The following is a 60,948-nucleotide window of genomic DNA, read 5'->3' as shown; positions in this document are numbered from 1 at the left end:
GAGAGTGCTGGTGTAGAAGTCTCGGTTGCATAATTGCCTAGGATGTCCACGATATTTGTTTATTCTAGTCCAATGGTGACACAGGGAATTGAACTGCATAGAGGCACCGTGTTGCTCAGCTTGCCTGTTTAATAGCAACCTGTCAGCCTCTAGCAATTGAAATGTGTCAACCTCGGGGATCAGGTATGAATTCTTGTACTGCTCTCACGTTCACCACCTATGGAAATTAAAGGAATACTCGTCCACTAACATTGATCGCCAGTTCTGTAATATAGGATAAAATATGGTGATTAGTAATAAAATTGCAGTTTTCATTCCTTGGTTCGGCGTCAAGTTCAACAACATGAAGTGGCATCTGGAATGGAGACGAATGGTTTTCATCTATCTGTGTCGTTCCAATTCAACTTCTCTGACCACATTCTGAATGAATCAATCCCAATGCTCGAACAATTTACTTAAGACAAACAAAGTTATTCACTGAGATGCCATCTCTGAACTGTTTGGTTCTCTGTAGAATTAAGGAAAAAAGGTGCTTCAGTGACAAAGAATCAAATTAACAGTAAAACCACAAGCATCCCACCAAAACCAGAAAATTAGTTGAAGTATTTCGAGGAAGAGCATAAAGAGAAAGCACCATCAAAAGTTTCAATTCTCTCATCACAAGTATCTAAAACTCTCAAAAGGTAAAAATAGTTGTAGCTTCTGGGTACAAGGAAGGTATCCGTACTCTCAAAAGAGAAAAACAGTCAGCACTCTTTGGTTGCAAGTAAAGTATCAGTACTCACAAAAGAGAAAAAACAGTCAGCACTCTTTGGTTACAAGTATCAGTACTCTCAAAAAGAAAATGTGTCTGGTTGCAAACAACACAATTGGCACCTTTGTTGAACATAAGCAGCCATTGATCAGATATAGTCAACATGATCTTGCAGTCAGCCTCCCTCTTAAGATTGTCCCATTATAGGCTCCCATTTCTTATAGGATGTAAGCCAAGAGAAAATACAAGGGCAGGAAACCAAAGTGGAATGGTATGATTCTATTTCACTGTCAAGAAGAAGAAGCCACAAATGCGACTCTTTAAACCATTTGGCCAAAAACTTCAAAACTCGATGCAAATGGGCATGTGAAACAAAGACATTCATTTTTCCCAACCTCATCTCTTAACTGGCAAAAACATCCGTTTTCCAAACCTCAGCCTCTAGCTGATAATAAATCCAATGGCTTCATATGACAACTAGAAGATCCCTCTGACTTTAGATTATCATTCTTCTCATTCTTTGCAAGAACAAAATCATTCCTAAAGGCCATTTGATGAAGATGAAGTAAAGCAACCATACTCAAAGAAATCAAGGTAGCATTCCCTATCACTCCCATCCGGTGTCCTTTAAGAGACTTCTTCACAAAATTAACACCAAATCTGAAAACTTGTATCAGAAAATTGGATCCCTTCCCCTCATGATTTTCCAAGTTGCGAACCGACTGGCTCCTTGGTGCTTCAAAGAGATGCTCTGGGGCAATGAAACAGCTAGCATTGTGCACATCTCCTATGAATGCTTGAGCTTCTTCAAGAACTTTGTACTTTTTACCGTGGTGGTCAGCCAGTCTCATTGCAAGAATAATGCGACTTTGTTCCAAGCGTGCTATTGCAGCATCCCTCTCTGCTTGCAGCTGAGACTGAATACTCTGTATACAAAACAACAAGCAAAATCAAAGGATGTCCCTAGTGAATTATAATTGATGAGAAATTCAACAAACGGCAAGAGAATATCAACAAGAGCAGATCACTTTACTACGACAGCTTGAAATGATTATGCAAACTAAAATGATAACAACAACCTGTAAAAGATAAGACACCAGAAATACAGGAAGCAAGACAGGGTAATACAACCGGAACTTTTGCAGCAAAACGTCTAAGCTATTCTTATAGGGCTCCTGATTTTATTATTATTAATATTTTGAAAATCATGTTCCCGGTTTTATTATTATCACTATTTTTTTCTTCTGAAAGACAGATTTCCAGATGAATGAAAAGTAGTTAAAAGGAAATGGGGAAAAAATAGGGATTAGCAGAAAGAAATCCACATGCAAATTATGATGCACAAATTTCAAATAAAGCTCCCCGGAAGCAGGAACAACATCAAAATCAACAGAAGTAGCTAAAAATACCAGCTCGAATGAAATGATTTATTAATTCAAAATAGAAACCTGAGGAACGAGATTGTTCCATAACCCACATCGCTTATTTAACGTCTGAAAGGAAGGAATTTGTTCGTCCTTCGTCCTTAAACCCAAGAGACAACATTAACCGAGTAACAGAACACCACGGTGAATGGAGTGAACGCACAACCAAAAAATTACAGCATGATAAGAAAGCGAAAATTCAGTAAGCATACTAAAAAATGAAAGCAGGGAAGATAAGAAAAAAAAAAAAAAAAAAGGACCAATTAGAAACCTACATGAAAGAACTCGATCTGGTCTTCAAGATTCTCGAGCGCGGTCCTAATAGCGTTCAGGCTCTTAGCTTCGGCAATAGCCCTATCATTTTCAAATCGAAAATCCTTGATAAAGACATAACCGCAGGGTTCGTCGTCACCTTCGCTGCGCGCCTTACTCTTGTCCTTGTTGTCAACGTGAGCGAAGAAAATATCGTCAGATTTCCTTGGAGATTTAATGGAATTGAGAAAATGAGACCGGGAAATCGCATGGATTGCGTCGCTGAGCTTGTCATGAAGATCCCAGATCTTCTCGAGCACCGCTTCTACCTCCTCGATCTCCGTTTCCCAGCTCATTGAAAGATAGAAGACGGGAAGAAGCAAAAATAAAGGAGAAATTAAGATTATTCCTTCTACGCTTGTCCTCGGAATTGTAAAATTAAGGGCGTTAGGGAGTTGGAAGGGTTGAGCGTTTCAGAAAGAGAGACAAAAAGGGCAGAAAAAGAGAACGACGAGAGCTTTCAGGAGGGAAAACTGGGACGGAGAATTTGGAAACATTTTGAAGATTCCTAACTATTTTAAAGATCCTAAGACACGTGTCCCTTCCATACATCTACGTCTGTTAGATCATGGTTAGGGAGTTCAGAATTTGCTTTAAAAAAAAAAAAACGTAAAACTCACGGTGATTTCTTGAGGGGTCTTGAACTCCTTCCATCTCAGTCTCTCTGTCTATGAAATCAAATTAATGTTGATACAAAGTATGAATGAACAATAACAATATGAATGTATGAACGAAGGTATTAGGGTAAACTGTTCTTCCTGGAATTCGTAGTTCGGAATTTGTTTCTTCCTGCCTCTCATTTTATTTTTCGGATAAGATTTGTTTCCCTTTTGCTTTTGATGCTGCTTAAAACTGTCTGTATTTCTTCCACATTTCGAACCGTTTTTTCATTTATAAAACCGGAGGTTTTCTTCCAGTGATGGGGGTCTTCCCATTACATCACCAGGTACTTTTATTTTGAATTTGTCTGTTCTCAGTGCATACTATTCGAAATGTTTCTGGTTTTTCTTACTCAGTAGTACCTGGAGAAGTCACGATTTTAAATTTGGGGAACATTTGGTTCTATTTGCTTAATTTTGTAGTCTTTTCTCATTGCATACTATTCGAATTGTTTCTGTTTGACTCATGTTGGTTCTCTTTGCTTGATTTTAAACATTTTTTTGCAAAAGTAGGTTCTCTGTGTAGCCTTTGTTGTGGAAGGAAATTTGCCAAAAGAAAAAAGAAAAAAAAAAAAAGGCTTTGTAAGTAGACATTGGGAAAGCACATCAACGAAGAAGAGCATAATAGTAACAGAAACAACAAATATTGGAACGGGGAAGGCAGGGAGAGCCCACAAGTTGCACTGGATTCATAGATGGAGGTGAGGGTTCTTTCTTAAGTAGCCGGAGCCACTGTGATGTTTAGCTTCTGTCCATGTTCACAGTGCTGACCCACGCCGCAGATGAAGTAATGGTTGCCCGGAGAAGAAACTTCGACAATAGAGGGCCCGGCGAAATGACCTCTGCTGTCGAACGAATGGGTGCAAGCCTGGAACTGACTCTCCGTCACTTCCAGCACGTTGTGAATCCCTGTCGTGAACAAGAAAACTGCGCCCAAAAATGCGAAGGACGTGATTAAACAAATCAATCAATAGTTTCAACTCTGTTTATTTTCTGTTTTTAATCTTTCGCTAATTTGCCTGGTCCTGAATTTTCTCAACTGTAATGAAATAAACTCATTTTGTGCTCTAGAGCCAAGAGAGGATCAAACAGAAAGCTGAGACGAGATATAAAGATGTGCTTCTTCTGCAGAGAAATTTCATGCCCAGTACTTTTTTTTTTTTTTTTTTGCAAACAAATTTTCATATGAGTTGAGATTCTGAAGAGGATGGAAAATTTTCCGAACATACCCAGTTTGTCTCCGACTACAAAGTTCTTCTTTTGTGCCCAAGTTTGATAGAAGGAGGTGTCCGGGGGAATCGTCCAGCCAGTGCTTCCTCCAACGATACGATCACCAGCCTTCACCGATCCCCTCCCATAACGCAAACCACTACGAAAACCAAATACAGGGAAAGAGAGACTGAACCCATTTTGCCCTCTTCTCTGTATTCTGCTCAAAGCTTACTGCGCCCGTCGGAAGGAAAGGTGGTGGCGGAGGACGGCGAGGGATCCTCCAGGTGAACGAAACAGCCTGGCCTTTTTTAGAATCTTCTATCGTGTTGTTCTTCTCAGCATTACATTATTAATAGTCTGGAATCGTCATTCTTTAAACCGGATGATAAAAATAGGGTTGAAACAGAAGGATCCGCGGGACCCTTACTCGCCATTATCATTTACGTGGAATGTCGTGTGTGAGCAAACTATATTTGAAAATGGAATCGGGAGGCTTGCAGTTTTTGTCTATTTTCTCTAGGAGGTTGGATATGTTTAGGTTACATCCCAGCTTTGACCGAAGCCATTGAAGTGGATTTCTCTCTTTCGAGCGATCATTTTCAAGAAAAAACCAGAAAATCAGTGTAAGATGGACTAACTTCTTAATGCAAACGATTACCACAGCAGAATGATTTATTTTTTAATATTAAAATGGTGTTAATATGATAATGATTTATCTTCTTAATTTTAATAAGATATGTATTAGGGATATTTATGTTTTTATCCAAAATTTTAAACATAATTAGATTAAATAACGAATTTTTGAACGTATTTAGGAAAATACCAACTTTTGACCTATTAATTGTACATGTGTACAGTCAAAAGTGACAGATAGGCTTTGACCGATTACGTGTCACCACATCATCATGACACATAAACACTCACCACGTCATCTTCCATACACGTTGTCACCCATGTAAGATGCCGCATCATTAAATGATACAAAAACCTTCAATTTAAAATATTACATGGAAAACCACATTATCATCCATGTAATACCTTTTATTATCTATTTAAAATATTTATAAATTAAAAAATTATTCAAAAAAGTTATTTTAGAGTTTAAAAATCAAATTTATTGATACACTTTTTATTACCTTATATTTAAAATAATAAATTATTAAAAAATCTTTCTCTTACCTATTTAACACCATTTATTATCGATTTAAAATATTTATTAATTTAAAAAATATAAAAAAAATTATATTAGAGTTTAATAATAAATTTTATCGATTTAATGATGTGGCATCTTACATGTGTGATGACATGCCTATAAGACAATGTGTTGTTTGACTCACAGAGTGCTGATGTGTCATGATGACATGGTGGCACATAATTGGTCAAAGCCTACATGTCACTTTTGACTGTATACATATGCTGTTGGCAAGTCAAAGTTGGGTATTTTCCTAAATAAGTTCAAAAGTTCGTCATTTATCTAATTATGTTTAAAAAATTGGGTAAAATCCTAAAAGTCTCTATGTATTATTACTATTACTGGGGAAGATACTCTATCTATACAAACCCAATTTAATTTACATGTAATTAAATCACAAAGGAGCCTACATATACAGAGGGAAGTGTGAGATGGTCCAGGATTAGAAATATGGTATGTTACTTACTTGGCTACTCGCTAATGATTTTGGGATGAACCTAAATCCAACTTTAATATAAGATAACTAGTTTGACGATCCAATAACTAGTTTGTTTTCCCAATTGAATTCTCGAAGAATTCAGTTTTTGCTGCCTTTGGTTTAATAATTTTTAGTTAAATATTTCAAATTTTGTATAACCAATGGGTTTTTAGTTTTTTTTTTTCTTTTTTCTTTTAACCCATAAATCTAGAGTTTGGAGTGCCTAAACCATGAATAAGTAAAGAACCAATATGAAGACCTTTGGCCTTTTGGAGGTTAGAAAAACTACATGATGAAGCTCTCATCTAGGGGTGGCATTGAATCGAATCGAGCCCGAACTTGACTATGTTTGAGTCGGGTTTGATTTAAATATTTCGAACTCGAGCTCGAGTCGAACCTAACTTCGAACCTAAAATTATAATCAAGCTTGAACCCAATAATTTTAACCGTGTTCGAGTTCGAGCTCCAACCTAGATTTAAAATTTTGGATAAAATACATGTCAAATAAATTGTATATAAAATTATGCATAGATTTTACATAAAATTGGATATAACCTCTACTTAAAATTGGGCATAACCTCTATATATTAACCCTACATAAAATTATTTATACACTCTACATAAAATTATTCATAAAAGTTATATAATTATGCATAAATTTTTTTTAACTTAGGTTAGAGCAAACAAAGAACGTGCAACAAATGCAAATTATATTAAAGAGAAGAAGTTCAATGATAAGGACACCTTAGTGTTAAAAAGTTGGACTAGAATGAAAAATGAAAAGTTTAGTTGAGATGGAAAGAAACTACTAATGAAGAAATGCGTTGTTAAATTTTTAAATAACTAAGTCTCATTTCAAGTTTTCATTAAAGACAACGTAAATCGCATTGTCCGTCCAATCTTGCTTCGTTACATGTCAACTGTTTTCTAATGGGTTTTCACATAAGTGGAACTTCCCACATCGAAATCCTTCTCGAAAGCTCCCCGTGTTTCTTTTAGTTAGTTGTCAAAAGAAAAAAGACATTGGGGTTTCTCCAGAACTTGTTCATCTTCTTCTTTCTCTATTTTACTAGTGCTTCTCCAATCTTCGTTCTGCTTGGTTTCCTCACGACTGCCCTTGTCGCCTTCGAAAAGATCCTGTGAGTTTGAGTTCGAATCGATTTGAATTCGTTGTCATCTGTTGTCTTCAGCCTGCAAAAGGGTACAAAATTCTACCTTCGACCAAATGGCTAGGATGGGTGGTGGTTGGAGGCAGCTTTCCTTGTGTGTCTCCTCTTGGGATGCTCTATTGGAATTTGTCAATCGGGGGGGGGGGGGGGGGTTTGTGCGGCACTGACGATGGTTGTTGAGCAGAGCGGACGGCGGAAGTGGGGGGATGAGGACAACGGTGACGACAGAAGCGTCGGGGAGGGGGAATGAGAGACGAAGACAGAGAAGAGGGAGAGAAATTGTTCCACTTGATTCTCTAGAAGTCGAGAACGAAAGAAGAAGAGACTCGAACTCGAAGAGTCGAAGAGTCGAAGACATCTCCCACTCCCGCCTCTCGGGCCTTCGTTAAGTTAACGAGCCAGTTCCTAAGTTCTTGAACTGAACCATGGTTAGGTCGAGTTCAGCTTGTTAACTTAAAAGAGCCTGATCTAGATCTCGAACTCGGTATGGCGTTTTAGATAAACGGAATCCAACCAAGCCGAACTTGAGCCGCTCATGAACTAGTTTGGTTCGATGCCACCCCTACTCTTATCGATATGGAAACTAATTTTTTTCTATTTGACCCTATTTGGAATATTTTTATATTAATTTATATAATTTATTTACAGATTTATGTGATTTATGAAATTTATTTGTTTGATCCAAATTTTGTCTAGGTCAATAATAGAAACATTTGGAGTCAGATGTCTGCACATAAGCCTAACTTTGTGTATATAACATTCTATAATAGCCTTCTTGATTGCATATTTAGTCTATGAACCCAATCACCTTCCTCTTTGGCTCGTTTTGATATTAGTTTTTGTAATATACTAAAAACATACTTAAAAAATTTAGATAATCTAATTTATTTAGATGGTTTAATAAAAAATATTTAAAATTATTTTGATGAAACTATTTTTCTAAAGTAATTTTGTATATAAAATATAGGAATTAGGCCTGATGGACTTTATATAGGGGGGTCAGTCAACTTGAATCAGGAGATGAATTTTAGCTGTATTACTTATTTCATCTCTTGACATCATTAGTGGTGCACCAGCGCCCGATTCATCTTGATGAACCAGATGAATCCGAATACTATGCCCACGGTTTAATTTCTGGATTCAGGATTCCGTAGTTTTTTGAAAATCATCCGGATGAAGTGTTGGGACGTGTCGTCGCAGGAGGCTGATTTTTTTTCTGTCTCTCCCGCTCTCTTCTCTCTTGGTCTCCTTCTTCCTCTCTCGCATTTTCTTCTCCCTTTTGGCCTCATTCTCCCTTCTCCCGACGCGTTGCCGGTTTAATTTTTCCTAAGTTAGGAAAAATTAAACTAGCACCGATTCTGTCCCCAGCACTAATAGGAAAATTTTAATAGTGGTAACTAAATATTGTTAAATAAAGCATTTGATCAATTATTTTGGTTTAATTAACCCATTTTTATAAATTCAACAGAAAAATATTATTAATTAATAATGCGTAACAATATAACGTGTGTTAAATTTAGCATTTGATCAATTCTTTTTGTTTAATCATTATTTTTTATGTTAAAGCATATCTTATGTTATTAATAAATTAATAACTTAATTTATTATATTTGTTTATGTTATTTTTAACTTTATTTTTTTATAATTAATCATGTGCATAGTTAAATGGCTCACATAATTACTGTATTAATGTATAATAAACTATAATCATTAAATAATAAAATATTTAATTTAATTTAATTAGTATATTAATATATTTTAATTATACATTAAATTACTTATTAGTGTAGTAAGCATGTTTGTTTTACCTAATTTTAGTTTAGATATTATGTTTAATTAAGCATATTATTACAAGTTACTTATTCTTTTGTTTTTTATATTTTTCTCATTTTGGGCACTAACACTAGAAACTGTTTTTCAATGTACATGAACTCGTCCACACTAACACCAAATTTAAAGTTGAAATTGAAGAGGTCACACCAATATTTGAGAAAGTTCTAATTCATTTCAAAAGCAAGAGATTTGTTATTGAGAATTATCAAGTCAAAAAAATATTGACAGATTTAAAGCAAAAGAAAGAAAAATTCTCCAATTAAATATTTTATTTTAAAAATATCAAAATTATGACAAGTTTATGAAGATTCCAAACGAAAGCTTGACATTTTATGTGGGATGGTACGGGCTTCTCTTGGGAGAGATTATTTTTGTCGATGGAACCTAACTCCGTTTTTTCATCTAAATCATTTTTTTTCATTCTTTCTATGCAATTAGATTCTAAATTAAGCCCCTAATACAAGGGAAGTATGTGACGTATTTAAACTCATCTTATAAAGAAATTTGAGCCCAAGCCATGCACGGTCACGTTGCATGGCAGATTACGCGAGAAACCGGATGAAATACTTGGGTAAACTTTTATTTCGTCACGGTGCAAGTCATGATAATTGCTTCCAAGAACACTCGAATGCTCACAGATTGCATCCACTATTGCAGCAAATCAACGAAATATCGAGCTGGTCGGAAACAAAAGAGCATATTTTTATTGTTCGACGGTGATTTCGAGCTTCTGGCCGTACTCGCAGTGCAGTCCGATGCCACAGTAGAAATAACGGGTGCCTGGCCGATCCAGTTCGATCACGGTGTGGCCTCGGTAGTACATTTCGATCACGTCGTGCTGGGTACAGAACTCGAACTCCCTCTCCGTCACTTCAATGAGGTTGTGGGCAGACGGCGTGAAACGGAACACTGAGAAATGCCAATGGCAGGCGAACCAAATCAACAGAGAGGGGACATTGTTCAGAAACGGGCGTGCTTCGCTCGATCATGGGTTAGATAAAGAGGAGACGAAGCCAGTGAAACGCATCAAAATCATAGAAAAGATAAACGTACCCAGTTTGTCGCCGACGACGAATTTCCTGCCTTTGGCCCAATCCTGGTAGAAATCTTTAGAGGGGGGAGTAGTCCATCCAACGCTTCCTCCCACGATATGTTCTGTTGCGGGCATTGCAGCAGCCGTGGCTATCAGGAGACATCCAATTGCCCAGAAGAGGTGAGAGGACGCCATTCCTTCTTCTCTAGTGTTTTCTTGATCTTTTCTTATCTTTGTTTTTATCTCCGGGGCAGTCAGCCTTGCGGGCTTCAATTTCGGGGGAGAGCGTTAAGCAGGTTCTCTGGACAGGTCATGTTCGTTAAAATTAAGGATTGAAAGGGTCACAAACCTGCAGTTATTTTGGGAAATAACTCGTCTTCTAGCGACCATCTAAAGCCAAACGTTTGGTCCTTTTTGCTTTCAGATGTCTAAATTTGAAACGAAAAACAGAAAAATGAATAAATACTGAAATGACACATCAAATCAAAGGAACCTCACCGTCGGTTCTGGTTTCAGATCTATCCAGGTTAAAAATATTATATTCTAAAACTAGCTACCATTATTTTAGAAGCATAAATGTAATTAAACCAATAAAAATATAAATTTAATTTCAACAGATCTTGCAATGTCAAAGAATTAGATCATTAAGTACTTCGAAAATCATGAATCCAATCATTGGAGTACCTCCACAAGCCTAGACCAACCAAAGCAGAATTCATCAGGCGTCTGAATCCATGGGCTAGATAACATCCATCTGACCGATTTCAAGAACCCATTCTGGTTTTGCGAAGCCATTTGACAAGAGCTAGGAGCAAACCCACAGATAAACATTGCCCATCCAAAACCTCCCCAATACTGATTCCTAAGCAGTCTTCACCTCAACATCTTTCCTCCTCTTTTTTGCACATATTTAAATGTTTCATACATGAACATGTGGGTGTACAAAATGTCAATAAATAATTAAATAATGTGATCTACCAGACAATGGACTACTACCGCTATGCCTCCTAATGATCCTTCAGTTTCCATGTAAATTCCCTCAGGACAAAAGACTACTACCACTATGCCTCTTAATGATACTTCAGTTTCCATGTAAAATGTCTCGGGACAAACGACCTCTGGTTTAGAGATCTCAAAAATTGACAAGTTCATCAGGTAGCTTTACCTTCAAAAGGTCAGGTCAGCAGATGTCTGAAAGTTGCAATTTATTCAATGTGGTTTCGGCACATAACCATCAACGGCAAAATTTCGTGTAGCTGATGGCAAAGCCAAGCGAATCCCATCAATTTCAGGCTTAGCAATAACTTGACAGCCCAAGCGAGACCTGCAAAATAGCCTCCCTCAAACAAAGTCCAAAGATTGGTTTTAGTACAACAAAAAAACTTGGTAAGCTTGGGGTTTAAGAGGTGCCCACATTTCCGTAAGCCCAAAAGCAAGATCTAACATGTCATTTTCCTCGTCTGTTGGGTCTGTTAATCTGTTGTAGTAATCCACATCCTATGAGACATACCAGGAAATGAATAAGCAATGTTTTTCCCTGTAAGTATACTATTATACCACATCTTTAAAATACTGCAGATAAATACTGAAAATTTACCGTTACAATCACGTGACATGTAGAACAAGCAAGCGAGCCCTCACATGCACCTAAAACATCATCAAAAGAGCCACTAAGTTTTTAATATTGTTTCCATATGATAAGACCCCTGATCACCAAGGTCGACGGTGGGAAGGGCAAAAGAGGTAAAACAGGAGGACAGAACAAGGGAGAGGTGGCGGGGTCCACCACGGAGCCTCTCCTCATCCTCTCCATTATTCTGTCACCCTGTTTTACCTCTTTTGCCCTTTCTACCGTAGACCTTGGTGATCAGGGGATCACTATATTTGAGCTCTGCTGGTACCATTGATTCTGTCAATCATGTTAAAAATAAATAAAAAGAAAATACATCTTTAAAAACTTCAAAAACTAGCGCAATGATGCTTGATATGGATGAGTGACAAAGCAAGTGTTTGTTTGTAGGAAAGAGGAGGCAGAGAGAGAAAAGGGTAGAGAGGGGTGATAAAATCGATGACTACTTCAAGCATAAAATCAAGGTATATATGACCAGTGGAAGAAGAAAAGAATTCCAAACTTCATTCTCCACCCATATCACATAATCGAATGCTAGACTAAAAGCACTCAAAGTAGTTTACAACAGATATGGTGTGTGAGTTGCCAAGGGTGTGGATTTGAGAGAGAAAAGACAAAGAAATAAAGAGGACAAGTATCTACACAGTTTCTCTCCTTATTCTGGTCTGTTTTGATCATGTCCCTTCATTGAAAAGCCACCAAAACTCTAAAGAGTTGAAATCTTATCTTAACTCGTCGAGGCCAAAATGAATGTCATTGTGCTTAGAAATAAAACTTCAACATACATGTGTGTACATAACAGTTGAATTTAATCGGCCTTACTTGTGCAAGTTCCATTCCAAAATATCAAAACAGTAATTTATGACATTTTCCATCTTGCTGAATTGGGTTATAAGAAAATTCAGATATGCTTAATCTCAATCTTCAGAACTTGTAGCTGCACAAAAAATTTCAAGCCAAAATGAATTTGGGACTTCAATAGCATGCTTATGATGGCAAATATTGAGTAATCAATCACTAAAGATAAAAGTCTTTGGTATGAAGGCTATGATGCTCCATGTCCCAAACCAACCATAGCTACCCAACCAAGATACATGATGCCTTTTGCCTAACAGGACACATAAAGCCGTGGGTAAACAAGAAAACCAATCTGCTTCACTCTTAAGGACCATAAAGAGAATCAAGCAAGAGATGCAAATGTGAAATTTGCAAAATAGGTTTCAAGGGAAGTACCACAGCTAATATGAGTTGCACATCCTGAATCAGCTCAAAATTCAACGATAAAATAAATATAGCTATTCTAGAGAAACATGGGATTCTGATGAGACATCAGACACAGATACAAAGAGAAGATAGTTTAATTCTGAGATCTATTTTCATTCTTTTAACTATTAAAAATTTTAAAGTGGTAGGGAAGAGATAAATTGGAAGATATACTACAATAACAATAAAGACAGAAGTATTAACTAGTGCAGGCTCGCAAATATTTTTTATTCCAAAAAGCAGTGAAGGGATACTAGTATCCCTCGTTCAGATAGCTCAAATTGCAAGAAATCACTAGTAAGAATAGGGTTGCACTTTACACTGCTAAGAGATTGATGATACAAAATGTATGAGACCCTTATATGGATAAGATGAATCCCAAATCTTGGGGGTGGAGGGGGCAGAGGCACAAGATCCTGTTGCCAGACTCAACACCCACCTTGTTGAAACTTTCCGTATAATAAAGTGAATTACATTTTTGTTTAGCAGTCACCTTAAAATAATGAAGTGATGTGTTGCAATTTCCCATGTGGAATGCCAACTATCGAATGCTAAGAGTCTCTAGGTAATCAAAACAGTACATCTTAATTTTTAACACTGATAGGTCAGTTGTAACTAATAGAAAGCTGGAATTACAAAAAAAATTGTTTTTTTTTTGTAATCCATGAAATCATTTGTTGGATTTAGGATCCCATGATCATAAAGTAAATGAACAGCACAAGAGAAGTGGAAACCGAGGAGAAGGTGAAAGGGAGACGGAAAGGAGAGAAGGAGAAGAACAAGAACAAGAACAAGAACAAGAGAGAGACCAGAGTTTGGAGAGTGCTTGAGAGAAAGAGAGGGAAGGAGGGTTAGGTTAAGTGACGTCCTAATCCTCCCCCTTAATGTATTTATAATAATGAAAAACATAATAATTACATCATTACCCTTTACCCTAAGAAGGGAGGAAAAGGGACAAAAAAACAAAGATAATTTACATCATGCCACTATACTTCCAACATCATTGAAGGCATGAAACAACTCTGAGGTTGGAACATTCAACAAAAAAGCCAGAGCAATTTTTTTGGATAACTAACCTTCAAGGTCTATATCATTTTCATGAGCAGCTTCTAGCATAGACATGCCAACTGGAACCTTGATATGCTTCTCTTCACCATCCTTATCAACAAATGTCACAGATATTCTGCAAAACTCAAAAAGTCGCATATCATAATTCTGTACCATAACTTCAAAATCACTTGTTAATTGAAGAATTATGAGGCACAGAAAGCTGCAAATCAATGTTCAAATGCACATAGCACACATCTCTTTTCTGATATGGAATTTCAAGGGATACCACTGAAATGAAGAAAAAACAGCAAACGAAACCCTGTGAAGCATTCCATTCCTTAAATTTATTCTCACAAAGAAAATGAACAAAGAAGTAGTGTAATCATGTTGTAGCCGAATTGCTCAATATATCAACATATAAATATAAAAGAGCAGAGCAAGAGAGGAGGAGGGGGAGGGACGATAGAGATATCAATTTCAATCCCATATACACAACAATAAAAGTTCCAACTGCCTTTGCTTCAGAGGCCAAGGTACCCATTGCAATTATCGGCACTTATGTATCTTTTGATCATCAAAACAAATAAGGATCATAAAATTTGAGGATGTTTGGTTGGAATCGCCAACTGTCTGAAAGTAATACAAGCATAAAACAGTATATACGCATCACAAATAACCTACCAGAAAATATGGAAGAATTACTTTCTTAATCAGAGTTAGCACCTACTTATCTTTCTCTTCTTTTCCTTCCTCGTTAGCTTTTTCAGTGCTTGTGGTGGAAAAGAATCCCCTAATCTGAAAGTAAATTTGAAGCCCATTAGATTTTACCATATCACAATCGTAAAAAATTGATGTTATGATTAACTCCCACAAACAGTTTGAGAATGAGAAGCAACTTGGCTGGACTTTCATTATAAATGTGATGAGAAATATCACAACATTCCCTGATCCATCAATAGAGTTTTTAAACTCTTTTGGTCTTGGTTATGTTTCATTATAGAGGGCTATTGGTGGAAGGACAATTATTAGCTACCATCTGCATCTGTCCGATAAAAAAATTAGTTTCAAAATGAAGTGATTATTATCATGGGTTCTAATATGTTTTTCCGTAAATATCCTTTTTGATATCGAAACCTTAGAGAATAAAAAGGTGCATATGGAGAAGAAGGAAATCCATGGCATAACTAAAAAGAAGGGCTTACAGATTGACTAGATATGGAATGTTTCCTAAAATCATACAATCTGCCAAAAGAAATAGACTCCTAGTGACAGAAGAGAGTATAACCAACCACAGGTTGCAGAATATGACTGGACTGGCACTGAAAAAACCTTGAACTTTCTACGCCATTGATCCGAGCTGCAAAAAAGAAAAGAACTACTCTCAGAACAAATGAAAAAGAAAAACTTTTTACTGCAAATGATGTATTACAGTACATATCTTCAAGATATAAACAGATTATAGCAGAGTAATATTAGAACTCTTTTTTTCAAATTTGAAACCATCTGGGAAATCTAATTCCCTTCTTAGTTGTATTTAATCAAATATTTCGTTTGGACTTCCACCATTCTAGTTCTTTCATTACAGAGCTCGAGTGCAATTCATCACACTTTCAAAAGAATTATTGAAGGTTAACTACTCCATAAGTTTCCTAGTGCTTCCATTACCTAGTGATCTTTGCCGCCACTTGGTGTCTGAAATCATCTTTAAACTTTCTGTAAAATTTACACCTCAATTTCCCTATTCAAGCCCCTCCTTTTATTTATGTCTCAACCTTTTAGTTAGAGTTTTTCCGCTATTCTGTCCATCTTAATTCGTTTTTTTATGACAGAATTTAGGTAATTGAACCTTCTAGTTTACAACAGGTTCAACCAGCTCAAGTATTTATACTTAGCTCCAAGTTGAACCACAACCAAGTTTCAACCATTAGACAGAGGGAGGCTGACAGGTCGTCCCTCCATCCAAAGTAATTCAAAAGAATTATGCACTTTCACCGGGATATTCACAACAAACAGATAAATAGATGGACATGTAGTCAGAGAATAAGTAGACGAAAGTGCTTGAGTAAGGACAATCGAGATCTCAGAACTACGTTTGAAAGCAAAAATTAAGGTATTAGACCACCTACCCATTTTGAGCTCGTTGAACCCCGAAAGAGCAGCCCGGGAAAGTTTACTGAACATAACTATTGGAAATTCAGCTCGAACCTGCACTCCAACGTTAAGAAATGATGAGTAACCTTCGAAATAAAACGAAACTCACCACTCTTCCGACATTTAACTAAAGCAGAACGTTCTGGGACAATCCTCTGGCCAAAAGGTGATAAACTGAAGAATTAAAAAAAAAAAAAAAAACGGATCAAGCGAAATGGTAACTCAAAAACCTTGGAGCCGAGGTGTGCAAGTCAGATGACTTCAGCTCGCCTTGAATGGAGTCCTTCCCTCTGGTCTTTCCTCAAAACCGGTAAAAGCCTTTATTTCTTGCTGGTTCGGAACACGAAGAGAGGGAAAGAGGCGGTTCGACCCGCTTTCTTGCTTCAATACTTAGCGGTTCATTTTTTAGGCACTTTGATTCCATGTAAAAATGTTTGAATTCATAAAAACTTGTGTGAACCATAGGTCGGCACGGGTGGGGTTTGGGTCGAATTTTGTGAAATCCATGTCCTTCTGAAAATCCATCGTTAGTCTGAAAACCCAACTTCATTCCCACCATGTGACAAGTTTTCTGGGGATATTTAAAAGACAAATATGTATTAAACCCCTCGTTAACAATTTTATTAGCTTAAACCATTTACACATCTAAATAAATGGCACCAAGAGGAAACACTTCCAAAATCCAGCTTGAAAATCTTATCAAAACTCACCAATATCCCCATGGTAGTTTTCGGCCTCGTTACAATAATATTAATGAGAATGTATGAGCCAGAAAATGGAACAATTATATATTCCAGAGTCAATTCAAAATTTACCAATCCATGTATTAATCAGTATGTTTCGCTTGTAATCCACCTAATTCGATGTACAAATTAATATATGTGAACCATGGATTGTATTTTGAATCGACATTTTAAAGGATACACGATTTGGCCGAGCAAATTCTTGGTCTGTTGTCATCGCCAAAGGGGGTTCCAAATCGAGTTGCATACGAGTGTTGTTACTACTTCGCGGATGCAGTAAGCATTCCTTTTTTACCTTAGTGAGAGAAGAGTTGAATTAAAGGAATATCAAAGAGTGCAATGTTAAAAATCTATGGCAGTTGATCAAAATGGAAGTTTGTCATCTACGCCTCGCAAACAGAGATCAGGGGACTTCTGCCACACTGGAGCACAGAAAACAAGTCAGAAATCACTGGATATGACGAAAGTTAGAAATAGTATTAAGTTTCACTTTCAACTTAAATGGTCCCAAAAAAATAGTTTCAGTCACGGCAACTTTTAAATAGAAACATGAGACTGAACATATGCGCTACTTCTCTACCTACTGCAAAACAACCAGCACCTTCACATCAAGCGTTTGAACTCAATCACCAACCAAATCAGCAGATTATCTGGTTTCCCAGTAAACAGGCGAGCCTCAGTTTCGTTTTGTAGAAAATTTGGAGTTGAAGAAATTTCGGTGCTAAAGTCCGGCTCAGTTCTTTACTAAACACATGAGCCCAGAAAAAGCCATGTCCCACGCTGTCACAGAGCCTGACTGTGTAAACTCATCCAATGCACATATCAGACTGCCTAACGCCAGGAACCAATTCAATTTGCACGAAGACCAACACGATCTGTTAAGTTAAGTATTCATATTCATTGAACCCGGGCCACAGTAAAAAATTACAAATGTTTCACCTTCACATTCTATATGAAAGGTATGCAATAAACTCCACTTTTTTCTCTTTCAAAATTTCAAAAGTTGAGTTAGTTTCTCTCTCAAAACTCTACTTGTTGTTAGTGCTTCTCCTTACCATTGGAGTCTGCCAATTGATTGTTTTGTTCAGCAAGAGAGAACCTTATTACTTTCTGCACATCAACACACAAAAGAAAATGAGAAACAGGAAACAAGGAACAGAAAAGAAAAAAAACCCACTGTTATTCTATCAGAGGAAGTGCATAATCAATGATGATTGAGAATATCTAAATGCCAACTTCACTATATACTAATCAAAGGATTTCTCACACTTAAAAACTTCAAAGAGGTTTCTTATACAAAAACAATTGGTAGGCACGATTGTAACTCTAACAGAAATTACAACCATCTTTGTGTGAGCCTTTAGTTTAATTTGATGACAGACCATCCATTATTTTTTCACAACACCAGGTTTTCGCAGAAATTGCCCATTCAGTCACACAAAACAGAACCAAGTATTCAATCCTCTAGTTCCGAGTATTTAAGAGACCAAACCATTGATTATGAGGTAAATTGAGCAAGGCTAACATTCATAACCTTTAATCAAACATAACCTAAGTCAAATTTGTACAAGAGCCAGCCGATAAATAGAAGTAACTAATTAATTATAACCCCCTTCTACTTGCAGATAGAAAAGCCAGTGGAAGTTGAAAAACATGCAAACAACACTTCACTTCCAATGCAATGTGTTCATTCCCGATATAATGCTCCATTACAAAAATATGATCCCTCAAGTTAGTTACCAGTCTTCAATGACAGATAATTAGTATAAATAACTGAAGCATAGACCTTTAACAACAGAAAATCCCTGTACAAGGCTCCATTACCAAAGTATGATCCCTCAAGTCAGTAACCAGTCTTCAATGACAGAGCATTAGTATAAATAACTGAAGCATTGATCCTTAAACAACAGAAAACTCTTCACAAACACACAACGTTAGACACATGCTGCCAAGTGATTCTACGCAACAACTGCAAAAGGTCATCAGTGCAGTGTCACAGATATTTTAGCACATGGATCAGCAGCAAAAAGAAATCTTCCAAACATGGAATGGGTTGGCAAAAAAAATTTCCATTTTCAGCAAGCCGTAAACTCAATTCCCTGTTGTCAATGTCAAAAGTAGTCCCAGCACCCAATTTCCATAGGAGGGCTTAAAGATGGTCTCACCTTCGCAAAACATGTTCCAGGCCTCACATCCATGTTCACTACACATCTCGGCACACGACACAATGTGATTCTCTTCAAGTTCAAGAGCTTTTTAAGGATGGTACTAGAAAGAGTATACTACTTCAGGTAGTCAGCTCAACTCCCTGATGAGGCAATCAGAAAGAGAATACATTTATAAGGTGATGCTGATCCGTCTCATATTCTACTATAATCATCTGCGGAACTCCTTATTGCAATAATTCATCAGATGTGGTTGTCCGTCCTCTAGGATACATACATCACCAGATACTGACCTTTATCTGTGTGTGTGTGTGTTTTACGTGGAAGTCATAAATTGCAGAGTGCTAAACGCCCAACCGCATCTCCGTGGTGAGATGTTCAAGTAAGAGTATCCACCAAGCAAGCACAAAGAGAGATCAACAATCCCCAAGCAAAACGACGTTTGATCACGAATGTTCTAAATGACCATTCACATGAAGTTCGAGTAATCCAATATTAAGAAAAAGGCTTCCAACAGACACCGTACAAAATTCGGAAGAAAACAAACAAAAAGTTCAGGAAAATATGCTCTGATCAGTGAAACGGCTGACCTTTTGGAGGACGCAATCTCGAAGGGAATTCAAGAGGCGGAGACATTTTTCCTGATCAAAATTCGGCTCCGCAACGCAGTTGAGCAGATCAAGCGCCTCTTTTCCGCAGATAGCCTGGGCCCGAGGTTCTTCCATTACTGTTCCGTGAAAATACAGCAGACGTCCCCGGCGGTCACTGTCTGTAATCCCTCAAGAAGGTTTGAGCTGGCGGAAACGGTTCGACCTAGGGTTCGACACAAACTGTTCTCCCGCCCTCTCTAGTTTCTACCTACTGGTTGACGCGGAAGGCGTGACGGCCTTCCCATTCTCCTGGGTAGTGACTAAAAAGACAAAAAAGTATTCAATAATTATAAATAATAATAATAATAATAATACGTACAATAATTCTATACGACAATTAAAATTTTCCCAAATACCTTTGTTTTTCTCTTTTTAAAATGAATATGAATTTATGTTTTAATTTAAAATAATTAAAGGGTAATTTTAAATCTGTGCAAGGTTGATTTGCTTAAATTGAGTCAGGTTCCTTATTTAACCTAACTCTTGCCCAATCTTAATCTCCCTTAACATATATTTGTAACTAGAAAATGAAAAACTTGTGGTCATGTTTACAATAATTAAAAAAATAGATTGACGAAGGTTAGAGCCTGTGACAATAACAGAGTCGCAGACCCTGAGAATAACAAGATAACATGATTGACAAACATACAAACACCCTGTCATTTATCGGAATATAATTTAACCTTTCCTGATTGCAATTATAAAAGCTTACACGATATTATGAGACACGCGGTGGTAAAATATAGAGGACTCCGACTCAACCGTCGACATTACAACAGCTCTTTATTCTTCAAAGCCAACAACGAACGATACGAGAGTTTTACATTCTGTCTGACTATTGGAACTCGATTGACTGAGCAAGGACCGATCCCTTTCTTCACAAACCACGCATGGCGATCTCTTTATCTCTTTTTTCATCGTCGGCGCCACCGTCCTCCCCCGATATCTCTTCCAAAGACCGGCCTTTGGTCTCCGTCACCAGGAAAGTGCACGCGAAGCCCAGCATGTTGGTAAAGGCTAGAGTGATCAGGGCCTTCTTGATCTTACTCGTCTTCCCGTCCAGTGTGTAGGATTGCACCACGAATGCTCCGATCATGGCTCCAGCTTTGCCCGCCGCAGCACTCAGTGCGTGGCATGTAGATCTCACCCGCGTAGGGAACAACTCCGCCGGCAGCACGAAGGTGGTGCTGTTTGGCCCGAAGTTGGCGAAGAAGAAGGTCAGCCCATACAAGACAGCGAACAGCATTTTGTTTTCCTGCTTTAGGTAGTCATACTTGATGCCCAAGATGAACATGAAGACGGACATCATGAAGAAACCCACGAGTTGGATGATGAATCGGCCTATCTTCTCTATGAAGAAGACGGTGAACCAGTAGCCCGGGAAAGTGCCGAAGAGGGCCACGACGAACATGGCTCGAGAAGTTTCAAACACTTCGTCCAGGGCGTTTATATCGCCGGCGGGTCTGGTGAGACCGATGGCCGGGAAGATGTCCTTCTGTGTCAGGTTTTGGCTGTAGAAGGCGATGTCGAGTAAGAACCACGTACTCATGGTGCCGACCAGGTGAGCCCCGTGGCGTCTTACGAACTCGCTCGATAGTAGTGGGTACTCGTTAGCGCTCCTGAAGTTGGTCAGCTTCTCCGCATCCGCCTGGATATCGATGTCAAGAACCTGCCCCATATCCATGGCTGCCTGCTTCGCGTTACCCTCGATCAGCGCAGTGTAACGCCCTGTCTCGGGCATTTTCATCCGCCAGTAGTAAGTTAGCAGCGCGGGAACGCAACCCAACATGAGCACAATCCGCCATAAGAAATCCGCCTCCGGCTGTGTCGAAAGCACATTGTTGGTCTTGAAACCAGGAGCTGGGTTGTACATTTTGAAAATCGCAGAGAGCGTCATGGACACCAAACCGGCGGCGATGATCCCAACGCCTTGCATGGCAAAAACGGCTGCGATGAAGGCCCCCCGGGTCTTCTTGTTGGCGTACTCTGACATGATCGTAGCAGATAACGGGTAGTCCCCACCAATACCGAAGCCCAGCCAGAATCGGAAGAAGCAAAGGGTCCCGATAACAGATGGTGCAGTGGCACCGAAGGATAGCCCGGAGCAGATGGCACAGAAGGCCATCAATACAAGGGTTATCCCGTAAACCTTCTTCCGGCCGAGCTTATCTCCTAGCCAACCGAAGACCAGTTGCCCGGTGAGAGTCCCCATCAGGGCCACCCCCACGACTAGGTTGTTTACGTTGTTGGGCAGCTTCCCAGGCTTCCCAGTTGTGGGATCGTAGTAGTATAAACGACCTAGAAGCTTGGATACGGAGGAGATGCAGAACAGGTCGTAGGCATCAGTGAAGAAGCCCATGCCAGCGATGACGATCGCCTTGATGTGGTACCATTGGGTGCTCGCCGTATCGAGGGCGTTCAGCACGGCGAGATTTTGAGAAGAAGCCATCCTTAATTGTATGGGTCTTCGTTCACTTTTGATGACTGTGAGAGAGAGAGAGAGAAAATTGTAGCTTGCACGAATAATTGAGGATTATTTATAGTTCCACAATTAGACAGAAACGGCGTTCTGATCTAGGTTTTCACCGCCGAAACAAGGTTAAGCAGACGTTGATTGCCGGATATTCCTGAAAGGTCTTGAGCATTTCATGGGATGCTTGCTGCCTTCTTAGAAGAATGCTTCGTTTGATTTCTTTTCCTTTTCACGGTTTGTCTAGAGCTATAATCTGTCTCTACCTCCCACTTCGTGCTCGTATTACAACAACAACAACAAACAAGAAAACAGTGGCTCTTGGATTACTAATGGGGTTTTTACCTTTACAGGAATGGCCACCTTCAAATTATCCGCTTCACCAATATTTTTAAAAAATAACTCCTTAAACCCTAAACTTTGAACTCTTAAACCTTAAACCCTAAATTAGGGGGCGAGTTATCGTATGTCGAAGTACACATACCCTTTTGTTAAGTTACGTTAAGTATCGTGTATTGGTTTAAACGTATAGAATTTCGCCCTAGGAGACATGGGCAATAAGAGGTTATCCGCAGATTAAAAGGCTGTATCAACTGATTCTGATTTCCTACCCATCATTACATTATTTTATATTATAATTTTGTTCCCGGTTTAGAAAAACTCATCCTTGACCCAAAACCCAATAGATTTTATTCCTACCCCATTTATGCGGTGAAACCCGATCGGATCGGATCGGGTTCCCCTTCAACCCGACCGATGCCACACCTATTCGGGACCCTGTTCCCGATTCGCTATTGGATACAGTGACGTCCTGAGGATGCACGGCATTATACTGAGGATGTTGTGGTTACCCCTTTGTACATTTTCTGAATTGCAGCCGAGATAAACGCAGCCGATTTTTTCTGTTTCTTTTGCTCTGTTCTCTTCACTTGTTCTACATGTTCTCAGTTTCTGATCATTGGTACAAACCCAGGGGTTTTTAAATCTGTCTTGCCTCTCAATTTGGGAACCGCAGTCGAAACATCTTGATGGTGGACGAAGCTGTCGAGGTAAGGTTAATTTAGTGTCCGGTCTCGAAGCATTTTTAAAGAGCTGGTCAAATATGTTAATCCCCAGATGAAGATTGAATGTATTGTAAAGGAGCAAGAGACCTTACTGGCAAAGTTGTATCGATGTGGAAGAGATTTAGGGTTTTGTTTGTGGAGTCTGAAGAGCGACAAAAGGAAGTGAATACACAAAGCGCTGTGCTGAAGATGGAGTTGGAAGAGTTGAAGTCAATAAAGGTTGCTCTTGAAGAGAAAGTAAATAAGTTCACAACTTTGTGCAACAAGCTTGGGATAGAGGTTGCACGTTTGGAAGAAGATCTCGTGGTTGCAAATGAAAGAATTGCAGTGCTGGAATGCTGCAGAAGGCGGGATGAGGAGGAAATCGATAGCTATAAGAAACGTTTTATAGTCTTGGAAGAACAGATTTTGGAATGGAATGAAAAACGTTGCATGGGCGTAAACACGGACGTGGAGTCTAACAAGTTGTTCGATGAAGTTTCTTACCAAGAGAAAGCGAAAAATGTGCTATTACCTGTGGAGGAGAAAAACCAGGATGTCGCTACGAAAGGTTTAGATATTCTTTCTTCGACTCCAAGGCAGATGGAGCGAAAAAAGTTGAACAGCGAGAACTTAGTTGTCGAAATTGAATACACTGGAAAGTCTCCTATCAATGGAAATAGTCCTTTGCGGGGGATAGGTACACATGACTTTAACTTTGCTTTTCCCAGAAAATAAGAATAGGTCGTAGTGTATTTTCTCCTGTTAATCTGGTTGATAGAAATTCAATTTAGTGGTACCTTGCTAGCATTTAATCTTTAGTTTAAGGAAAAAAATCTCACTGTCTAGAGACGAAACTGAGTTTAAAGGATGGTCTATAGGCCTTGTCAATGGACCTAAATAGACACAAAACTCCTATTTTTCTTAGAAGTGAACAATGTAAGCCCGTTAAGATTAAAACACTGATCCTGTAACGTGAAAGAAATTAATTACTAATTTTTTAAGATCTAGAATTAGCGTCAAGTTCTAACATTCTCCTCCTTAATTAGAATTCTATGTTTTTGAAGCATCTTCTCTGAAGTATTAATACTTTATGATTCTACTTCAGAAGTGCTGGGGGAGTCATTGCTCACTTTTGCATGACTGTAGATGATTCAAAGAATATATAGACCTTTGATACTCCTAAACCCTAAGAAAGGAAAATTATTGTGGGTGGATGCATGAAAAGTTTTTTTGTGGATTATGGACACTTTGGTGCAATGTCAAGATTTGGTTTCTTTATATGACATCTTGGGTTCAAATCTCAAGGGTGATGGGGTGTTTGTATATGTGTAATCAGTATTTGAAAATAAGAAAGAAAAATAATTTTTTTTTAAATAGTAAAGAGAATTCTGCTCTTAATTCCTCTAGTTATACAGAAATGGTAGGGTTAAGGTATTTCAGCTGCATTATTGAAGTATCTTCTAACTACTAGAAATGTACATGCCCTGTTGAGACGTGATATGAAAAATATTTATTAAAAAATATATTTTTTAATAGAAAAGATGTAGTTTAATGAATATTTTAGTTCAAAGATGTTATAGTTAACATATTCTCTTGTCCTGGTGGCCATTATTGTTTGGTTGTTCAAATTAAAAATAATAAGTTGTTTTCTACTTCATGCTGATTCTTTTCCTTATACAGGACAAACCTCTCCTGGAAACAGCTTATTTGACTCCTTTCATAATTACAAAGCCAAGAATATCGATGATCTTTTAGCAACTAGAAAAGACACTTTAAGTCGTGCTAGGAAGTCTTTGTCCTTCATTGAGAAAGGCACCTTGGTTGATTCAGAAACTGCTGGTGCTAAATCTTTGCTTAGAGAGGATTTGATACTGATCAGTGATGATGATCATGACGATGATGAAAAAAAAAATGCCCAAGTATTAAATGATGGTATTGTTCAGGATTCAGGAAGCAAAGATACAGAAGAAACTTTAAAAGGTGGAAGGTATATATCTCAACCTACTGTCTCAAGCAACATGCCTTTTATCCAAGAGATTGAGAGGGCAACCCAGGATAATGCTAGCGGCTGCAAGGACTTCCTTTCACCGTCTACACCTAAAAAGAAGCGTAAATTGAAAGTGGTTACTAGTGATACAGAGGATGATGTTGATATGGACCGTATACCTATTAAAAGAACTTGGTTGAACGAAGTTGACAAGGACATTGTGGAACATGAAGAAGCTGTGAATTCTGCAGTAGACCAATCTAATGAGCCAATAATCCCTTCAGATGGTGATGATATTGAAGAACCTGTGAGCCCTCAAACAAGACGTTTGTTCTCACTAAGAAAGTGCAAAAAAGTGAACTGCCGGGCAAATGAAACTTCTGCAGGCTTTCCAATTGGAAATCAAATGTCTCTAACTGAGAAAGAAACATTGAGGACTGGTGGAATTCATCTGATGCATGAAGGAGATATCCAGGAAATTGCAAAGGAAGATGCGATGGAAGAAAATGAGTCAGATGGTAAAACAGAAAGTGTGACTGTTACTTCAGGTAGTGTTGACGTGAAAGGACCCATGAACTCTATGAAAAAGCGTTTTCTGCCAGTACGAAAGTGCAGGATGAAAAACTGTTGGACGCAAGGAACCTCAGGCAATGGTTCACTTGAGCAAAATGAATGCACTGGCAGAGCAAATGGAGGCTTTGGTACAAGTCAGACTTCATGTAAGTTACCTAAAAGAATGGTCTCTACAATTTCCTTAGAGGATGATATGGAAGAAGAAGATTCAGAAAGTGAGAGTGAAAGTTTGAGTGGATTTATTGTAGACAAATCCAGTAGTTCGGGAAGTGAGCACTCTTCCAATGATTCTAGAGATGAATCAGACACTGATTCAGGACTAAGTCAGCTTTTTAATAGACACAAAGATTCCTCAAATTGTGTGGATGAAGGACAGTTGTTGTCTTCACTTGGAAAGAACCTAGAGCTGTGTATGAAAGCTGTTTGTGCTCTTTATCGGCGACAAACATCTGAAGAGCAGTCTGTGAAAGGCACAATCTATCACAACAAACGTGGTTTTAACACAATAGATGCACTCAGGTTTAGTCAGAATGCCTTATATCAAAATTTTATTGCTTTTATTTTATTCTGGTATTAATCCTTTCAGATAATCTATTAGCATAAATATGTTTCTTTTTTGTTATTTTGTTGCATGTATTCAATTGTTTGAATAGAATACTTGTACTTTACTTGCTAGAACTTTGAAAACACTAGAGGAACTTTATTAAGTTGCATGCTGGAGTAAATGTTGATCAGGAAGATAAAAAATTTATTATGCTATTTTTTTTTTTATATTTCTGTTGTTTGTGGTACATCTTCCCCTTTTATGTAATTCAGCTTATAATGTATCGCCATCATTTAGGCCATAATCCTTCTATGTTCATGATCAGGATCATCTATATGAATTCCTTTCTTCCTTTGATAGCTTTCATGAGGATCACCTATGATATCACCGGTCCATTGTTAGCTAGCCTAATTCGAGTCCTTTCACACTTCATCTTTGGCCGTTCTGGACAGTTTTTTATTTTTTTATTTTCATTAGATAATAATACTGAGAAGAGCTAGGCTCTAAATACACAACATCTAGGGGATGAGAATCCCTAAATACAAGAGAGGGACAAGAAGCTTCCTGCTTTACAAGTGCATTAGAGATGCTGTTTGCAGCATAAGGGAGTGTGCTGCCAGGAAATGGTCCAAGTGCTACTGTTAGCTGAACTTCTTCATATAATTGTCTGATGCCCTGTTTGCCAACCCAGCCAATAATGAGGCAGAATCACCCTCAGTAATCAGAGAATCAGAAAAGGATAGGGCCAGCAACCGAGTCCAATGAGGGGAGCTGAACTCTCAACTTCAATAGAGTCTGTTGTACCTGCTGTGCCAGAGTAGGCAAGGATGTTGCGGATGCCACTGTCTCTAAGGTTTCCCCCAACTCCAGCTGGGCCAGGGTTCCCCTTAGAATTCCTGTCAAAGTTGAGTTTGAGCTAACCATTGGGGGTGGGGGAGTTTCCAAGGTTGATCTGAGGGTGAGATTAGCCTCTATGGTCTGCAACCATTAGCCAGTTTCGTTCAATCAAAGAGCTTGGAATTGGGGGTAAAGCACCAAAGACATGGCCCCTCTAGAGAATAGAAAGGAGGGAAGCTTCAAGTACTCCCCAAAGGTTCTTGTTTGAGCCTGAAAATGTTGTTTCATTTCTTTCTTTTCAGGGATGCCAGAGGATCCAGAGGATGGAGATTCTGTCCTGTTTTTGGGAAGGGACCGACTATATTTTGATTTATGAATTCTGCTATATTTTGAGGGAAGCTAGTAGAATCATTGAATTTCTTTAGGATAGCACCCAAGACTGCCTGGCTGAAAGTGCAATGAAGGAGAGTGTGATTTTCTGTTTCTTCAACCTGCTCACGAAGCTTGCAAAGAGAGTTTATAATGGGCTTCCTTCTCTTGATCAATTCATCACATGTGAGGATTTTTTAAGTGCAGCAGTCCAAGTGAAATGCAATACTTTTTCTGGCCCATTTAGCTTCGAAGAAGTGGAGCCTCACATTTCTTTTTAAGTCTTTGACAGTAATACACTGATCAATAGCAAGTCGAAATAGAGTTGGAAATTCTTCTAAAAGAGACCTGTCCCTAACCCAATGATCTGTCCAAAATTTTATTTGCCCCTGTTGTTAGCATGATATGTGAGATCAGGTGAGAATTTTTCTGTGCAAATTTTCTTCCAAGTTTGAGAAGATCTGTCTGCTGTAGTGTTTGAAGGAAGCCAATTATCAGCAGCATAAGATAACTCGTTTCCACTGGAGAAGCTTTCAAAGGTAAACCTTCAAAGCCACTTTGCAAGCAAAGCCTGGTTCATCTGCTTTAATCTTCTTATACCCCAATGTATCTTCAGGAATAGATTTTAGATTAAACTTACGATTATTCTTTTCTTTCCATAATGCCCAAATAAGATGCCCAACATAGCAAGATATTAATAGTTTTTCCGAGCTTTGAGAGGCTGGTATTTGTAACTGAGAGTCTGGTAGTTGATAGACAACATTAATTGAAGCTTCTGACCAGTGGTGTGACTACATTGAATATGTTTATGTTGGTTGCTACTGGGCGACACCTTAAGTATCCACAACTCATAATCAGTCCTGCACAGTCAGACATGGGGAGTCAGGCTTCTGGCTATAATAAAGATGAGACAAGAGACCTATAAAGAAACTAGTCATGAGTAAGTTTGTTTAACATTGGGTGAGACTAGTGGAGTGGAAAAAACAAAAAAACAGAAGAAAATTTGGACTGAAAATTTTGAAGTGGTTCTTGATGTGATTTTATTACCTTCTGAAATTTTGATACTCCTCTCTGCAGATAAACATGAATTGAGTATTGAGTATTTAATCGTATTTTAATTTGTCTGGTTGATGACAGACAAGTCTTGAAAATTTTGGAAATGGTTTAATTGTTTTATTTTTATTTTTTTATCACTTGCCCAAGTCACTTGTGACCTAAAAATTTTGCTTGATATACGTGCATCAATGCATGTTCAAATATCTTGCAATGGGTACATGGTGATGCTATAAACAAGTTTAGCATGGCAATTTTGTCGGAAATCGGTTGTTTAATTTTTTCCTCTTTTTGTTTGGGATCTATCTGCTGTTATTTATGGGTTGAGTTCAACGCCCAGTTTTTATTTGCCTGTTACACTCTTCCAACACCTTTGTAGTGCAACAAGAATATCTTTTCTTCTTTAACTTCAATATCTGGAAGCTGTACTCCTATGCACAGCGGTTATGGTATCCTTTTGCTTCTTGTGGGTCTAATCATCAACCAGAGATTTTTTGCTCATCTCAGGGGTTCTCAACTGGCAGAATTTCTGACTGCTGGTGATCCATGTGGCCGAGTTACAAAGACCATACAGGACTTAAAGACGTATGATCCATCTGGCCCTGAGTTATGCCGCAATCTGGCCTTCCGCTACTCTAAGCAATTATTTCAAATCTATAAGACCGGAGAGGACCCCAACTTCCAACCATGACATGGAACTTGTAGTACACTTCTAATGCTGTTGGTTTAAAGTTTAAATTTTACTTTATTTTTTGGTTTTCCCCCTTTAGTTTTAAGGACCGTCACCCGTGTAGACACTGACACCCCCTTGTACATAGTAGTTGTGTAAGGACTGATACTTGTTTATGTACAGAAGAATTAGGTCACACCAGTATGGAATGTTGAAAACTTTAAGATGGGCTCAAAATGTGTTAGGCTTCGCTGCATGTCTTTAACAAACGTTGGGTGAAAGTGCTCTGGGATCTGAACAGTTCAGACAGGTACTTTGAACCAGTTTTGTCATAAGGTTAGGTAACTCTAATTTTCAAGACCATTTTAAATGTTGGTCTAGTGATGCCTTGAAAGCCTCTCCACTGCATTCAATGAATTAAAAATATTCTTTAAACAAACTAGTGATTGGGAGGCCCCGGTTTCCCCACCTTTCTCTATAGATAAAAAGGTGGTTGCACCTCACTTCCTCCTTTAGAAGTTACAAGCCTCCTTGTTTTTCCAGGGTTCAGCAGTTGAACAGGGAGACCAGTAGCCAGGCTCTCATAAAAAACGAATTTGATCACAAAGGACAGAATAAGAGTATGCTGAAAACAAGTAGGACCAAAGGCCTGCGGCCACATCTGGCTCATTTGCTAAAACTAGTAGAAAGAACATTGTAAACCCCTAATAGATAACAATTATTAAAACTTGTTGCCTAAACCCTAAACTCTATGGAATTTTAATATCGAGTAACTTGTTAATCTTATGCTTAGTGGACTATAAGAAACGATTTTGAAAATCTCAAAAATATCATTTGGGTGGATTTCCGATATAAGATGGATACTTTCTTGAAAAACAAAATTCTATTACATATAAAATATACTTTTGTGAATATTCACGTGAATGAGACTTATTCATAAAGTTAAACATTAGTCTAATCGATATGGGGTCGGGGGTTAATTATGATAGGCACCACCTTCCATCCCCTACCCACATGTGCCAAGTCCCCAAATAATTTTAGTTCAAAATCGAATATTTCTCTTTTAACCTAATAATTTAGGGCAGTAACAAATGAAACTCTTATAAAGTATGGTTTCTCACAGATTAAAATTCTCTCGGTTTCCCTCAAACAAAAAACACCATTAACACATTACTACAAGTAAAATATTTTGCTTCAACTAGTGATCCAAATTGGCCGATCCCACAACGAGTCAGCCAACCCAAACTTATAATGAGTAAAGAATAACCAAAGATCAAGCTCTGCAAGTTCGTCCTAACTTAGGAGAATTATTATCAAGCAAAGCCAATTCACATGACACACAGAACCATGATTTTTTTTTATGCAAGAATTATCCAAATCCAAAGGATGATTAGTATGCTAACCCTAGCCAAGTTCTTTCATTATTTGTTGCTCTTTCTTTCAGTTCCTAGCTGTAGCTGTTGACTGCTTTCTTTTAATCTCCTTCAGTAGCTCTACTTTTCATTTTTCCCAATCAAAACATAAAAAAAGTCTGTACATAATCTTTAACCCACTAAATAAATAAATAAAAGATTAGTGTCTGCAGAACTCAGATGAATGCTGCCAAAGTGAAGAAATCTTTTCATTCAAGTTAAGAATCACTGAAAGAAGAGAATCCCAAACACCAAAATGGAAGAAGAAAGAGATCCAGATTTCCCAATAACAGAAATAAAAAGACCACTAGAGACTCCACATCATTTCAGGTCACAAGGGAGAGAATGTGAAAAAAAAAAAAAATTACAAACTCAGAAACAGGGCAACCACAATCTCTTCTTAGTGTAGGGCAACAAGCCTCAAGAATCCTATCCATGAGAAAAAAACTTAAGAAGGGTCTACATTCCAATCAAGACTAACTCACCTTACACAAGCACGGCTCTCTCTCCACTTTGGAGAAGGCCACCACAAAGACTATCTGCAGAGACATTTACAGAGAACAAGTAGAAAAATATATAATGAAACAGAGAGACGGAGAATTGGATGCCTTTGTAATCCAATGGAGATCAAAACGGAAAACCGAAGCACACTTCCCACCAACAGCTACATTTTGACTTGGAGAGTGGGAACAGCTTTAACAAGTTTAAAAGAGAAAGAGAGAGAGAGAGAGAAGCTTCCCTCTTTAGTGCTCTCTGTGTTCTGGAGTCAGCTTACTTTAGGGGGAGAAGTTGAGGCGTGAGGTGTAAGTGGCTCTTGGAGATCAGTTTCTGGGGATGACATCTCTGGCAGAAAGAGTCCTCTGTGTGGACAGTGAGGTGAGCTTCACTGAAAAGGGTCCCTGTAATGGTATGATGCACCAATTGGCTCCCCATAGATGCTTCATCTCCAGCCAATTTGGAGAGTTTGCCTGTGCAGAACAGAGAAGAAAACAACTGAAAATCACAAAATATTTAATCTTTTTAAGGCCATATAGGCTTGATCCCACTATGAGGCCCTGACCTTATGTTATATAGTAAAAAACGTAAGAAATCTGGGTTCTCGTTTGCTAGTTTATATACTGTATTTGGATTAATCTCTTTCAATCACATGGAGAGAGTAATTAAGACCTATTGTTATAAGACAAGCCCCGTTCACACTCTCCATATGATCGGAGAGGACTAACCCTAACATCAGTCCATAAACTAGAAACCTTAAATTCTTATACGCCACTTTTACACGAGTGAAAGCACCGCCAACAAGGATTTGTAGAGCTGGTTTTGATTAAATCACTTCACAAATTCACTCAAGCAATACTTCCATTGATGGAAAAGCCAAGGTATCAAGAGTCTTTACCAGCCTTCTCATACTATAGAACGTGACTTCAAGACCTAGTTATCCAACTGAACTGTTCTTCTGTTTCATATAATTGTTCATCGAACAGTAATTCAAAAAATATAAAAAAAAAAATCATATTAAAGTAATTCAAACATGCCCATTAAGTAAAAAAAAAAAGAATAAGAGTTATTAAAAAAAAATACTGTCTTACATGCATGAAGCCTGTCTCCTCCTTCAAACTCCACCAGAAGAGATAGCCAGTCGCCAGTGGAACCCTCATTCACATGAAAAGCAACATCGATTACAAATTTACCAATTCAAAAAAGATATGCCATCACTGGCTGTCCGAGCTCTTGTGTCACGTGACGTGACGAGATCTGTGGCAGCTGCTTTTGGTCAGAAACATGAGGACCCACCGGTAACCACGCCAGATCAACTTGATCACCATATCCCTTGAGTACCCTGGCGTCTGACGTTGCCACCATTCATTCGGCGAAACGTGGCGTGTTTTTCTCCTCTCCTCGTCTCTTCCCTGAAATGACGAAAAGACAGTTATTATCCTCCTAATGGCTTGTCTTTTCTTTACCCTCTCTCATGTCGATATTTACTTGGCGACCACGTCGTCAAATCTTTACTTGGCGCTTGTCAACTTTTCAGATCTTTTTTATTTGGTGATAGTGATACAGTCCCGCAAACCGCGCGAGTGAGAAGCCACACTGGTTTTTCCCAGTTCATCATGCCCATGTCATTTTTCTTCTACAGCAAGAGTGGCTTCCAGGTAATATTTCTTCAAGGGCGATGTCATTTTAACATAAACTTCAGCTAAATTTTCTTTTCCAAAAAAATCTTTCCACTCCGTTTGGTTTGCAGCTTGAACTTGTTCAGTCATCGTACGGCGTGACTCTGTCATGGCGTGGCAGAGGGATCGCTGGAAGGGAATAGGAAAGGTTTTGGTGTTAAAAAAATTATTAACGGGAGTAAGTGCGAGGAAGGTTAGATTTCTCCGACTTTTATTTTTTATTTGTTTTTGGTTATCTGCAGATTTGAAGTGTAGCGAAGCATATTTCAGCTTATAGAAATGCGTAACAGGATAACATGTTGTTGGAGCTCTGTGTGTTTGGATATCTTTGTCTTACGAGGGAACCGACATCTCATTTCTTCGACTTCAGGTGAGTGTGGGAACGCGGGATTTTCAATTATTCAGTTAGGATTCGGATGTGGACCATAAATCTATTTTTGCGATATTTTTATTACTTCGCTCGTCTATCTCAAGCGTCGGTATTAACTGCGGCCGATTACTCTGTACCTTCTTTTTTTGGTTTCGCCAATCTTTGAATTCATTCCGTCAATTTGCTTTTTCTGTTCACGGGAAATGTTTTGCCTTTTTTTTTTTTTTGGTGAGCTATTAGGTGTTGGTCTTCAGGTGATTCTTTGGTACAATTATGCATGTTATGATTTTACTTATCCGTTTTTTTGTGTAATTTAAGATTTTTTTTTTTCACTTTATCTCATTTTGTGCTGCATTTTCTAATCCTTTGATTTCATTTTATTGATCTTTTTTAATATGTTGTCCAGAAGCTATAAACGTTATATTTCACCTGAGCATGGTTGTTGCACTGTGCGTCTGTTATGGAGATCTTTTAGGAAAAGGAAATTCTAAAGCCTGATGCTTATCTAAGCTACGGTACTTGTAGCATATGCTTTTTTTTTATATTTTCTACTTATTTTGTTGTATAACAGTTTCAGAATTAATTTTAGGAGTTTATTTAAAAGCTATTTTTAGCAGTAATTTTTGAAGTAATAATCAGGATCATTTTACATTAACTTTTCTTCAATGTTGATATGTTTTAACCTTTTATTTTTTATTTAACTAGATTTGTGATTATGGACTATAGTAAACCTTTGCAATCAATGGAGTGAACTTCACTTACCTATGATGGAAAGTACAGGAGATGTGAATGGAACTATGGGAGATGTGGTAGAGCCTCTACACCTCAGGAAGAAGGAGGATAATTCCCCACAACAAGAAAATTCTAAGCTTTTAGACTCTTCTACAATGTTTATGTCTGTACAGAATGAGTGGAGGGACCCACTTTCTTCGATAAGGTCACCTGAATTGTTCTCAGAGACTCTGGAGGGTAAGATCTTTGTTGAGTCTGGTGGCCCTAACACTGTGCATGAAAGCCCTTGTGCTGTAAATCATGGTGCGATAACTTTAAAAGGTTTGAAGGACCCAAATTCAAAAACAGTTGAGTGTTCAACCAACCGAGAAGAAATCTCAATGAGGAGAGGCCAAGGTCAATGGCATCATTTATTTCAATTGGCTGGTGGGTCTGGTAATGTTAGTTCACGCAGGGACTTGCTATCTATGGAATCAGGGATGATTAATGATGAAGAGACTGCAAAGCTTATGCTTACACCCAAATATCTTGAAAGGCCTATTTCTTCTAAAAACCTGAATGAAGAGCATGTTGAAATGCCTAGGCATTTGATCAACAATAGCAACACTATTACTACTAATAGTCTAGGGTTTCCACGAGGGATTTGCACAAAGGTTCTTCCATCATCAGGATTTCCTCAATTTTTTGTTAAGAACTCCTTGAAGGGAAAGGGTGCTTTATATGTGCATCCAGAAATACATCAGAAATCCCGAGATGTATCCAAGCTTGTGATGAAAAGTGAGAATACTGAAAAGGAGATCCCAGGTATTGGGTTGACGTTGGATGCTCCACGAGGTTCTAGTACTAAGCTTAACAATATGTCATTACGTGGTGGGGGTAACATTTTTGGTACTGACACTTCCTTTGATGGAGTGAACTTAAGAGAATTTCTCAAATTTGGTAGTCAAAAAATTAATAAAGTTGATGGCTTAAATATATTTATGCAAATCGTGGAGCTGGTTGATCTTGCATACTCGCAAGGTGTACCTATACAGGACATACGTCCATCATCTTTCTTAATTTTTCCATCAAACCAGCTCAAGTATATTGGATTATGGGGTACTCAGACCAAGGCAGGTTTGTCAGAAACACATCAAGATGCTCAAGTCTTAGAATGGCAATTAAAACGAAAAAGGTGCTTGGAGCAAGATACGCAAACAAGTTCTATGAAGCATCAGAAGACCCCCAAGCAAATGAAATTTGTAGGTCAGTATTCCCATTATTTAGGTACAAATAGCTTAAGAAATGAAGTGGTTAGAGAAGATGATACCATTAGTTCCAAGGCACACTATTTTGGTTATGATTTGAAGGACAATAGTCGGTTAGAAAGAAATGTTAAAACTCAAAATGTGTTCACTGGCCATAACAGTTCTAATCTCTCACAGTCATTGCAAATGGATCTATTATTGGAGGAGAGATGGTATGCTAGTCCCGAAGAGCTCAGCGATGGAGTATGTATGCTTTCATCGAATATCTACAGTCTCGGAGTTTTTTTGTTTGAGGTAAGAATTTCTTTTGGCATTAAAAAATTGCAAGTAAAAGCTTGTCTCTTGTACACCTTCACTTGTATTTTCTTTCAGATTGGTTCAATATTGGAGGTAAGAAAAAGTGGTGTTTTATGTGTTTAACGTGGCTATATGTTCTATGTATTATTGATTTGCCAAATTCTACCACTGTGGCTAGATGTTTCATGTTTTGTTAGAGAAATGCATTGTTGATATGGACAATGATATAGTATTTAATGGATACATGTTAAAATATCTTATTTTGCACAGGCTTTTGCCATTAAGAGACTAATATATTGTATATAAGGTGGTGCAAACAATGATGTAATTTGGTAAGGATAAGAGTTGTAGTGGAGTCATGGTATCAAAAAAATTTATAAGCATAAACATTTGTGTCTTTTATTGTCATTTATCCTTATATGCTTTGAAAATTTGGAAGTATCATCACCATTTTGACAGGGAAATAACAGGTATAATTTTAATGTGGTGGGCTTATTTTTATATTTAGTTGGGTTCTTTGATACTGTAGTTTGACAGAGTCGCACTGTATTTAATATTGTCTTTAGGTTTTTAAGTTACTCCTTTTTTTGGCTATCCTCGTTTGATTCGTCTCTTAGAATTAGTTTGGGGATTGTGATTATTAAGATTCAAAGTCATAAGGTGACTTTGTCAGGATAAAAAATTCTTTAGAATCTGAAAATGTTATTCAAGTAGATAAAAAGTTTATTTATGAGACTAATTATTTACTGCTATTTTTCAGCTGCTTTGCACCTTTGAGTCATCCTATTTGCATACTACAGCTATGTCTGATCTACGCCATCGGATTCTTCCCCCAACTTTTCTTTCTGAAAATCCCAAAGAAGCAGACTTTTGTCTTTGGTTGCTCCATCCTGAACCATCTTCCCGACCAAGGGCAAGGTTTGACATCTATTACTTTCTTATCTTGGATGAATACACCATTTTTTGTGAAATTTTATTGTTCCATTCAAGTTGTTTTATTCACAACTAGACATAATTAGAAACTCTACAAAAGTCATTCCTTTGTGCACGTCTAAGCTACAAGTTTTGTAAGAGATGTTTCAAATGATATTATATTGTTGTGCATGATAGTGAAATTCTGCAATCTGAGTTGATATCTGAAGCTCGAGAGTCATCCTTTGGAGACAAGTCATCATTGTCTGAGGATGAAGACATTGAAGCTGATTTGTTATTGCATTTCCTCTTGTCATTGAAAGAACAAAAACAAAAACAAGCCTCAAAGGTGGTTGAAGGCCTTGGATGCATAAATTTTGACATTGAGGAGGTAGAGAGACAACACTCTCTGAGAATTGGATGTGCTTCTGGGACAACTAGGGACTCTAACGATATCTCAAATAGGTGTCATAAAAAAGATACTCCATGCTCTTCACAAATGCACGTAGCAGAGGATAATGAGGCAAGGTTAATGAGAAACATTGCTCAGCTTGAGCAAGCGTATTTTTCAATGAGATCTAAAGTTGGGCTTCCTGAAGCTAATGTCGAGGTTGATGCAAATAAAGATGTTAGAAGAAACCAAGATATGTTGCTTCTTGCAAAGAATACACACAAGGGGGTAACAACCAGCAATCAACCCACTGACCGGCTTGGAGCATTTTTTGAAGGAATATGCAAATTTGCCCGATACAGTAAATTTGAAGTAAAGGGCACTTTAAGAAATGGGGACCTTCTCAACTCTTCCAATGTTATTTGCTCTTTGAGTTTTGACCGGGATGAGGACTATTTTGCTGCAGCTGGTGTGTCAAAGAAAATTAAGATATTTGAGTTTGGTCCACTGTTGAATGATATGGTGGATATCCATTATCCGGTGGTTGAGATGTCTAGCAAATCTAAGCTGAGCTGTGTTTGTTGGAATAACTACATCAAAAACTACTTGGCTTCAACAGATTATGACGGTGTAGTTCAGGTTTGTACTTCTACATGAACATTATTTTGGTGTTTAGATGTGTTCTGTTTCCATCTTTACTTTGTCCATTGAACTGCTTTTTAAGTATCTTTTCCTATATTGAGATCTAAAAAACCAGATGCATAGTTCAACCTACCCTGCTTTTCTTACCATCTGTGAGCCAACTTGTTACTTTTCCATTCATGACCCAAATCATCAATATAGTGCCTCATTGCTAGCTTGATCTGCAATTTGTGAAAATTAAAAGTAATTATTTAAAAAATTACAACTCACACCAAAGAAGTCATTAATAACAAGTGTGTGAAGTTACTAAATTATCTGATGTTGAAAAAGCATTTTGTTCACCCACCTTGTGGGCCTTCTTTTTATTGTTGAAAGGACTAAAGTACACTTAATTATGTTCAATTCTTAACTCAATAAAAAAAAATTCGAAAGAGGGGCCCACCTTGTTATCCTCTCTTCTGGCACGGGGAAAGGGTAGGCCCTTCCCCTCCTTGCATTGTAGAGAAGGGGGAGGGTAGGGCCTCCCTCCTCCCCTTATACTGCAAAAGTGGGATGGCTGATTGTGCATTGCGGTAAAGAACTGATTTTTTCTATTGAGTAACTTGCATGTAGTATGACGTAATTTATTGACATCCTCTAAAACTCCTATTCGGTGTGGCAAATTTAGGGAATAGAAAAACAATTAAAAGGGTGAAATGTGTTACTCAAAACTTCTGCAAGATAAATAAAAAGGAAGGGTGAGTTGGGTTTTCGTTACTTCTATAAGAAGGTAGTTTAGGTGGTGATCACAAAAAGAAAAAAAAATGAATCTTTGCAGAAATTATGAAGGAGAATGTTTCACACCCATGAGAGATGTCAGGCTAACGGGTTATCAACAATATATTTTAGGGTTATATTTAGCATAGAAGCTGTAGACAAAATGATATATCATAATTTAAAAAAATCCTTTAATGCATATTTGTCATAATTAAATGTATATATCATAAGTTGTGCGTTAATTGTGATTGGATCTTGCTGTAGCTTCTCTTTTGTAGACTTTTCTTCCTGGTACACTATTGTACTGTCTCCTCTAATAAATCTGTGTCACTATGTTAAAAAGATTCAGATGTTTGAAACAATGAGTTTTGTATAATATACTGATTCAAATGCGCGTTGTGTTTGAGAGGGAACAAGTCGACAGTATACTGCCTAAGACATTGTATAAATCTGAATGGCGCTACATGAGCTGAAATGGTGTTGTATGGAAATATACTAGCTGTATATTCTCTTGTGGAGGTTATTTGGTGTCGTTGTCTTTTTAGGAAAATCTGGGTTGTGGTTGGTAAGAGATTTACTTGAGAAAATGTTAGTTCTAATATCCATTAGCGATATTTTTTTGAATTAAAATTTTTTTCTGATACTTTTTCTGTTAAAACTTAGGGTGGAACTTTCATTTTTCTAATTTTTTTATCCAAGATATTTCTTATTCCATGTAAGAGTGAAGCTTATTTTATCGTTATCTAGAAGATATGCATGCTTGGACATTGGGAACATATTTACCAATTTCTCTAACAAAGAACACGGTGGGCAGCATCAATCTCCATTACTGTTAAAAGATGAAAGCTGAAAAGCCTATGTGAGGCAATTATGTTGTATGGTAGTTTGAGATGATTCTGTTAGTATGAAGGGTTATTTTTGTAAGAAGTTAGTACAAATGCTACTTGTACCTTTTGACTTGACTCATTTGTTCTGACTGTTTTTGATAAAGATTTAGTGGTTTATTTTATAAAAAAAAAAAGATTTAGTGGTTTATTTTATAAAAAAAAAAAGATTTAGTGGTTTATTTTGATATCATACAATATAACCCCAATTGTGACCTTCTCTATATGAAATTTATTAAGATAAAGTCTTGAGTTCATTTTACTTTCTGATGCAACCTCATCTTTCAAAAAAAAAAGTGGTTATGTTTCAGTTCCACAGTCTGCACTTTTCATTATGTAATGATAATTGGCTTTAAATATCCAGTTGTGGGATGCAAGCACTGTTCAAGGGTTTATGCGGTTCACAGAGCATCATAAGAGAGCTTGGTCCGTTGATTTTTCTCCTTTGAATCCTATGAAATTGGCCAGTGGCAGTGATGACTGTTCTGTGAAGCTATGGAGCATTAATGAGGCATGTTCCCACTACATAATTACCTTTTTACAACAACTCAGTTGATTGTTTTTAGAGTTTGAATTTCAAATTTTATTTTCATGTACTTGTGGCTGGTCTTCTATATTGTAGAATACGATTTTACAGCAATTATAAGGTTCTTCTTATCATTTGTTTTTGAAGAAAATGGCTATACCTAATTTGATTCATTGGTATGCAGGAGAACTGCATTTGCACAATTGGAAATGTTGCTAATATCTGCTGTGTTCAATTCTCTTCTCATTCAACTCATTTGTTGGCTTTTGGTTCTGCTGACAACAAGATCTACTGCTATGATCTCCGGAACACAAGAAATCCATGGTGTACATTGTTGGGCCATGGTAAAGCTGTGAGCTATGTTAGGTTCTTAGACTCCAATGCACTTGTTTCATCTTCAACTGATAACACACTCAAGCTTTGGGATCTCAACAACACAACAAACGAATTGTCCAATAATGCGTGCAGCTTAACCTTGAGTGGCCACACAAATGAAAAGGTTTGTGGTCTGCTTACTAGCTCATCTTGTGGATCATTCTAGCTTGTTTACATTTCAATGAAGTTCTGGTTTTTATATTGATTGTTGTTACATGGTTCCTCAGAACTTTGTAGGCTTATCTGTTTCTGATGGTTACATAACATGTGGTTCTGAGACAAATGAGGTATTTTTTTCATGATTTACTTTAGTACATCTATTTTTTTTTTTCATATAAGGGAGACATATGTGTTTCTTTTGCTTTTTTGCTGACTTCTGTGTTTTATATTATTTGGTGGTTTACATGTGCTCTATAGTGAGAATATCCGCTCCTGTCTTGTTATATCTAAAGGCTAAATTTCTTCCTTTCTGCTCTGTGTCTTTGAAAACTTGGATGAAACACAGTTGTTCTCCACTTCGGCAGCGTAGGCATATTCATAATTCATGATGAAATTTTTTGACCTTCTTTGTAACTCTCCATCTATTGGCAGCATGCTCTTAGAGCAACTAGTCGTATAGCTATCACCCTTGCTAAGGATCGTTGCTCCCATTATTCTCTTTCTATTGGAAGCTCTTCTCCAATATATTGGGGCTTAAAGGGTCTCCTCTCCACCAACCTGGTAGTTTTGTAAACTTCACTTTCATACAAAGACAATTATCATATGAGAAATGGTTCCTACCGTAATTGGAAAAATAGGTATATGCCTTTTAAAAAGAGCAACGCATACTATATCTATAAATGTCATATAGTATGATTTTAGTCATCAAATAGAGTTGTCATTCTCAACAATGGACAGTGAAACTCTTTAGGCTTGCAAAAAGATCGAGTTCAATTTTCTTTTATTTTCTTGTTTTTCACTCGAGTAAAGACTATGAAATCTTTGCTAAGGATCATTGCACCCATTATTCTCTTTCTATTGGAAGCTCTTTCCTCTCCACCAACCTGGTAGTTTTGTAAACTTCATTTTCATACAAAGACAATTATCATACGAGCAATGGTTCTACCTTAGTTGGAAAAATAGGTATATGCCTTTTAAAAGGAGCAACGCATACTATATCTATAAATGTCATATAATATGATTTTAATCATCAAATAGATTTGTCATTCTCAGCAATGGACAGTGAAACTCGTTATGCTTGCAAAAAGATGAGTTCAAATTTATTTTATTTTCTTGTTTTTCCCTCAAGTAAAGACTATGAAATCTTGCTTCAAGGCCTCGATAGTTATTTGGAAATTATATGTTCATTGTAGCTGTTGCTTGATTTGTGGGTGCATCTTCTTCTCAGGTTTATGCTTATTATCGATCTCTTCCAATGCCTATGACTTCTCACAAGTTTGGCTCAATTGATCCTATTTCTGGTCAAGAGACTGGTGATGACAATGGGCAATTTGTTTCAAGTGTCTGTTGGAGAGGCAAGTCAAACATGGTTGTTGTGGCAAACTCTAGCGGCAGTATAAAATTACTACAATTAGTGTGAAGAAGAAGAAACTAGTGTTCTAGCTTTAAGCGGGATGGCGTTTTTCATTGTTCAATGAAATTTCCTTCAGTTGATGAGGAAGAGCCCTGCTATGAGTTTGACATGTTGGTTGATGGTATTAAAACTTTAAAATAGTTATGAAGTGGTTATCTTCGAATGGAGATGGAAGCAAAAAGACAACTGAGGAATAAATACTTCGAATTTTGAAGTCCTGCTAGAAAGATGAAATCCAGATGGAAGGGACAGAGCAATGCCACTTGGTTAGACATACCTTCATATGGTTCATTCCAAAAAAATCCATTCGTGAAGATGACACAAATCAACATTCAGAGGATTCATATGAGAAGATGGTCACTGCAATTTTGATAGGACTGTTGAGGTTTAAAAGTTGATCCGCTAAGCTACTGAATATGATTGAGCAAAAGAGATTGAAGAGCTGAGCAGGTTTTTCGGTGCATTTGAAGGTTGGACACTTCAATTATGTGAATATTTTTTTTTGTTTGTGAAATGGTGAGGGAAGCTAAAGGCTATCAGATGCTTTTGATTATTATTATTATTATATTATTGTATATTAGAGCTATTATGATTAATGTGAAGATCTTGTGTGAAGGTTGTTGACACGCACACCCCTTCATTTTTTGTATGGTAGGAGATGTACTACAATAGCTTAAAAAAATTGAAACTTGAATATGGCAATGAAATTGATCTTGGAAATAAAGCTTGTGTCATCTTCGCTTTTGTTTCTTTTTCTTATTTCTTGTTGGTGGATTGAGTCTAAAATGGGTATAAAATTTTCAGTAAAAAAAAAAGGGTATATGTAAAGCTTTGTTTTCCTGGTATCAACCTACAACTACAAAAACAATTGAACAAGAGCAGGAAGATTCATAAGTTTCTTCATTAAATGGAAACTCCATTTTATGCTTCTTCTTTATAGGGTATACTCCAGAGGCAACCGATTGCAGACCAAATGCTCTTTATTTGAGCATCCTGGCGACAGTTGATACTGAGATATAGCTGTGGAACTGCTTGCATTATATTATAGGGCTCTCAATGCAAAGTTTTCTACATATACATTCCACAGGCAATATAAGTCCATGATTCAAATCCGGTCTTTGCAGACCCTGTGAAAATCTAAAAGAAAATTTTCTTTTTCCGAGCAATCACCATCTAAAATAGTTCATGGAAACACATGTAGTTTCCTCTTAGCTTAATATCGGGGCAGAACCAGATCAACCGAACTAAATCACGTTAACCTGAGATGTACAATCGTGTCGACAGAAGAAAAACACTGTGGGATTCTCTGTAGAAAAAAACAAAGGTTCTTTCGATATGTGTTTATGCTAGACTGTGTACAAGTCACATTTCTATGAAACATCTATGAAACAAGAAGGAAACGACGTGGGGGTATAAGGTCTAATTTAACTCAGAATCAGACATATGTCCTGATTTTTTTCTCCTGCTTGGATTCGTCACCATGGGGTCCAGGACAGGGGTTCTCCGCCGGATTAAGGAGCCAGAGGTGAAAACTTTATTCCTGTAGGCGGTCCAAATGAAAAAAATTGCTCGAGGCGGGGCAAGGAGATTCCATGCAATGGCCGCAGGGTGATTTGATTAATTTGAGCAAGAGTTACAGATGAAGTTGTATACTGAAACAGTATAGAAGGAACCTTTTGTACAAGGTGTCAAGATCAAAGTATCTTGGCTGTTACAGAGTTTGGTAGGAGATTTGAAGTTAGAATAGCTTCATAATACGAGAGATCTCTTCTGAGGTTCCAATTTCATCCCCTAGTTTCAGACCACAGTTCTGAGATAGAGGCATCAGTATTTCTGGTAAGGAGTGAGATAGACTCATAGCTAAATTTGAGGTTGGAGAGGCTAGTCCACCAATCGGACAAATTTTTTGTTGAGGTTCCATTGCCAACATAACATTTGACTGCTTTCTTGAAATCTGGGAGTAGTAAGACGATTTTTTTCTAGGCTGGGGATAGACGGGAATGTCTTCCCCCCTCCGTCCACCAACCCAATTGCTTATTAGCTTTTGCCGCTACTACAACTCTCCAGATTAGATCAAGGAAGAGGTTGAATTTTCAAATCCATTTAAGGAGAATAGCATAATTAGTAGTGGCAGTATCGCAAATACCCAGTCCTCCAAGAAATTTTGGTTTGCAAGCCTCTTCCCATTTTACTAAGTGGTATTTTTTTCACCATTTGGCCCTTCCCACAAAAATCTTTTTTTAAGTTGCTCAATTTTGTCTGATAGAAGCAGAGCATCAGACTTCCAATGGCTCAATGACGGGCTACCAAGAAGACTTGGAGGGTAATCCAAGGGTGAGGGGAGCCCCCAGATAAGTGCATGCAGACCCTTCGAGCTCTTATTAACATTCAAAATAGAGAACAACTCTAGGACAGATCTTAACATTCAAATGTAAGAAAATATGGTCTGATGGCACTGCGCAGAGCCAAGCGCGGTGCGACCCCTAGAGCAAACTTTTTGTTCGCCCCCCAGGCATCCCACCTCCGCTCCTCAGCCACCCCCAGAGACTCTCCATACAACCCTCTTGCGACACCTCTCGATGACGAGATTAATGGTGGAACTGCTCTTCATCAGTAACAGCGTTGTAGCGGCCTAAGGATCATGAAGACGTGGAAGATGACAACCTTGGCTAGTAGACTATCTACAGCCGACCCACACACAGAAGACTTCGACACACCATGCCAAGAAACCCCACCACCTTCACCCTCAGACATGGAAAAACTCACAGCACCGTTAACCAAACCCAGGAGCGATTGGGTCGGGCCATCAACTTCTTACCAAGGACATGTAGCAAGCTTTCATTCATCACTATACCAACCATTGTTGGAGATTCCTTCAGCAAGCTCTTTCACACAGTCATTTCCAACACTTCTGAATGCAGCAACACCAAAGAACTCTAGACAGGGGACCTTGTTTTCTACCTTACGACCACAACAGTTTGGAATGCAGAATCCTTTTTCGCCCCCCAACTCACCAATTCAAACTTTGGTTGGCACACCTTCCGCAATTGCCTCCCCTCCACCCCCCCCCCCCCCCCCCCCCCAACTTTGCCTGATACTCAATATACCTACCAATTTTCATCAAACCACAAGATACCCCACACCAGCAAAGACCAGCACACTACCCCAATCTTGCCCCCATCTTCGGGCAATGACTCAGTCGATGTGAGTTGCAGGAATCGATAGGGACGAGTCACTTTCCCATTGGATGGGAGGGGCAGCGGAGCTGGCCGTGGTCATCTCACTGAAACAAACTTTGATCCAAAAATATTTTGCACCCACGAAGATCTTGAAGGAGGTTCCCTCCCAAAGTTGCGTTGGTGAGATGAAGAGCATTTCAATGTCAAGTTTGGCCATGCTGGTAGCATCCTCCACCAATCTTATCAGGGTGCCAAAAAAATCAACAATATGCTTGAAGGTGTCTTCCAACCAAAGCTCCACCAAAAGACCCCAAATTGAGATCTACAACTCGAAGGAGTAGTTGTGGGTGTAAGGGAGCCAACCCTAAATTTAGCAAGACCAGCATGGTCATTCGGGGAGAGTCAAAGGGCAGCTGACTTATCCCCTAATGAGTTGAGTCGCATTAGCCAACAAAGGGAACCCAATAGCGAGACCTTTAGCCAGTATTCGATTTGGATTAACTCCCTGAACCAAATGGCGATGGAATCTCGGTCCCAACCAAAACCACCATTTTCCAGACAGAAGTTCTATTGCCCCACAAAGACTATCAGAAGGAAAATGGCGGTCTATGGTAATGCAGGTAAAATAGGGGGAAGGGTTACACAGGAGCAAGCTGTTTGGGAGAAGGGGGAAATGATGGTCCATTTGGTTGAAGGGAATCGTGCATGAAGAAGAATGGGGTGATGGATCAGGGTTACGACTCGTCAAAATCGTACATGAAGAAGAAGGGAATTCTCTTTCAGGGTTACCACTCATCGGAAGGTGCCGAAAGTTGGTGCGGAAGCTTGACCAATTGAAGGAGTTACCCGCAGTTACAGAGAAGTATATTCTGGCCATGATGAGATCATTTCTGCACTGGACGATCTAGCATTCTTTGACATTTCAGTATCGAAAGACTGAGAGAGAAGGCGATTGCTCCCACAGTGAGATTCATATTAGGGGTGGGAATAGGTCGGCCGACCCCGATAAAGAATTGAAACCATGACCCCGACCCCAAGGATGAGGTGGAGCACCATCCGATGAAGACCTTGGAATCCCCCTCCAAAATGAGGGAACCACTGAAGTGGTCCTTAAAAATACGTTAGCTGTGAAGGAGACCAGAGAAAGCTCAGCAGTGGTCGAGTCAACAGTTTCGAGAGGGCCAGAGTAAAAGAGTATGACAGTATCACCCAGATAAAAAACCACTCCACCAAAACCAGCCAAACCCAAGTTCCCAAAGGTGTTACCATCAAAATTCAGTTTATAATGTCTGGTGGGAGGAGGCTCCCAAACAACAACTCGACGGGGGCAGAGGGAACAAATATCTAAGTAATTAGTGATACATCAAACTTAGTATGTTTTTTGTTTCATTTGCAGCTTTATATGGCTGTATTAGGGGTGGGAATGGGTCGGCCGACCCCAATAAAAAATTGAAACCATGACCCCGACCCCAAGGATGAGGTGGAGCATCATACGATGAAGACCTTGGAATCTCCCTCCACAATAAGGGAACCACTGAAGTGATCCTTAAAAATACGCTAGCTGTGAAGGAGACCAGAGAGTTCAACAGTGGTCGAGTCAACAGTTTCGAGAGGGCCAGAGTAAGAGAGTATGGCAGTATCACCCGGATAAAAAACCACCCCACCAAAACCAGCCAAACCCAGGTTCCCAAAGGTGCTACCATCAAAATTCAGCTTATAATGTCTTGTAGGAGGAGGCTCCCAAACAACAACTCGACGGGGGCAGAGGGAACAAACATCTGAGTAATTAGTGATACATCAAACTTAGTATGTTTTTTGTTTTATTTGCAACTTTATATGGCTGTATTGGGGGTGGGAATGGGTCGGACGACCTCGATAAAAAATTGAAACCATGACCCCAACCCCAACCCCATCCTTGACTGGTCCACGTAAACCCATCCCTCCCTTACATCTCCACCCCATCCCTGTCACATTTTCATATTCCCGCCCCATCCCCACGGGTGGAGTTTGGGGAAACCCATCCTCGAACCAAAACTTAAAAGATTTTTTCCTGCCATATCCCCAACCCAAAGGTTAAAACTTGAACCCAGGTTTTACAGGTCGGGTCAGGTCAAGTTCCCCGCAAAACCTGACTTAATGAGTACTCCTAGGCTATATACACTAGAAGCATGTACTAAAGGCAATCCTATCTTTTTAGTTGTTTTTTCACTTTAAATGATCTAAGAAAAAAGATAAGGGATCAAATTGATTGCTAGCAGCTGTTGCACCTCACTCAGCCGCCTTATCCCTCTTTTCACCCTTTTTATTTCTTCTTCCTCTTCTCTTTACTTATTTATTACACAAGTTACATAAAAAACAGTAATCACAAGTAGGGGTGGCATTTGAGCTGAGCGGAGCCCAAACATGCTTATGTTCGAACCGAATTTGATTTAAATATTTTGAACTCGAGCTTGAGCCTAATAATTTTAACTGAGTTCGAGCCAAGCACAAACCGAGCTTGAGCTTCAACATTTATTTAAAAATTTTAAAAAAATACAAGTCTCGCGTTCGTGCTCCAACATAAGTTTAAATTTTTTTCAAAAAATATATATCAAATAAATTGTATATAAAATTATACATACATTTTACATAAAATTGGGAATAACCTCTACTTAAAATTAGGCATAAGGGTGGCATCGAATCCAGTTGAGTCTAAACCTTGTTTAAGTCGAGCTTGATTTAAATATTTTGAACTCAAGCTCGATTGACCCTAGCCTCAAACCTAAAATTGTCATCGAACTCGAGCCTAATAATTTTAACTGAGTTCGAACTCGAGCTCTAGCAGAGTTCGAGCTTAACCTACATTTAATATTCTATATAAAATATATGTCAAATAAATTATATATAAAATTATGCATACATTTTAAAAAAATAATGATATGGGAGGTTCAAGATTAAATTTAAATAATGGATTAGAACGCACCAATATTAATTTTTTTACTCCAAATGTTGTCTAACTTATTTTGTATTTTTTGAATTTGGCCATAAATTTACTATGGCATTCTTAGTACCCCTAGTTGATTCTTAGGAAATTTAGGACCTCTTATTGCCTCTTTTAGGAAAATAAATAAAAATTAATAATCAATATAATATATTACTATACTTATCGATATATTTTTAATAAAAAAAATATCAAACACAAAATTTCTATACGGTTTTCTAGCCCATCTTGGCAAGAAAATCTTACTTAGAAAATTACATAATTTTTTTAATAAAAATTTTCAATTAGAAAAATATTTACAAAAAAATGAAACACTAATAGTCCCTAGAAACTTATTTCTACTCAAATGTATTTTCAATTTTTTCAAGAGCCATGATATGAAGGAGATTTTAAGAAATTTTTTTTTTTCAATTTATGATCTCGCACGAGCGAAAGTAGGAAAGTTTCAGTCGCTTACAATTTTGAATTAAACAACCTAAAAGTTTTGCACTTTCTTCTCTGCATTTGCTATCTGAGCAGCAAACATGGAAAGACGATCATCTGGAAGTTTTTTTTTTGTTGTTTTAGCAGTAAACCATGGCCAGATTTACCTTCTGTAGACGAGTCCAAAACTTTTTGGAACTAGAACACCAACTTACCTGTGCTCTAGATATGTCAATAACTGAATGAGATGTCGACGGAGAGCTAGAAGAACATAAGCTGGATTCTTTTCTGATAATCTGCCAGCTACTGATATAGCAAACTATCGAACATCAAAATCCTGCAATAATAAAAGAAAATAAGAATCCGAGACACAAAATATCACTTTTATGAACAGCTTCAGAAGGAAAGCTGATTCACAATAAACTGGGAAAGGAGTTTCTCAATGAGAAATGCATTACACTCTGACTTAAGACAGTCATGATATTTTGTTTGAAAATTTCATCAAGGAGAAGAAAAACAAGAACAGGAGATGGAAGGCCAACCACACAGCTCAACAACCAGAAAACAAAAGAGAAAGTAAATCACAACCAATGAACATCAACAGGAAAAGAATCTCCAACAAAGACGCTCTCCTGCGAAACACCCTGATGTACTAATGGATCCGCAACAGAGTTAGAACCCATAAGCTGTGTGAATCCATCGTACTTGAAAACTCCAACCAATGTGTCTAGTGTCGTCATTAATATGAACTCATCTCCAGGGAGATTTCTTTCAAGAGAAAACCACTGAAATATCTCCCTCTACTACCAATGAATCTGAAAAACCCTGAAGGAATATCTGAAGCCCACATAGGAGGGCTCCGAACTCAGCCTCAAATGAATAGAAAATCATGATTTAGAGTCCGACTTAAGACAATCATGATCCAATACATCAAAAAGTGGAAGCATCAAAAGAACCTTCAAGGGTAAGCAAAGGAACTCTTTATCTTGTTTTGGGCAGGAAAATTCCAAGAAACCCTTCATTTACCGAGGTCACTCGTAAGACAAAACTGGGAAGTCTTAATTAACTCCACTATCCACCGCAGTCACAATGTTAACACCTGGTCTCACCCTCCTAACGGTCAACTTAAATCCAATTTTAATGTTAGCACTGGGCCAGCTGATGGAGGTGTAATTAGAGATGGGCTAAGTAATATCCTCCTTGTCTTCTGCACCCTCTTTGGTCACTGTTATTCTACCAAAGCAGAATAAGGGACTCTACTGCAAGGTATTAGACTCTTCACTGGCAGATTCTCCCATCCTTGGGTTGTTTAGGGGGTCTTAGCAGTGGTTATTAGAAGGGCTTCACGAAAGAAACCACCTCTGAATTGATTCTGACTTATTTCAATGAAATTGAAGACATTTGCAGTTCCTTACATTCTGTGGAATCACACACATAGAAGTTAACATTCTAATGTATACACAAAAGGAGGGAGTGACCAGGTAACAACTTCTTGTTGGGCCTCCCTTCCAATCTAATAGCTTTGGTCTTTGGACTTGGTTCTAAGTTTCATTTTTGACCTTTATCTTATTCTTATTAGATGTATTTTTACTTTAATGTATGCAACTTTGAATTCTACCTCTCCTTACTCCACTAAGAGTCCTCTTTATGACAAGCCCTTTCTCACTGTTATTCAAAAACCTCAAAACGCAAAAATTAAAGGTGGCCAAGATGAAGATTAATTTATTGAAAATACTAGAAGCCCAACATGTAAATAAATACAAGGAGATACGAAAACGGATTCAATGAAATGGCAAATTTTGTAAACGGTGTTGAAAATCCAAGGAGCCCCTCTCCTGCGTGACCTGTTCAGTCCTTACCCGGCCAGTGCAACAGTTGGACGGTTTAACGGAGCCGGCAGTATTAAGAGGTTGATAATTAGCACTTCCTCCTGTGGAAATTGATGGACACAATGAGGCCTTCTTCTTTTCTCATTCATAAATGGCTGACAAACTAAAGGGGAAAAAGTGGTTTTAACTCTACAAATTTGTTTCAAGCCCATATGCATTGATAGAATTTTATCAGATCTTACACAAGTAGAATGCTACACATATTGATGCACTGGAAACTCTTGAAGGATATGATAGAGCAATTAAATGGATCTAGCAGAGCTACACAAAATTGTCGACGTAGAAATTCCATGACAGGTTAAGGCAAAGGCATTGGCGGTTTCCATTTATGGAATTCAATCAAGTCCCTGTTGACAATAGATCCATTATGCAACCAAAATGTTTCTGCTGATTGGTGGAATTTTCTCACTTTCCTCTGGAGTTCCCATAAAATACCAAGCATTGCAGAGCAGGGTGCAGTTTCTGGAGCATATACCCATAAGCACCGGAATTTTCTTCCATGCGAAATAATCTCCTCTATACGTTCATCTGGGCAATACAAGACTAATCAGTATTTAAGAAAAGAGCGTTTTGGTACATGACTAAACTTGTAAGTATAGTGATGCAAATACGTTACTATAAGAGAAACGTATAGAGAATCAAATCACCTGGTATTGATTGCAGATAATCTAATAGTTCAGGACCTATTCGAGTAGAGGGCCACTTTATCGATATCTGGGTGTAATCAATAACATTCTGGAAAGGTAGTTCTACTTGATCTGATAAGATGACTGGCACGCATTCCTGTTCAACATAATCACCTAGTTTATACAGATACAGGTTGTCTTGTATTAGTTGTGTGCACACACACGTGTTTTAGGTTTAGGGTTTAGGGTTTAGTGTGTGTGTTTGTGTGTGTGTGTGTGTGTGTGTGTGTGTGTGTGTGTGTAAGAGAGAGAGAGAGAGAGACCACAAAGAATGACTCATAGAAGCGAAGAGTCCATGATGACTCGCCCCGAGGAGCAAGGCAGAACTTTGCATTACGGAGGTGCTGGAAGTATTCAGACCGTCCCAATTTGTCAGGCCCACTGAGCTTCAACTCTGGAGATTCCAACTGTTGATGACATCAGTATTAATATTTTCAGACAAAAAAGGAAAGATATCACATAACCAAGGGATTCAATATGGTTGCCGGCTTACATGTATACTAAGTACCCTGGACAAGATACCAAGAAAGAGAAGAAAGCTCCCACCTGATAAGCGTACATAAATTTTAAAAAAAATACTCATCTACAAAAATAGCTTGTAATATGTTACTATTACTTCCAGCTCTTAGCTGCAGGGCCCGGATCAGCCCACCAGGTGAATTGGACGAGGAGACTCAATTGTCTACTACGCCAGAAATTTGAGAGAGAGAGAGATCTGCCTGTCGTGATTGGTTGAAGAGCTAAAATCGACCAGGCTGACTAGGTTAATAGGGATTCTCTTTCTTTCTTTTTTCTTTTTTTTGGGAATCCGATGGGGTTTTACTTTAAACCAGCTGACCTGGTGCTAGCACAGTTTGACCACCTGACAACTCATTAGGGTCAATGGCCTGGTTTGTTTTAAAAAATGGGTATCAAATTCTTTCAGTAATAGACGGCCTAAGAAGACAATGGGAAAAAAAAAAAAACAACCTTATCTGGAAATTGCTTGGCAAGCTCCACCAATTGAAGACGACCAACCTTTCCTTGAGCACGCCCCAAGAAGTTTGCCAAATACTTTCTCTTTGATAGAGGCAAAGGTTTGACAACAGGATTCCCATACAATTGTGTCATTCCATCATCAACATTGCCAGGAATTATGATGTCTTTCCATGTGTTGAAGGCACTACTGTTTCGTTTGTCTGTGCGATCCCCCTATACAAAAACATGACCAGAAGTTACATCAGGCAACAGTATTCCCTCTATCGATCACATATTGCAAATAAACAGGAGCTACTGACACAAAAAATTAAACCTTGCGCTTGTCTAAGGAAACCCAAGTGTAGATGGATAGATTAATAGACAACTGCTGATGGCATGTCTGAAATGTGACAACATTCAAATAGAACCCTTGGGATTTGAAAGGATTCTAAGCATATGGATATGAAAATACAGTGTTAATGCACGTTTAATGATGGTTCTCAATATTTGCAATGCTTGTGGAGCAACCAATAAGAGAGTCTCAAAAAAAGTTAGATATGCTTCAATACTGGTTTAGTTTAGTAAAATTTCTGTGCAAAAGATTTGATGCTCAAACAGAACTGTGGCATACGATAAAACCCAACCAAACTATAGTTACATAGGAGCAATAATATCAGGTGCAACACCCCCACCCCAACCCAACCCCCAAAAAAATGGTGGCCATTCAGCGACGATCCCAATCCAAAAGCCAAGTGTTAAGATGAGATTTTTGAACATAACAAATACTATAAACACATGTATGAGAAGTAGACCGGAAATATTTTCCAAAGTTAGTGAGATTCTTAACTTAGTATTCACAACTCATTCAAAGTCAGAAGTAATTCATATTAGATTTGGTACCTCAGGAGTAAGGATAATGGATCTGTTCAAATACACAGCCCAAGAACGAAATAAGTGAGCACCAGCACCACTGCAATTTTTGTAAAAGCAACCATGTAAGAATACTTGGGCAAATTCTTAATTTATGCCAAAATTAAACTTGATAGCAAAAACAATGATAGTACGTAGAAACCATTACTACATGCATGGCCACTTATCTTTTGCCTTCATAATATACGGTTTATAATCCATAAAATACGCAAAATATTAAAAAACTAGAGCACTTGAAAAGTCTTCATCAAAATAAAATCCTCCAATTGAAAAAGAAAAGAAACTGACAATTTTGCTGCTAAAGCTAAAAAATATGTGTCTAAAATAATATATGGCAAGTGCTATGCAGTTAGAGCAGGGTTAATTATTTTAGATAACTAAAGGTGAAAAGCCAAGTGTCTAACTCTAAAAAACAATAATCAGGATACCTAGGAAAGACAAAAATGTGATCTCGACCTCCAGAGCGACGGAAATATGGCATTTGATTTAGAACCTGTGTGATAAAAAAATATATATTTCTTCAACAACAACAAATAGTCTGTTTCAAATCAAAGAATTACAGGAACCCAAATATAAACACTGCAATCGTTCGAGTAATTTGGCCTCTACTAAAAAACAACAGTCAATGAGAAGCCACAATGAGATGCTTATCCATCACATGGGATGGAAAATAGGTTAAACTGATAACTAGTTTACCTTCACATAGGTCTGGTTGATCTCCTTATCGTTCAAACCCCCCATCATCCGAGTGCATTTAACATAGGATGGAACAAAGAAAAGATCTGCTTGCTCTTTCCTTAAAGTCCGGAACTTTGACTTGAGAAGAAGCCTATGAATTTTAACCTTCACAAAGCACAAAAAGGAAGCTCAGATTTGAAACCACGAACATTAATTTAGTCAACAAAAACACAAATATGTACCAGCTATAAGTTACAATGAACCTCAAATCTTTTGTAAACTGGCACAAAGCTGACAATAGAAAGAATGAGATTACAAACAGGCAGTAATGAGGAAAAGACAAACTTTCAGCAAGACTCCATCCAGTTTATTTTCCCAAGCAATCACATATTATGGAATGTGAACAACAACAATTTAAAGAGGTCCATAGGAGCAGCACTGCTCTCTCCAGCCATACAGTAAGTTCATACTAATTGGCTGGCATGTCAGCATGTCATTGGCAGGAGGGTAAAGAAGGGGAAGGAGAGAAGAAAATTCAAAACGGGAGGATTGGAATATAAGAACAAAAGAATGAGACAGGGACAATATTAATTTTCTTACTGACAAGCAGCGAAAGAAAGTAAGATCGTTTGAGTGGATTACGTTTAGAGGCTTGCTGTGGGAGCATGTCACAGCTCAAAACATTACTCAGAAAATTGTTTGCCTACTCTTAAATCAAATATCTTATTTTGGGTTAATCTTAAACTGTATGTTAATAGCTTCACACATTTCTAAAATATCAAGCATTTTAACGCAAGAAACGTCAATAACCTCAAGACTAACTACGGAATACTTTCCTTCACATTCTAAGGGACTAGATTCAATTAGTGGTCCATCTAAAATTGATGAATAACTACACTTAGTTAACAAACTCTGTTAGACACATAATAGTACGAACCCAATATAATTTTTCCAATAAATTTACTTAATAATTATCTTTCAGGGGACATTATACCACTTAGAGAAAGACCAACATTGTAAAAACTCAACAATTCAGTGGATTATATTAACAAAATAAATTAAAAAAAAAAACACCTTTAGTTCAGAAGTAACATTTTCATACCAGGAGAACTTACAACTCTCTCAAATACCAAAAGGACTGACCTGGGTTCCCCATTGCCCTTTCAAACACGAATCCGCTACAATCTTTCCGTCCCTCCCTCTCATCAATTCCTTCAATCCATCGATCTCGTTTTCTTCGTACACGTAGATCTTGAGAGATAGGTCAGTCCCGTACCCTCGAACAGGCCAAGATGCTGTTCCGTCACTGGATACCGCAAATAGACAGCCGGAAGAAGAGAGAGATTGGTTGTAGATCCGGGTGAGGAAGAAAGTGATTACGATGAGAGCTAGGGCGCCGATTTGATGCGTTCGAGTGAAAGAAGCACCAGCAAGGTTTCTGCTCTTGTTTATGATAGCCATTGCCGTCGAGGACTCGACCAGGAGCTAACCACAGAGAAGACGCAGAACACGGAGATAATCACGACAAACACTCATCAAAATCCTTAGCTCTGATCGAAAAATGGGTGCCGCCACAGAGAGAAGACGCAAAACACGGAGATAGTCACGACAAACACTCATCAAAATCCTTAGCTCTGATGGAAAAATGGGTGCCGTTTACTCGTGATTTAATATTTTGATCATTTGACTCATTTACAAGGAGGGGGGCTCACTTTCACTTTTAGAGTACTTAACTGATTTGCCAATGGAATCTATTAAAGTTGAGAGTAATATAGTCATTGAAACTTCTAATAAAAATAAAAAATAAACAAATAGGGTCCATATAGGGGCCCAAAACTTGCTGAATGGAGGAGCTCATTTGTTTCCCTTCTTTTGTTCAATGACAATCTTATTCATATAAAAGTAGGGTTAGAGGCAATGTCGTTCTCCATCTCTAAACCACCCCAAAAGATTAGTCAATTAAGGTACGGAAAGTTAAGTCTTAACACATACCACAAACACTAACACAATGAAAGTGAGTTTAACAAACGAATTGTCCAATAATGCATGCAACTTAACCTTGAGTGGCCACACAAATGAAAAGGTTTGCGGTCTGCTTACTAGCTCATCTTGTGGATCATTCTAGCTTGTTTACATTTCAATGAAATTCTGGTTTTGATATTGATTGTTGTTACATGGTTCCTCAGAATTTTGTGGGTTCATCTGTTTCTGATGGTTGTAACATGTGGTTCTGAGACAAATGAGGTCTTTTTTCATGATTTACCTTGCATTATATTATAGGGCTCTCAATGCAAAGTTTTCTTCATATACATTCAACTGGCAATATAAGGCGATGATTCAAATCCGGTCTTTGCAGACCCTGTGAAAATCTAAAAGAAAAATTTCTTTTTCCGAGCAATCACCATCGAAAATAGTTCATGGAAACACATGTAGTTTCCTCTTAGCTTAATATTGGAGCAGAACCAGATCAACTGAACTAAATCACGTTAACCTGAGATTTACAATCGTGTCGACAGAAGAAAAACACCGTGGGATTCTCTGTAGAAAAAAGAGAGGTTCTTTCGTATGTGTTTATGCTAGACTGTGTACAAGTCACATTTCTATGAAACATCTATGAAACAAGAAGGAAACGACGTGGGGGTATAAGGTCTAATTTAACTCAGAATCAGACATATGTCCTGATTTTTTTCTCCTGCTTGGATTCGTCACCATGGGTTGAAGCTGGCCTTCCGAATTCATTCTCAAACTTCTTCCGCAAGGGGTCATTTGAGGAGGTCTCAATGCTCTCCCCTTGTGGACTGGTGCCGTTTGTTGTCCTGTTGAAATCCATGGAAGTCAGTTCAGCATTCAAACGAACCAAAATTGGTGCAATATCTTAATTTCTTATTGGGACTACTCCATCTGTTAAAAGTGAGTGGCCAAATGGAAAGAAAATCTAACTTGGTTTGATCTTTTTGGTTTTACGGGTATTCTAGAATTTGTCAGGTCGATTGAAATCAAAGAATCCAAATGAAGAAGCCAGAGCAAAAGTAGAACAGTGAATAAGGAGATTCAGAAATATGAGAGATACCTGAATATTTGCTGCCTCTTCCCTCCAGAGACTTCTTCGTTGAAGTCCTCCTGATTGAACCATTACTTGTTTGGGACGGGGACCTTGACCGGACCAAGGGTGCAGGGAACGGGTCATCTGGTATTGCAACATTCTCCTCTCCACAAACTGAAGCTCCATCACTCCCCGACTCTGAACTCTTCTCTTTACGGTTAATCGAGATTTTATCTTTCTCAACTACCCTATAAGCAAACATCTGAAATGGTATTTGTGATACAGGAACCGCTTCCGTGCCTGCCCATGAAACGAATTTCTTCGAGATATTCGCTTCCAGTTCAAAATAATCAACAAGTGGGACAGGTGGATCAGGCTGACTGTGATCAGGGTTCAATACCAGAAACCTCTTTATGTAGCGGAGGATCCTACAGATGGAAGAGAAATTCGGCCGATGTGCTGGATCAGCTTGCCAGCATCTTTTGGTTAAGCTGGTGAGGTACTTTGGGGTCGGATAGGGGAACAGTGGCCTTTCTCCTGCCCTAATGTTTCTGCTGACCTTGTCCCCTTGGAGGTGACCGTCTTCAAACGGAACTTTACCTGTCAAAAGTTCGAAACATACCATCCCAAAGCTGTAGACATCTGCTTTCTCTGAGTACTTGCTGTTACAAGGATTTCCGGACTGTTCTTGTTCTGACAGGACCTCTGGGGCGTACCAGATGAATGGGTTCGCGGCCGCTTGGTTTGGAGATGTCCGGGAGGAACCGTTCTTAACTGAGGCAAGTCCAAAGCCTGACACCTTGACATGAAAATAACCATCTGAGATCGAGTTTCTTGTATTCACAAGAATGTTGGAAGTGTTTAAATTTCCATGGCAGATTTTCCGAGAATGGAGATACTCCATCCCTCTCGCAATTTGAAGCATGATATCAATAGCAACAGGGAGAGAGAATGGGATTCGCCTCCTTGGACCGCAACTTTCCTTGACTAAGCTGTCGAGATCCTTGTTCATCATTTCCATCACAAGAAAACACTCCTTTTTCTCTTCGTCAGAGAAACCGCACAGAAAGTTTATTATGTGGGGGTGGGAGATGGACGAAAGAAGCGAGATTTCTGGAATCAGAGGCTCGATGTTGCCAAAAATGTGGCGGAGGGCAAATATTTCCCCCATCCACTCGATCTCTTTGTACTGACTTCCATTTCCTAATCTCCTCTTCAACTTGTAATCACTCGAACCAACCAAGAAATAGTTGGGGAAAAGCATCCCTTTGGACGGTTCCAACCCATCGAGATTCTTGAACAGGAGCTCAGCAATTCTCTGCTCTTGTTTGGTAAGAACAGATGATCCTAAACTTCTCTTTTCCCCGATCATCTCCAGAAGCATCCAACGATCCTCCCTCCATGCGCTGTCCATTCGGTCACATATGTCGCGAGAAACCAAGTATTGCTTTCCAAATTTTCTCTGGAAAAGTCTTGGGTCCATCCACTCTTTCTCGCACATCTTTGAGAACATGATTCGTTTCTTTCGAATTTCTTCCTCATCACAGCCTGCAATTTCTCCTGCTATCTCGATTGCTTCGTGGACAACAGGAACACACGATAACAGATTATGAAGATGGAATTCCACGCAGTCGGCGTTCTGGGCGAGGGAAATGGCTCGGGCCCACCAATCTTTGCCCTCTAAGCACTGACGAATATACAGCTCTCCTTCTCTGAAGATTCGATGGAGCTCCTTCAGGGGATGCTCAAGAGCTTTCCATTTTGTTGACTTCTCTTCGAATCTCAGATTTTGCTTCATCTCTTCTGCTATTACTTCGAATGCGTGAGTGAACATGTCAACAAGCAAACAACACTGCCGCTGATTGATACGGATCTCCTGCCGAAACACCATCAAGGCCTTTAAACTCCCCAAAACTTCTCCGATCTGCCGGAACTGCTCCATCGCCGGCAATAGAACGGAGAAAATGGGAGAAAACTGGTACGGAACGAGCAAAAAATTCGCCCCCTATCTACAAAAACAGCTTTTGAACGAGTGCCGAAGGAACGATGCGAAAACCAGAGGAAAAATCCACCCTACTTTAGGAAAATCGGAAGGTGACAAATTCTTCCCCCAAAACAGGTACCTGGCGCTGGATGATCAGGCGCCGAATTCTCACAGAACAGGGATCATACGAATAATTCCCGAGAAAATTGCACTACTCTACCAAGAAAAATTTGCACCTGAAAGAAGAAGCCAAGATCAAGCGCTCATAATGCCAACTGCCCAAAACCATCAAATTTTCGAACAGCTATACTCCGTCTCGGGGTTGAAATCGAGAAGATCAAAGCTGACCCCTCGACCAATGGGAACGAAAAGGACAAGAAGGATCTGATTCTGACTTTAGGCTGTCCGGAACACCTCAAAAGATTAGAACCAGCAGGGCGAGGTTCTACAGCAGACTTTTGGACATTCCTAGCGGGAAAAAACAGATCGGAGACGGTGATTCCAAGGGAAATCGATCGCCTGGGACCCTGATTCGGGACCTTGACCAAACACTTGTCAATTTGTCTGAACGCTTTCGCGCTTGAAGAATCCCGTTTTGTTGGGGGCTTCTCCCTCAAGAAAGAGCGCTGCTCCCGCGGGTTTCATGATTTTAAAATTCAAGTCTTATGTAACGGCTAACCGTTCCAACGAAACACGTTTTCTGATGACGTGCGCGACTGGAAGGAACGGACCGTGACGTGCAACAAGTAGAGCTATAGAAGGGTTAAACTAACTTATAGCTACCACGTGGCGATGTTGAATGGGTCGGCTACGATTAACAGGATTCTGGTCTAATTTGACTAAATGACACTGCAAGTTTTCTCTCAAGAAAGAATTCAATTATTTTATTTGAACCATTTACCCCCCAACACTTTTCAGCAATACTTTCCGACTCCTTTTTTAATTTGTTTAATTAAGGCCCTATCACACTTGAACCCACGCTAATCTAACCAATTTTTCTAAAATTAAAAAAATTGAGAGCCCTCCAAAATAGAGCATTCTCTCCTCTTAGGGGTGTGCTCATATTTTCTAGAATCTGCCAAAGTTTGAGGAAAATGAGGAACTGGTTTATAGTCAAAAAGAGGTGAAAATTTACGCTTAATTATGTCATCATCATTAGGAACGTCCATGTCTGCAATGATATTTTTCTCCTTTTTTTGTTTCGATGATGCAGGGGTTGCCTTTACTTAAATCTCAACCTCTTTACCATTTCTCAAAAAGATTGCACTGGCATTTTCTCTTGGATTTATTACCGTTTGAGAGGGTAATTTCCCAAAACTTTGTACCTCTAACCAACTAATTGCGATTGCCATCTGACCCATCTATTTGTCCAAACTTTGAATACTGGCCCTTGTCTCCTGTTGAAATTGTAAATTATTAGTCGCAAGAATTTATGCCATCGAGAAAGTGTTGTTAAATTTTTTTTTTATGTTTATGCCATTTTTTGGAACAAAACTTTTCTCTTGATTCTTTTTTATTCCTCCTGCTTTTATAAATTATTTTAAAATATGAAAATGGGTTTATTATTGTTCCGATAGGAAATTATTGAAAAAATAAGTAAAAAAATACTAAGGAGATTTTAATCACTTGCTTCTTACTCTAATTTTATTTTTTATTGTTTAAAATAATTAATTTGTAACTAGAGCAAACACAAACACCATAACTAATTTTTTCTTTTTTTTAATGATAGTAAGAATACAAGAAAATCTAGTTTAAAAAATCAAATAATTTTAATAAAATTTTATGTAAATAAAAAAATCATTATTTTATTTTTCTATGGAGGCACGAGGCCTACTCACAAGATTGAAATTCATATGTGGTGGATAGGTTTTACTCACAAGTTATTAAGATAAATATGAGTGCTCTATATTAGAGACTTAAAAAATTCATGTCGCAACCTTTTATTAGTACCATATTTGTCGATCAGTCTGCTTATCGGTTCTATTTTTCTATTCATCTATTTCAAAATAGGCATACAAATATTTACATTTACCCCTGTATTGATTATTAAATAAATTAAATATAAGCAAAGGTTATTCCATGTCCAATTACTCGATTACCTAAAAAATAGAGAGATAAATTTTAAATTTTAAATTATGTCATACATAATTCATATATAATTATAGGAAAACTTAATTATGTATTTAATTAATGTTATATATATATATATATGTTTTTATAATATTAATATATTTTAGGTATAATATTTTATTAATTTTATTATCCATTTACCAAATTATTTGTAAATAATTGGATAAATAAAGGGAAATTTTGTATTGTTCTAAATTTTAATATTATTATAATACTATCTTAATTCAACCACTAATTCGTCTATGAGATCATTTGTTTGACCGTCCAAGATGGGCAAAAACATGGTAATTTTTCCAATGCATGGAAGAGGAGAGCGTAGAGAATAAAATAAGGAATAGGGGCAAATCAGTCATTGCGAGGCAACTCTGTAGGTTTGATGAAAATGACGAAAAAGCCTAATATTTTATTAGGGGACGGCGTCCGTCGTGCATCTAACACCGGCGCCATGGTCTGACCCACGTTCGCCCCATGGTCGCCTTCTCTAATGAGCAACAGACACGTGGCAAACGAC

General features: G+C 38.2%; 8 protein-coding genes across 9 annotated transcripts; 2 read left to right on the top strand and 6 right to left on the bottom strand.

Annotated features, from left to right (window-relative positions):
- Positions 1-450: 450 nt before the first annotated feature.
- LOC137963861 (plastid division protein PDV1-like) lies at positions 451-2,988 on the bottom strand. The gene is made up of 2 exons (XM_068811079.1): positions 2,454-2,988; positions 451-1,680 (listed from the first exon to the last, which is right to left on the bottom strand). Exons 1-2 carry the CDS (start codon positions 2,784-2,786, stop codon positions 1,189-1,191), a joined length of 825 nt encoding a protein of 274 aa, XP_068667180.1. The 5' UTR covers positions 2,787-2,988; the 3' UTR covers positions 451-1,188.
- Positions 2,989-9,615: 6,627 nt separating this feature from the next.
- Positions 9,616-10,261, bottom strand: LOC137963393 (mavicyanin-like). Its single transcript, XM_068810516.1, has 2 exons — positions 10,087-10,261; positions 9,616-9,942 (listed from the first exon to the last, which is right to left on the bottom strand). Exons 1-2 carry the CDS (start codon positions 10,259-10,261, stop codon positions 9,737-9,739), a joined length of 381 nt encoding a protein of 126 aa, XP_068666617.1. The 3' UTR covers positions 9,616-9,736.
- Positions 10,262-10,601: 340 nt separating this feature from the next.
- On the bottom strand, positions 10,602-16,460 carry LOC137962660 (uncharacterized). The gene is made up of 8 exons (XM_068809661.1): positions 16,391-16,460; positions 16,136-16,214; positions 15,299-15,366; positions 14,737-14,804; positions 14,036-14,142; positions 11,664-11,713; positions 11,481-11,563; positions 10,602-11,390 (listed from the first exon to the last, which is right to left on the bottom strand). The coding sequence occupies exons 2-8, from the start codon at positions 16,188-16,190 to the stop codon at positions 11,276-11,278; spliced, it is 546 nt and encodes a 181-aa protein (XP_068665762.1). The 5' UTR covers positions 16,191-16,214; positions 16,391-16,460; the 3' UTR covers positions 10,602-11,275.
- A 4,135-nt stretch (positions 16,461-20,595) lies between these two features.
- LOC137963392 (low affinity inorganic phosphate transporter 4-like) lies at positions 20,596-22,229 on the bottom strand. Its single transcript, XM_068810515.1, has one exon. The coding sequence runs from the start codon at positions 22,165-22,167 to the stop codon at positions 20,596-20,598; it is 1,572 nt and encodes a 523-aa protein (XP_068666616.1). The 5' UTR covers positions 22,168-22,229.
- An 838-nt stretch (positions 22,230-23,067) lies between these two features.
- Positions 23,068-29,537, top strand: LOC137963941 (glucosidase 2 subunit beta). Its single transcript, XM_068811172.1, has 3 exons — positions 23,068-23,931; positions 24,915-26,313; positions 29,105-29,537. The coding sequence occupies exons 1-3, from the start codon at positions 23,316-23,318 to the stop codon at positions 29,286-29,288; spliced, it is 2,199 nt and encodes a 732-aa protein (XP_068667273.1). The 5' UTR covers positions 23,068-23,315; the 3' UTR covers positions 29,289-29,537.
- A 3,393-nt stretch (positions 29,538-32,930) lies between these two features.
- On the top strand, positions 32,931-42,182 carry LOC137962417 (protein SUPPRESSOR OF PHYA-105 1-like). Its single transcript, XM_068809269.1, has 9 exons — positions 32,931-33,046; positions 33,131-33,223; positions 34,004-35,496; positions 36,260-36,417; positions 36,610-37,441; positions 39,449-39,595; positions 39,795-40,109; positions 40,213-40,272; positions 41,373-42,182. The coding sequence occupies exons 2-9, from the start codon at positions 33,133-33,135 to the stop codon at positions 41,562-41,564; spliced, it is 3,288 nt and encodes a 1,095-aa protein (XP_068665370.1). The 5' UTR covers positions 32,931-33,046; positions 33,131-33,132; the 3' UTR covers positions 41,565-42,182.
- Positions 42,183-49,886: 7,704 nt separating this feature from the next.
- LOC137962692 (probable glycosyltransferase At5g25310) lies at positions 49,887-54,958 on the bottom strand. The gene is made up of 8 exons (XM_068809705.1): positions 54,424-54,958; positions 53,299-53,445; positions 53,031-53,095; positions 52,573-52,642; positions 51,685-51,906; positions 50,979-51,122; positions 50,677-50,812; positions 49,887-50,557 (listed from the first exon to the last, which is right to left on the bottom strand). The coding sequence occupies exons 1-8, from the start codon at positions 54,739-54,741 to the stop codon at positions 50,328-50,330; spliced, it is 1,332 nt and encodes a 443-aa protein (XP_068665806.1). The 5' UTR covers positions 54,742-54,958; the 3' UTR covers positions 49,887-50,327.
- Positions 54,959-55,741: 783 nt separating this feature from the next.
- LOC137964047 (uncharacterized) lies at positions 55,742-58,407 on the bottom strand. 2 transcript variants are annotated; one of them, XM_068811311.1, is made up of 2 exons: positions 56,351-58,407; positions 55,742-56,096 (listed from the first exon to the last, which is right to left on the bottom strand). In XM_068811311.1, exons 1-2 carry the CDS (start codon positions 58,263-58,265, stop codon positions 55,930-55,932), a joined length of 2,082 nt encoding a protein of 693 aa, XP_068667412.1. In that variant the 5' UTR covers positions 58,266-58,407; the 3' UTR covers positions 55,742-55,929. The 2 variants fall into 2 exon arrangements, with proteins under 2 accessions (XP_068667412.1, XP_068667413.1); XM_068811312.1 differs by having other exon boundaries at positions 55,742-56,078.
- Positions 58,408-60,948: the final 2,541 nt, after the last annotated feature.

The sequence above is a fragment of the Aristolochia californica genome, unplaced genomic scaffold (genome assembly GCF_029961685.1).
Source record: "Aristolochia californica isolate CCGP_79_NKW_82.1479 unplaced genomic scaffold, dmAriCali1.0.hap1 SCAF_4, whole genome shotgun sequence".
Classification (NCBI taxonomy): Eukaryota; Viridiplantae; Streptophyta; class Magnoliopsida; order Piperales; family Aristolochiaceae; genus Aristolochia; species Aristolochia californica.
Note: the sequence above shows the minus strand (reverse complement) of the source record. Positions and strands in the feature narration are given on the sequence as shown.

Bases quoted from the DNA above. Each gene is read 5' to 3' on its own strand.
- LOC137962417 (XM_068809269.1), top strand. From the start codon at position 33,133: ATGCGTAACAGGATAACATGTTGTTGGAGCTCTGTGTGTTTGGATATC. The intron at 33,224-34,003 runs GTGAGTGTGGGA...TGGAAAGTACAG, and splicing joins TCTCATTTCTTCGACTTCAG to GAGATGTGAATGGAACTATG. The intron at 36,418-36,609 runs GTTTGACATCTA...TGTGCATGATAG, and splicing joins TCTTCCCGACCAAGGGCAAG to TGAAATTCTGCAATCTGAGT.
- LOC137963393 (XM_068810516.1), bottom strand. From the start codon at position 10,261: ATGGCGTCCTCTCACCTCTTCTGGGCAATTGGATGTCTCCTGATAGCC. The intron at 9,943-10,086 runs GTACGTTTATCT...GGCATTTCTCAG, and splicing joins CGTCGTCGGCGACAAACTGG to TGTTCCGTTTCACGCCGTCT.
- LOC137963861 (XM_068811079.1), bottom strand. From the start codon at position 2,786: ATGAGCTGGGAAACGGAGATCGAGGAGGTAGAAGCGGTGCTCGAGAAG. The intron at 1,681-2,453 runs GTAGGTTTCTAA...TTTTGTATACAG, and splicing joins ACCAGATCGAGTTCTTTCAT to AGTATTCAGTCTCAGCTGCA.
- LOC137964047 (XM_068811311.1), bottom strand. From the start codon at position 58,265: ATGGAGCAGTTCCGGCAGATCGGAGAAGTTTTGGGGAGTTTAAAGGCC. The intron at 56,097-56,350 runs GTATCTCTCATA...GGATTTCAACAG, and splicing joins AAGAGGCAGCAAATATTCAG to GACAACAAACGGCACCAGTC.
- LOC137962660 (XM_068809661.1), bottom strand. From the start codon at position 16,190: ATGTTCAGTAAACTTTCCCGGGCTGCTCTTTCGGGGTTCAACGAGCTC. The intron at 14,805-15,298 runs GTTGGTTATACT...ATTTACTTTCAG, and splicing joins GTCATATTCTGCAACCTGTG to ATTAGGGGATTCTTTTCCAC. The intron at 14,143-14,736 runs GTAGGTGCTAAC...TGAGTTTTGCAG, and splicing joins GGAAAAGAAGAGAAAGATAA to AATATCTGTGACATTTGTTG.
- LOC137963941 (XM_068811172.1), top strand. From the start codon at position 23,316: ATGTATTGTAAAGGAGCAAGAGACCTTACTGGCAAAGTTGTATCGATG. The intron at 23,932-24,914 runs GTACACATGACT...TTCCTTATACAG, and splicing joins TAGTCCTTTGCGGGGGATAG to GACAAACCTCTCCTGGAAAC. The intron at 26,314-29,104 runs GTTTAGTCAGAA...TGCTCATCTCAG, and splicing joins AACACAATAGATGCACTCAG to GGGTTCTCAACTGGCAGAAT.
- LOC137962692 (XM_068809705.1), bottom strand. From the start codon at position 54,741: ATGGCTATCATAAACAAGAGCAGAAACCTTGCTGGTGCTTCTTTCACT. The intron at 53,446-54,423 runs GTCAGTCCTTTT...TGCTTTGTGAAG, and splicing joins AAGGGCAATGGGGAACCCAG to GTTAAAATTCATAGGCTTCT. The intron at 51,123-51,684 runs GTTGTTTTTTTT...TGTCATCAACAG, and splicing joins CCAAGCAATTTCCAGATAAG to TTGGAATCTCCAGAGTTGAA.
- LOC137963392 (XM_068810515.1), bottom strand. From the start codon at position 22,167: ATGGCTTCTTCTCAAAATCTCGCCGTGCTGAACGCCCTCGATACGGCG.